This window comes from Camellia sinensis, chromosome 13, assembly GCF_055761805.1.
Source record: "Camellia sinensis isolate YWXY chromosome 13, ASM5576180v1, whole genome shotgun sequence".
Classification (NCBI taxonomy): domain Eukaryota; kingdom Viridiplantae; phylum Streptophyta; class Magnoliopsida; order Ericales; family Theaceae; genus Camellia; species Camellia sinensis.
The window spans coordinates 52,716,670-52,788,758 of record NC_138973.1 but is presented as its reverse complement, the minus strand read 5'-3'; the positions used below and the strand labels follow the sequence as shown (position 1 = coordinate 52,788,758).

Sequence of the window (72,089 nt, the reverse complement as noted above, 5' to 3'; positions counted from 1 at the left end):
GCGATTCGTGTACCTTGGGGACATGGGGATTGGTGGACGTGTATTGGGCTTCAATATGGAAGAACAAGAAAATAATTGCGATGAACAATAGTAAATGATTCATGGATAGGTGAACACACCTATTGTCATCCATGATCTTGGAAATCTTGATTGTGTGTAATACTGTCAATGAGATGAAGTTCTTGTTGAAGGTCTTCCTATGGATGGCAGGTTTTTATATCTCTGAAGACGCTAGTAATGCATGTCTGATTTCCTTGTTTCTTCTTTAGATGTCTTTTCCTAATAATTAATTGGCAAAGTCATATTCAAGTGTTTTGGTAAAAAAAAACTGCTTGAAAGATGGATCCAAATTGGCAAGTCCTGTGAGAAAGCAAATTTTGTTTGGTACTCTTACGACAGAGTCCAGTTCAAAAGTTGTATTGGAGTTGGACTTGAGCATTCTACATACGTCAACAAGGTTTGCAAGACTAAACAATGTTGAGTACAAGTCTCGGAAACATTAGAGTAAAAGCCTTTTTATGCAACAAAGGACACATTGGGAACTGGAAAAAGAAGCATGCTCGAGTGGGCTCAAAGCGCGCTAGAGCAGGGCTACTCCAAAATGTTTCATTTTGTTCGCGTTCAAGTGAGATGGTTTGGGCTCGAGCAGGAGACACCGATTTTGTGATATATAAGTTGGTTTATTGATTGTAAACACCTCAAATTGGTCTCTAAGACCTCCAAAGGCTCTCGCACTATAAATATAAGTTGTATATCTCATATTAGTTCGTTGTTGAAATACAAAGTAAGTTTTGGTGAGAGATTAAGTGATAACCCATGGTAGCTCTGAGTATTCGTTCTTTATTATAGTGAAAATTATTGCTTGTGTTGTGGGATTGCCCATGGACGTAAGCTTACTCTGAACCACGTAAATCTTGGTATCTTGTTTGATTTTCTCTCTATTCTCTATATCGAATTGCGATTATTCTAGTCGATCAAAAAAAGATTTGTGATTATTCTAGTTCTTGTTGTCAATATTCATTACCATTATCAACCTTAGTGTGGTTAAATTTTCTAGAGACTCTCCACACAACACCATGTTGCTACAGACAAATAAATTATAGAAAAAAGTCACAAAATAGATATGCGGGTGTGGGGCCCACACCTACCTTTATATATGTTCTGTGACTTTCTGTGTCGCAACATGTTCTCATTCCTAATTGGCAAGGTTTTGGCGTTGAAGGCCATGTTGCATTTCATATTGATATTTTACCATTGTTTCTTGAAACTCTGTTCTTGAGATTCATGGCCTTTCTATATGTTTGCAAATTGTATTTTACAGTTTTATAGGTCTAATTGACATACCCATTTGAATGTCTTGTTTAGAGGATGATTATTATTTGAATCTCTTTGCATGTCTTAATTAGAAACACTAATAATAATATAAACCCAACAACAATGACAACGACAACAACAATAATAATAATAATGAAAAATGGGTAGGTTGGAAAACAACTAAAGCTATGTCTCCATGTCCAAATGGACACCTCAGGCTGTCTATGTCTCAAATATTTAAGCTATAACATGGAAAAGGCCATAACAGAGCAAGTTGAAAAACAACTAGAGCTATCTCCCAGGAAACATTTTTCCAAACCCATCAAGCAGGAAGGAAATAGATTCCGGTAACTAATTGTTAATTCAAGTCCAAACAAACTGCGCTAATTTTATAATCATAGTATATTTTTGTGTTTATTTTGATGCAAATGTAATTTACCAAATAAAAAAGTAAATTTTAGGTGTGAAGTGAAATATTTTCCAAAGCTAGCTAGCTAGCTATAACATATGACCAATTTTGACTACCATTTCATATTCTTTCAAACACTAAACCAATCACAAACATCAAATTAAGGACCTAGGAGAAATATAACGGTAATAAAAAATAAAATAAAATAAAAACATTCCAGCAAGCTCAGGAATCAAGATTTGCAAATTCTCAAAAAAGGGGCTAATTGAGATACCCTCACAATCTTGGCAAAAAACCCATATCAACAATGCACATGGATTATGTTTATCAAGAGCATTTAGATACTACCACAGAACAGGACAGAGATTGCACAATTTTGGAACAATACAGCCCACATAAAAGAAATAACAAAAAATAAAAGAAAGAAAGAAATATCATACATGGGATAACCACTTTTACTTTTCCTTTGATCAAAGATTGAAGATCAGGTGGCAATATTTGACAAATATTGATGCTTGTGAATCATCAAAACAAAGTGCAGCTGCTAAGGTTGATTGGGCATTAATGATATGAAAGTAGCATGAAAACCATATGGCACCCTCTGTGGCAGTGCTATTTTGGCAACTGACTCACTTCCAAAATTCTTCACAGCAACTATCTAAACACCTACAAAATGGAAGAATTTAACACAATTTCCCGTGTTTATCATAACAAGAGAACAAGTATAGTTCTCAGAACCTATTTTTTGAAAAACACTAAAAACTAGTCAGTGATAATGTAAGAGGAGCTAATTTGAGCCCACTAAATTATTTAGGCCCAATAGTCGAAGGTTGGTGGGCCCGAATTTATCGCAAGTCCAAGATTGGTGGGCCTGAATTTTATCACTATCAAACGGGCTGAATCGCTCTAAGCCTCGAAAGGATTCGGATCCACGAACTTAGAGACTTACTCGGGCTCAGACTCAAAAGGGTTCGGATCCATGAACCTAGAGATCCGAAGCACTTGGCTTCGAACGGATTCAGATGCAATCTAGAAGCCGCTCCATTAATGAGTCCCAGAACACTTGCGGACTCGGAGCTTTTCGGGATCTACGTACCAGAACCATGGGTGTAATGGAGTCCGAACAAAGGACCCGATCCCAAGGACGGTGAGTGGAGATAAATTCACTCTTCGGTTAAACTAGCCTATACCCGGGTCGAGGTGATACGATCTAGGGGGTCCCTGAGACTCACCAATATTTGCGGCAGGGCATTCTCTTGAACTACCCCTGACCCTTCTACGGCAAGACGTCCTCTGGGACTACCCCTGACCCTTTGGGATTGTCACGACCCAAACCCGCCCCTATGGGTTTAGCATCGTAACCGGCCAGTAATCATTGAATTACCAAAGGCCTCTAAACTGATTAACAAAATTAAGGAGCTAGCGGAAGCAAATACACAAATATGATTTTCCAATGAGCTGTGCTGACTAATTAAAACTCAATAGTCATTCATACATTATACCCACACACATAATAGCGTCTTAAGTACAGCCAACAAAAACAAACAACTCTCATATACAGAAGCAACAAAACTTAAAACACGTGACACTTCAGAAACCTCCACGTGAGGCACAATGGTTGGCTGACAACAGAACGCAGATCCAGACAAAAGCCTTCAGGCTCAATCTCCAGAATGCTCACCTATACATATATATACACACAGTGAGTTAAAGCCCAGTGAATAACATCAATGTAAAGAGGTCAGTGAACGAAATCCGAACATGTCATAAGCGTAAAACAGATCATAGCATTATCATTCTCGTATCGGAACACAATAATGGTACATGCTATAGAACACATCACATATCGTCTTCCGACTAGAGTAATAGGTTCCGGACACCGATTAAACACATATCACCACAATGAAGTGGCTAACGAGATCTCGTAATCACATATATGTCGTGGACCCGCATTAACATGCCGTCCCCCATGACTTGGGACTATCTATGGATGCCATAATAAATTTCAAACATAGGACATTCGTTTACGTACATGATCATTTCAAAAATCATAACTCATCATATCTCGTTTGGAACATAATTCATATTAACATATCTTTACAAAAATGTTACTCACAGTGGTTCCCGTAAACGGCCAATCAATCCTCGAGGCTTGACCTACAACCACAAGGTACATAATGCAAACATATCGTATCATTACACATTCACATGGCCAATACAGCTTAGCTTTCTCATTACATAGGTTTCTTGCTTAACACATTGTTCCAAACACACTTTTGTAATCTCTTAACTTAGTACATTCTTTTCTTAGTGTGTTTCTATTCCAAAACCTCATCACTATAGCTTAATTAAGGCTTAGGAATGCCTAAGATGCAATGAGGATGCCAAAACATGAATGGAAACACTTGGTAAATTTTCTGAAAATAAGGTCCCCGCTCGAGCGTAGCTTTTCTCACTCGAGCAAACATGCAAACATGAGAGGGGTCGCCCGAGCGAGACTTCCTTCGCTCGAGCTGTCTGCAAACTTGGAGAAAATACTGGTTGGTCTCAATATACGCTTGAGCTACAACCTCCACGCTCAAGCGGATCAATAATATGCAAAGGGTTCGCTCAAGCGTCCAAGTGGTCGCTCGAGCAGGCTGTAATAGCCTGCAAAACTACTGGATGAACAAAATGTCTGCTCGAGCGGCAAATCCCCCGCTCGAGCGACCTTCAAAAATTCTGGGTTTCCAAAATAGGGCTTTGAGTTTCCAAATGCAAATTCAATGGCAAATTTGTGGATGGCTTGTTCAAAACACTTGGAAAACTTTTCTAAATCACAAATATATGATCATTTACAAAGCCTTAGCTCAAAACTCATGGATTTAGCTAAATTGAGTTCAAAACTCCCATGCATGTATGTTTCAAAAACTCTTTCCCTCAAAGTCCATATTCATAGAAAAATTGAGCTTCTAGACTTCCACATATATACAAAACTCTTTCTCAAAACATGATTTAAAAGGCATTAAGTGATGATTCAGACATGCATGAGCCAATTATTTATAATTTCTAAATGAATGATCAAAATTAAACTTGATATGGCAAAACCCAACATGCATGAAAACTTCTTTACAAAACTCATCAAACATGGAATTTGCTTTCAAAGCTTGATCTAGTATGCATGCATGTTAATTTCATGGTCTCAACTCAACATGATAACAAGGCTTATATTCAAAATGATGATGTAACACTCTTACTTCCATGCATGTAAGAATTATGAGCCAATTCTTCATTTTCTTGATAAACTCATTAGAAATATATGCAAATGATGATAACAACTCCATGAATGCATATTTATGACACAAATTCTTCATGAATTATGGATTAGATGCTCACCAAAAGCCTTCAATTACACAAGATCCTTGCCAAACTGAGCTACTCTAGCAAAATCCTCAACTTCTACTTTGAATCTACACTTTCTCTCTCTAAAATGGAGTCTCATTCTCACTCTAGAATAAATTCTCTGATTTTCCCACTTGAATCAAGTTTGTTGCGCGCAAATGAGCTTATAAGGAAACTTATATACTTGTGATGTATTAATACATTAATTAGGGCATTTGGTCCATCCAAACATAACTTAATTAATCGATCTGAATCAATTTTTAATAAAATTTGCCAAATGATTCTAAAAATTCCAAATAACATATTAATGTAACTAATTCCGATTTTCGGATGCCGATAAGGCTTCAATTTTCATATTAAAGCAAAATCCTAGAAAGATATTTCCACAAGTAACAGATGAAAAGCCAAAGATCATGCAAAATACATACTAAACACATAATTTACTTTACCCACTTAATTAACATCCTTAATTATGGATTAGTAGCTAATTACAGATCGGGATTGTTATAGGGATGATTGGGGATCATTGGTTATGTGTGGCTAAGAAAAAGGGTTCGCCGAGAGGTTGATCTCCTCTTCAAGGGTTTTCCTCATCCTCAGAGAAGTCACCTCCTCGGACAAAGTAGTTAGAGAGAATATTCCCCATGTGCCTTGCACATGGGCTCCATCCTACATCATGAGGTGCCTATAAATAGCACCCACCCATAGCTTTACAAGGGATGGATTTTGGAGAGAAAACTCTTGGCAAAGAACTAATTTCCCTTCTCCATTATCAGCCTTGAGAGTGAAAAATGGAGATCCATAGGAGAGCCTTGCCATTATTCTCTCTAACTATTTTGCCTTCTTCTTCACTCAATCTCTTATCTCTGTCATCTCTTTGCTTTTGTGTTCCTAGTTGAGACTATTGAAGAATCTAAGCCTCTCATCATCTTCTAGAGAATTCGAATTTTTCTTCAAGGATCTTCGAAGATCTTCGAATTTTCCAACGACGTTCTTGAACCCTCTCATACATTTGGCGACTTCACTAGGGAGACGAATTGGTTAATGGTCTCAACGAGATCTAGAACCCACACAACTCCGGCAAAAATGGCAGATAATGAGACTCATCAACAAAGCTCTTTCAATGGTGGTGATAAAAGGACTCAAGTTCAAGACTCACCTCTCATCCTTGAAGCCATTCAAGGACTCCAACACACTCAACAAGAGATTCTCACCAACCTTCAAAATCTCACCCACACCATGTTGGTGATAGGTTCGCATTTCGCACCACCAGCAACAAATGGAGGTCAAGTTGGCGCCGGCAAGTATCAACAACTTCATGGTGATGTTGGGAATGGTTAAAATCATCAAGACCCACCCCAAATTCTCCTTGAAGTTACTCAAAATGGTGTGCAAAATCAAGTGCTAGGAGGAACAAGTCATGGCCAACTTGCGGCCCATAGAGCGCAAAATCACACACCTAGAGGATTGAGCCATGGTCCAGCGGAGTTTCCGGCGCAATGATTGGTGTTCCAGCGGCTGTGGAAGTTCAAGGAAGGCCTACAAAAATTTCTCTACAAAATGGTGCTCCATCCATGCCTAATTTTGTTCCACCGATTGTAAATTCTACTCATGTACCGAATGGGTCTCCTTTGGCTCCGACGCCAAGTTTGCAAGTGCAACCCAGTATAGCCGTGGCATGCAATGAATTTTGTGGGACCCAATGCAATGCCCTATCACCAAATGGCATGTCCATAGGTGTCGATGGCCAATATCGTCATGTGTCTTCACTGATGATGAATTCTCAACACCCGAATGGCCAAGTCGCTCCACGTTCAGTCTTCGGGTCTACAAGCCAAGTTTTGGGAATACCACCATCAAGTTTTCACCCTTGCAGATGTGCATGCCATGTTCGATCTCGAATGGGGCAAGAGGACTTTACTCTCTTTGCCCAATCCGGATGTCAAGCCACCATACCCTGTCAAGATGTTGAGTTATCCATACCCGGAGAGGTACACGGTGTCGAAGTTCATCAAATTCAATGGCAAGCAAGGAAATGCTCGAGAACATGTTGTTTGGTTCATCGAGATTTTGGGGATTCATAGTTCAAATCATGTCCTCTGACTGAGAGAATTCTCCAAGTCCCTCACCGACCGAGCATATAGTTAGTACGTTAACTTGGCCCCAAACCCTGTTCCAAGTTGGGAGGAGATGGTCAACAAATTCCACGCCAAACTCTTTCAAGTGGCCGAGAAAGTGACCACACTTACCCTGTGTAAGGAAAAATAGCAAAAGGGTGAAGACATTCTCAAATATGCGAAGAGGTTCCAAGACAAGCCGTGGACTGTCATGAGACTGTGGAGGAAAGCTACTTGGTCCAAATCTGTGTTGAAGTGGCATTGAACAGGTACAAGATACTTCTTATTAATATTTGGGTCAATTCCTCTCGAGCCGACGTAAAACAACAATGTTCAAATATAATTTCGGCATCAATTGTTTATTTCTTTATTCATCCCCTTGGGCAAACAAATTCATCCCCTCGGACATCAAATTCAAAGGTTATAATATGCAAACAACATTCAACATCAGAGGAAGATTTCAAGATAGAAGGAAATCCAAAGAAGGTACGAGCCGACCGAAGTTCAAGTGTTACCATTGTGACCAAGAAGGTCACATAAAGAAATGTTGCTATGCCTTGAAAGGAGAACAAAAACAAGGCAATAGACAGCCAAAGACTGAAGATGGGAACACTGCAGTTACTGTGATGGCCGGGTTCCTTTCCTTTCTCTTTCTTTCTTTCTTCGCTTCATTCTTCATTTGCCTTCGTTGGATTTGAAATGACTGGGATGGTTCCCTAGATTGGAATTCTAGTGTTTTTCTGTTCGGTGTTGAATTTCGCTTGTTCCGGAGGATGGATGGGTGAGTCTGGAGTGCCAAGAGCGAAGCAGAATTTTTGGGTGGCTGGGCTTGGGCCGCATGTGTAGGGCCCTAGGCCGCACGTGTGGGGCTGGGCCGCTCGAGCGGTAAGCTAGGCCGCTCGAGCGGTGGAGGCTTAGACCCAGAAATTTTGATTCTGCCTAGAGTGCACGAGCAAAGAAAATGGGCCGCACGAGCGGTCAAGGTGGGGCGCTTGAGCGATGGGGCGCTTGAGCAGTGAAGAAGGCCGCACGAGCGGCCAACTGGGCAGTCCGTGCCCTGTTTTCTTATAACGTTTTGGTCCGAATATATATCACCTCCAACTCATTTTTCTCACATTCTAAACCTAATTTCTCTCTTCCTTCTCTCTAGAAAACACCTCAATCACCCAAACTCTTTGATTTTTGTGATTCTTGGAGCACAATCATCAACATTTTTCCCTCTAATCTTGAAGATCCAAGGCTAGGGCTTCACTTGGTGGGTAGAAATCAAAGCTCTCTCATCTATCTAAGCTAGGGTTTCTCTTCTCCATCTTCTCAAAGGCTTTGAGGTAGGGATTTCTTGAGTTATATATATAGTTTTGCTATTTGGGTGTTGATTTAAATTGTTCTTGAAGTTTTGTGCTAAATTTTAGATTTTGGTTCAAAAATGTTGAGAGTCTTGAATATGGGTTTGAAATCTCTATCTTTTTATTACTTCTTGGGGGTTTCCCTCTATTGAACTAATGATGAATGATTATGATGGAGTTTCTCTTAGAAAATGATAAAATTTTACTTTCAATGGAAACCCTAGAAATTTGGGGCTTTTTGAAAAATAATGAAGAGGCCTTGAAATTATCTATTTTCTTGTATCAATAGGAAGTATGAGAGTTGATCTCACCAAATGTCTAACAAAATAGCAACTTCATCATGTATATATGTGTTGGAGACTAAGTCCTCTTTTAAAAATCCATCGATAATTGTATACTTGTGTAAAGTGGTAGATGGCAATTTGTTGAGTGTCATAAGTGATGTGAAAATGCTTAATCGTAGTGTAATGGAAAAATGAAATGAATGATGGCATGTTAGCCATATTGAAAGTTTGGTCATGATGAATTAATGTTGAGGAATTGTTGTGGTGTGTCGAAGACACATGGCTATTGTGTGAAATGAGAAATGGTAATTATGCGTTGGAGACGTATGGGTATCTTGTGAAAGAACATGGTAAGGAGGAAATGAAAATGTGATGTTGAATATTGTTGTAGACATGTTTTTGAATATAAAAGAATGCTATGAGTTAGTAGTTGTTGCATCATATTCTCAATTGTTTTAATGTCATTGTTGCATATCATGACATAAGTTGGAAAAGCATTCATTTTGAGAAAGATCATTATAATGAGAACTAATGGAAATGTGTATGGGGTAAATACGTTGGTAAGTCCGGATAGGGGGTGTAGATGAATTTGATAAGTTGGCCTGAGTGTCCAGGGTGAAAGAGCCTTCCGGTTACACTACGCTCGTAGAGTCTATTTGCAGAAACCAGCCTAGGGATTACCAGTGTCGTATTTACCACCCCTGTTGATTTAAATATTGGAAGTTTGAAAGTGATGAGATTACAAAATATTATTGAGAATATGTTGATTTTGAAATAGTGCATTGAAATAAAATTCTCTTTCGTCATTGGCACTTGCATGGCATTGCATATGCATTTCTTTTTAACGTTGATGGAATTGGCATAACTGTATATACTTTGTGAGAAATCTCTACTGGGCTTTATGCTCACCCCTATGGGAATTGGTGCAGGTAAAGATGTGGCGACCCCGCCAAGCTATGAACGTGGAGATGTTTTGAAGAAGAGTAGTTTAACTCTTATTTTGTTGTGATATCTTTGTAAGCCAAGGGCTAATGTGTTTGGATCCGTGAGACCATTATGTGTAACCGAGCTATTGCCTTCGAACTTGTAAGCCCTTGAGGGCCTTATTTGTTGTGATTTAATGATTTCTTTTACATGCTATAGGTTCATGTACTAGTTTTATAAATAAATGTATAATGGCATGTGAGAATACTTTGGTAAACATTTGGAACGACGTAAATGATTTTGGTTAATATCTCATTTTGAAAGTGGGTTGACGTAATAGTTATGTGGGATTATTTTCGGGACGTGACAGTTACTGTCTCAGAGGATATTGCATTATTCTCTATTGAAGAAGAAGAATGCCTCCATATGCCAGACAATGACACCGAGTGGGTGGTAGATACAGCAACTTCCTAACACGCCACACCCTGAAAGGAATTCTTCAGTACGTACCAAGCTGGAGATTTTGGTACAGTGAAGATGGGCAACTCCAGTTTTTCAAAGATTGTGGGAATTGGTGATGTTTGCATCCAAACCAAAGTTGAGTGCACGATGGTGTTGAAAGATGTCAGGCATGTTCCCGATTTACGCCTGAATCTTATCTCAGTGATAGCCTTAGATCGACAAGGCTATGAGAACTACTTCGGCAAAGGCATGTGGAAGTTGAAAAAAGGATCTCTGGTGGTAGCTAGAGGACAAGCAAGTGGCACATTGTGTAAGACTCGTGTGGAGGTGCATTCAGATAGCCTCAACGCAACAGAAGATAAGGCATCACCAAATTTGTGGCACAAAAGGCTGGGTCACATGAGTGAGAAAGGGTTACAAATTTTGGTAAAGAAGTCACTTATTCCCTTTGCCAAAGATGTGAAATTGAACCCTTGTGACAACTGCTTGTTTGGGAAACAACATAGAGTCGCTTTCCACTCATCATCCAGAAGATAATCAGAGTTGTTGAGCAGAGTATACTCTGATGTATGCGGTCCCATAGAAGTGGAATCTTTGGGTGGCAGAAAATACTTCCTGACGTTTATTGATGACGCATCACGGAAGGTATGGGTTTATGTCCTAAGAACCAAAGCTGAGGTGTTCCAGCATTTCAAACATTTCATGCTATGGTGGAAAGGGAGACCGAAAAGAAGCTGAAGTGTCTCCGAATAGACAATGGAGGCAAGTACACGTCAAAGGAGTTTGAAGCCTACAGTGCTACTCGCGGCATTCGACATGAGAAGACTGTTCTTGGAACCCCACAACACATTGGTGTAGCTGAAAGAATTAACCGGACCATTGTGGAGAAGGTTAGATGTATGCCCAAAATGGCAAAGCTGCTAAAGCCATTTTGGGGAGAAGCTGTTCGTGTTGCTTGCTACTTGATCAACAGATCGCCATCAGTTCCACTGAATTTTGAAATTCCAGAGAAAGTATGGTCTGGAAGGGAAATTTCTTACTCTCACTTGAGAGTGTTTGGGTGCAAAGCATTTGCACATGTATCCAAGGAGCACAGACAGAAGCTGGATGAAAAAACTACTCAATGCATCTTTATTGGCTATGGAGATGAAGAATTTGGATATAGATTATGGGATCCGAAAAACAAAAAGGTCATTCGAAGCCGAAATGTGGTATTTCAAGAAGGCCAGACCTTAGAAGACTTTGGGCAACTAGCCAAACCCAAAGTTAATGATGTTTTAGAAATTGCTCCCAATCCTGCACCATCACAGCATGCCACTCATGAAGAAGAGCTACCGCAGCATGCAGCCAATGATGTAGAGTTGCAAGATGGATTGCCAAAAAAAGAAGATCCAGAAGAAAAGGGTGTTGAGCAGGGGGAGCCACATCTCCCTCCCCCAGAGACTGTTGGTTCACAGTTGCGAAGATCAACAAGAGAGTCTAAGCCGCCGTCAAAATACCCTGCTTCTGATTATATTTTGCTTATTGATGAGGGGGAGCCAGAAAGTTTTCAAGAAGCTCAGAATCATAAGGAAAAGAGTAGCTGGCATCAAGCTATGCAAAAAGAGATGCAGTCTTTGCAGAAGAATCAGACTTATGATTTGGTAAAACTTCCCCAGGATCAAAAACCATTGCAGAACAAATGGGTGTTCAAGTTGAAGAAAGATAACAGCGGAAAGCTAGTCAAGTATAAGGCTCGATTGGTTGTCAAAGGTTTTGGGCAGAAGAAGGGTATTAATTTTGATAAAAATCTTCTCGCTAGTTGTGAAAATGACATCCATTCGAGTAGTTTTGGGACTAGTGGCCTGTTTGAATTTGGAACTTGAACAGATAGATGTGAAGACGACATTTCTCCATGGTGATCTAAAGGAAGAAATTTACATGGAGCAGCCAGAAGGTTTTGAAGTAAAAGGGAAAGAAAACTTAGTCTACAGATTGAAGAAGAGTCTTTACGACCTCAAACAAGCGCCTAGACAGTGATACGAGAAGTTTGACTCATTCATGGGTCATGAGTACAAGAGAACTACTGGAGACCAGTGTGTCTATGTCAGAAAATTTCCCGATGGAAACTTCATCATACTCCTGCTCTATGTTGATGACATGCTGATTGTTTGATAGGATGCCACAGTAATCAGATCACTGAAGAAGGAGTTATCACAATCCTTTGACATGAGGACCTAGGCCCTGCACAGTAAATGTTGGGAATGCAAATTGTGCGTGTCAGGAAAGCCAAGAAAATATGGCTATCACAAGAGAAGTACGTTGAACGGGTGATTACGAAGTTCAACATGAAAGATTCCAAGCTATTCAATACTCCGCTAGCTAATCATTTCAAGTTGAGCAAAAGTTCTTGTCCTTTCTCTACTAAAGAAAGAGAAGAGATGGAGGCTATTCCCTACTCATCCGCTGTATGGAGTTTGATGTATGCAATGGTGTCTACCCGACCAAATATTGCTCATGCTGTTAAAGTAGTAAGCAGATTCCTTTCCAATCCAGGAAAAGAGAATTGTGAAGCAGTCAAGTGGATTCTGAGGTACCTCAAGGGTACGGCAAAATTGTGTTTGTGCTTTAGAGATGCTAAACCAGTCTTGAAAGGCTATACGGATTCCGATATGGCAGGAGATCTTGATGGTAGAAAATCTACATTAGGATTTCTATTCACTTTCGCAAGGGGAGCTGTGTCTTGGCAGTCCAAGTTGCAGAAGTGTGTTGCTTTACCCACAACCTAGGCAGAATATATTGCCGCAGTGGAAGTTGAGAAAGAGATGTTGTGGTGTAGCGGTTTCCCCAAGAGTTAGGATTAATACAAGAAAAGTTCACGGTACATTATGATAGCCAAAGTGCCATCAACCTGAGCAAGAATTCGATGTACCATTCTCGCACAAAGCATATTGATATTCGGTATCATTGGATACGCGAAGTGATGAAAAAGCAGTTATTGGAACTGATCAAGATCCATACAGATAAGAATCCAGTTGACATACTTACAAAGATGGTCTCGAGAAACAAACTCGAAATCTGTAGAGACATTGCCGGGATGGACTTCAAATGAGAAGTCAGTTCTCCATATGGGCGTGGATTGGGAGAATTGTTAGTGTCCAGCCCATCCACCTTGGAGACAAATGGAGAACCCATTGCCCATTCCATTACCTAAATGGAGAACCCACTTGGAGAGATGTGGGGGTGGTAAGTGGGAGTGGCAACCGCCCCATTACCAATGGTTTGATTCACTCCCTCCTCTTTCTCAATTGTGTATAAATTGAGGTGAGGAGGAGGGGTTGGAAACACAACAGATTGCAGTGTGTGTAATTTGAGAGAAGATTGTGAGAAGCAACAAGTGAGAGTACTATAGTAAGAGAGTGAGGTGTGAGTGTGTAAACTCCCTCCGGGAAATTCGATAGTGGATAGCTCTCCGTTGACGTAGGCAATTGCCGAACCATGTAAATATTCTTGTGTTATTGTGTGTGATTGATTTTTGGTGTCTCACAGTTCCAACAGTTTTTTGGTCGTTAAATTGCCATAAATTGGAAACAACGTAAATTAACCTGAAGTAAACATTTGTTGCTTGTGAATTTCTCTATACATTGAAGTGAAATACAAAAAATTGAACTATTGCCACTAGAAAATCTGAACTCCTTTACATGATTTCTTTGACACTCAACAAGAAAAACAACCCACATCTTCCCAAATCAATATACACATATTTGCAAGATTAACACCGCTATCAATATATATATATATATGGGTTGCATGAATCTTTCATATCTTGTTAATGTGACGAGGGTATCGACATGAAAGCTCCATGAAAATCATAAGGCACTCTGCTCGGTAGTGTAATTTTGGCTACCGGCTGACTACAAAACTTCTTCGCATCAATTATATAGACCTGTAATAGAGGAAATACTAAATCTTCAAACATCAATGTATGACATTAGAGTTCCCAATTAGACTATAGTTAATGTTGTACTAACAATTACTTACGAATGATGTATCAGTATATTCATTGTGAACAAAAGTGATGATCCAACCATTGTCTTCTCTGCCTCCTTCATGTTTAGGGACAAATGCAGCCCCGGAACAAAAAGTGTTTTCCTCAAACTTATGATACTCCACCTTTATAAACTCTTCATGTCACTCTGTCTGGTTCACAAAATCAAAGTTGTCGAAAATCAGATTCATAAGCATCAATAATAGAATCAAAAGATCGAAAAAAAAAAGATACAAGGACATGAAGAAGGCAGTTACCAAAGAAAACCCGGGTTCTGATTCTTCAAGATATAGCTTAGCTAGTCCCCCAAATTTAGCCATGCCTAAATTAAAAATTGATACACAACTATATAGTTAGCCATTGAAGTCATAAAGATAATTTTCTCTGATTCTTTCACAAAAATTTACCTGAAGTAAAGCTTGCAGTGGAATCGACAACTTGGGTATATCCATATTTGTGTTTTAAACCTGTGAAATTTTCATTTATTATAGAAAAATCCATGGAGGACTGGGTTCTAGTGAGATTCATTCCCTTAACCTCTCTGGTTTTCATGTTCAGTCTCCATTCATAACAATGTGAAAAAAGTAATGAATCTTGTGTTGAACTATCATTATTTTCTTCAGCTGAATTTAAAGGTTTAAATCCCCTAGAGAACCACTCGAATTTGTTCAAGCCTAGATCAGGCCCTGGAATAATTGACCCGCGAGCTCTACATGCCCAGAGCACAACCTCATCGACATCCTCAAAACAGTTGATAATGTGAAATACGATACTTGGTTCCACTTGCATTGCCATAACAAAGCATGACACCAATTCTTGCATATCCTTCCTTTTCATATTTTATTAATCTGAATAACGACATTCCAGATCATGGTTAGAGAACAATTTCGACTTTAAGTACTTTAAATTTTGTTAGAAATGCATCTTAATAACAAATACTCACGGGCCTCCACTGATTAGTTGGTTTAACAAATCCATGATCACATTGTACCTGCACAACAAAAAAATGATAGAATTTATTAGTTGTTTGGAGACCAAGAAAAAGAAAATATGTATTAGATCAGTAATTTACCTCTGTGTAATGCCCAAATCATGCCTATATAGGTGAAATGTAAATAAAATATACATATATTTTGCTAAATTTCATACACATTTTCCCTTTCTCTTTCCAAATTCTTCCATAAATCCATAACTAAGAGAAAGTAAACAATCTCCAAATATATATAGAGCATGTTTGTTTTGAAGGATAGCACCATGGGATTGAACTATTAGTCCGGATGGACTAATAGTCCGTTGTTTGGTATGAATTTTTTGGTCCGGACTAATAATCCCCCCTGTAGCGATCCCGATTTTGACCTGGTTAACTTCGGGGGTCGAGCTGCCTGGTCAGCTCGCCGAAAGCAAAAATGCAAAATGCATTCAAAATTGCTTACAAGAAAGTGTATTTCACGCTTGAGTGACCTTGTTATATCAGTCCGTAAATTAGAGTTTCAGATCGCTTTTTGCAGCCCTGTCTCTCTCTAAAACTCTTCAAATTTCCAAGTCTAGAGCTTCTCTCTCTAGAAGTCATCTCCTCTCTTTGATTTCTTCAAATCCATTGGGATTTAGGCCTAAGTTCTTCACCAAAGTTGGTTATCACCTTGAGGGCTTCATTGTGTGCGGTGAAGATCGAGTGTCGACACCGTAGATTTTGGGGTTTCATCTCAGATTCTTTTCAAAACTTGAGGTAGGGATTTTCTACACTCTAATATGGTTTTTAGCTTAGTTATTTGCTCTTGTGTATAGATGATGAGATTTGGTTGTGGTTTGGACAAATCTAGGATTTTGGTGTAAAATGAAAAGAGGGGTTTTGATGATTATGAGGTAAACGAGTATGAGGCTTGAATATAAGATCATATTGTGCTAAAATAGTTAATTTTGGTGTTTGGGTTGATATTTGGTGAAAGGGGGATTCTGTCCTAATTTTGATTAAATTATTATTTTGCATAAATAATTGGGATTAACACTGAAAACGTGAAATTGGAAGGTTGTGATTATAAATGGTGATATTAGATATGTATTATCTCACCTATGGAAGTTTTGAATAAACTATTTATTTTGATATTGAACATCTCTTTAGAAATAATTGCAATAGGCTATCGGTGGAGGATAACTATGATTGTTGTAGAAATTACATGAAGATTAGGCGATTTAATGCTAATCCATTGTTGGTGTCATTGAATATGACCATGTTATACATACATTGTATATGTATGTTTATTGGGAGGAGAAAGGGGATGTACTCCATATGTGATTATGTTTATAAATACATTGCATATGTATATTTGTTTGGGAGGAGAAAGGGGATGGACTCCATTTAAAGCAAATTGGCCGGAGTGTCCTGGGTGAAAGACCCGAAATTTTATATATAAATGGGTGACGATTCCTTCGGACAAAATATCTGTAAAATGGTAGGTTTGAAGTGTTTATGTGAGTTTTGCATAATTGGAAAATCATTGAGTTGTAGTCTCATTTTGATTGTTGAAAGATAACGAATTTAACTCATGAATTGAGTAGCATATATGACCTGGAAATGAAATAAAAGGAAAATGGAATAAGGTTGGTCTTAGTGGCATATAGATATGCAGGTCTTGTGGATGTTTCAGGATCGGTATTGTTTATGTACGTGATATTTCTACCTTTACTAAACCTCGTAAATTGTGTTACATTATTTCTACTGGACTGTTGGCTTACCCTATATGGGAATACCATTTTCAAATACAGGTGAGATGCTTCCTCCAAGGCAATAGCGTGGATGGAGTTTTGAGAAGCAAGAGCTTCTTAATTATGCCTTATGTGTGTATGTTTGTTATTTGTAAAGCCATGGGCTTAAGATGTAATGAGCGAGACTCAATTTGTATAACCAAGTAATGACTTGAAAACATGTAAGCCTACTTGACATTTAACTGGTTGTTAAACAGTGAACTCTGATATATGAAAGTATGTTGTTTCTCATATTTATTCCGCATATGAGTTATCTTTATTGTATTATTTTGGGGGCGTGACACTCCTGGACTATTAGTCCCATATTTGTGGGACTATGTTATCCCATAGGGAGGGGTGGGATAGAAACCATTGGATAACTCATCTCATGGGATTAGCTACTAAAATTACATTTTTGGCCTCTGGCATTTAATTATGTACTATATTTAGTAAAATTCAATTAAATTTAAATGTTTCAATTTAAAAATAAAATAATTTTATTTAATTTTTATTTTTGTTTTATTTATTTAATTTTTTAAAATAATTTTTTATAGATATTTTATTGATGTTTTATTTTAAAATTTTGTTTATATTTTATTTAATTTCATTATTTAAATTTTAATAGATGTTTTATTTTATTTCATTATTTAATTATTATTATTATTTAAAATAAATTTATTTAAATTTTTAATTAAAAAAATAACGTATATTTTTATTGATATTTAATTTATTTAATTGTGCAAAAAATAAAATAAAATAAATTTTTATTTAATCTAGCTAAAAATAATTAAAATATTAAAGTTATGTTTAATATTTCTATTACTTAGTAAATAATTGAAAAGGATAAAATAGTCATTTGAGCATTTATCCTTCTCCATAATATCCCAAATAAACATTGGATAACTAAAAATAATCCAATCCAGACATCTAATCCTATGACTAAACAAACATACGATATAAATCCAGTCCAATCAAATAGTCCGGGAACAATGTATCCTAAGACTAATAATCCGATGGATTACAATCCCCACTTATCCAGTCCGTCCAAACAAACGCACCCATATAGTATTTTTTAAAATTATATTTCATGTGTTAGTATTGTATTAATTTAATAAACTTCATTATTTGTATATATTACCATTGCAGTGATGATAATAAAATGATAAATAAAATAAAATATAAAATTGTGATAGTCATAATATTATTATTAGGAGAAAGATTTTTACGACTATCATTCAATAGGTATTGATAAAAGCTCAAATAATGCAAAATATATACATATATATATATATATACATATATATATAATTTTAATAATTTTTTCTTACAATTATAGATATAAATATATATATATATATATATACTTCTTGACTGATAATAATAAGATGCTGTGATTGTTAAATATTTAAATAAAATAAAATAAAGTGACCCCCTCTCATCAAAGTAGGATATGAAGAGAACAAGATGTACTATGCAGCAAAAACAAATAAATAAATAAATTAATTAATTAATAATAATAATAATAATAATAATAATAATAATAATAATAATAATAATAATAATAATAATAATTAGTGTGTTTGGTTTTAGTTTTCTAAATTTAATTTTTTGAAAACTAATTTTTTTGTTTTTCGTGTTGTTTTTGTTTTTAGTAAATATTTTTAAAATTTTAAGCATTTTTTTTACTTTTTTAAATGTTCCTTATTTAGATGTATCTAAAAAGTAAAATATTTTTTAAAAAATATTTCAAAAAATTAATAAATATACAAAAATATGAATAATATACTGAATTTTCGTATTTTTGGTATTTAGTGAATTTTTTAAAAAAAATTCATGAAAATTATATTTTTTAAGTGTATTTATGTTAGGTGTGCCTAAAAATTAAAAAAATTGCTTAAAATATTTTAAAAAAATTTTAAAAAAAAAACACAAAAAACAAGTAAAATGTTTTAAAAAATTTAAACCAAGCAAAGTGAATAATCCACACTCTCATTAAAGCAGGATATGAGGAAGGCAAAATGTACTATATAAGAGTATCAGCATCAGAGGTGCTACAACGATTTTGACACTATCGTAGAGAGCCAAACTGTAAATATGTTGATGCATCAGAGTCACTACAGGCTTCATTCATTTTGACAAAGTTGCAGTTCCTTCTCTGATGAAGCGAGGAACTGTTCACAAGGTAATCAATTTTTTATTATATTTTCTTTCCCGTGCTTCTTTCTCCTACCAACAAGAACACTATCTCTCATACCACTATTACTGTCAACACCTACCAGAGCCATCACACAAATTTCATTCTCACCATCTTAGAAGTTCATCAAGTTGTCTCTCTCTCTCTGAACTGGAGCAAAGTTGGGGTCATCCCCCAGGATGTCCCCCGGATGTCCCATGAGAAGAAGAAAAATGCTGAAATTTTTTTTAACCGGTCGACCGCTCGGTCGTCCGCTCGGTTGTCCGGCCGGTCGACCACCCTGGCTCCTGTGTTGCTGCTGTTCTGTTGTTGCTTTGGCGCTATCTTGGGTCTTATTTTATACATGTTTTAATATATTTAAATTGAAAAAGATAAAAAGAATAAAAATTAATATTTTTATGAAATAGAATTTTAAAATAGAGAGTTTGATGGAGTGTGTATATAAAAAAGAGGCTAGCTAAAATAAAAAAGTGGATTTTATGTTATAATTTGACTCAAAATTTACTGAGGCTGATGCAGATGCTCTAATAACGGGTATAGAGCTAGGAAGGGACCAGGAGGGGCATGCCCCTCTCAATTTTAAGAAATTATATTTTAGTTAAGGTTTTGAAAACGTTTTGCATTTTTCTTTCTAAAATTATATCTATGTTCTAAAATTTTCCTTTCTTTTCCAACAAACTCAACTAACTATTAATTAGTGATTGAATCTCTTAATGTATATATGATATATATTCTTACATATATTAGGTATTGATTTCCTAGATATATTAGGTGTTGCCATAATTAGGTCTCTTATAAGATATTCTTTCTCACAGTTAGATTTCTAATTAGATTTCTAATAAGATACTCTTTCTCAAACTATATATACAGGTTTTCTATTACATTCAATACAATACATATTATTTTCTCTCTCTCTACTATTCTAGCATGGTATCAGAGCTATAGGTTAAGCTCTTGGTGTTCTTCGCCTTACCGGTGGGCAACAGTGTCTCACCTTGGCCACCCGTCGGACCTCAACCCATTCCACTATTATATTTTCCTTTCAGTATCGCTTCGTGATGATTTCTTCCTCTACCCACTAATTTATTCATATCCCAACTATCTCTATCATTTTTTTTCCCCTCACAATCCACTTTTTTTTTCTTTTTTTTTTTGTGTGTGTGTTTCTGCTCCAGTTTGTCTTTCCCTCTGTTTCAACCTCCAATAGGTTTCTATCTTCAAACCTATTTGAGTTTGGGGATATTATACATATATCATGGTGAGCACGGATATACACCATGCGAACCACGCAAGCCGCCCCCTTTGGTGCACCACCCAAGCCGCCTTCTCTGACGCATGATCCAAGCTGTCCTCTTTGAGGCACAACCCAAGCCGCCCCATTTGGCGCACAATCCAAGCCACTCTCTGGCGCACTCAGTTATCTGTTGCTATCATAAGTTATGTATGTGTCACACTTGCTGGTTCAACATTCAGTTCTTTACATCGGTCCGACATAACCCCTTTAAACTGTCTCGACATTCATTCTGGTTAGCCAATCTCTACAACGGTCTAGCATGACTCCGTAAACTGTCCCGACATTGATTCCGGTTAGCTCCTACATAGTCTGAAATGTCCACAAACTGTCTCCCGGCATTAGCTCCGGCCTCTGATTTTGGCATTAGTTCCAGTCAATTTCTATATCGGTCCGGCATGACCTTAAACTGTCCTGACATTAGTTTCAGCTAGTTCCTACATTAGTCTGACACGACCATAAACGATCTCCCAACATTAGTTCCGGCCTTTGATCTATTCAAGCGCCCTTGCGCTCCCGTTTGGATTTGGCAATCCATTTGCCTTTTATTTTATTTAGTTTTATTTCGTGTTTTAGTTTCTCTCTTCAAACTCAATATGTTTATTCTCATTGAGTTTGAGGGGGGATGTTAATGTATATATAGTATATATTTCTACATCTATTAGGTATTGATTTCCTAAATATATTAGGTGTTGCCATAGTTAGGTCTCTTATAGGATACTCTTTCTCATAGTTAGATTTCTAGTAGGATATTCTTTCTCAGCCTATACAATCCTTCTATTACATTCAATACAATTCATTTAATGCAATACATATTATTTTCTCTCTTTCTACTATTCTAAGAGAATCCTTGTTTAATTCACAATTAAATCTAAGAAAACTATCAAGATAATTTTTTTATTGTAGTGATATGTATGATATTGGAGTAGTTCTGAAATAATGATAATTGTTTTATTTTACTTTGTTTTTCAAATCGACCTCACCTAATAATTTGTCTTAGTATTTGTCCTTCAACTAAAATCTTGACTTTGCCACTACACAGCAGACTCTTTTCCATAAGTGTAATTTAACCCTCTGTGTTAAATAAAGTCTTTTATCTAATGCCATTGGTGGAGTTTGTTGCAGGCTGCTTTGGGTTTCTAAACATCAGTATCTAAATTAGCCATATCGATTGTTCATTTTACTCACCAAATTTCCTATTTACCTTCTTTGTCTTTTATTTATTGTTGATGTTTCATTCTTTGGTTTTTTTTCAGTGCATTCTTGCTGTCATGCATACTGTCGCATTGTTAACATAGTCCTTTTGAACTAATCCTTGTCCCCATCAATGAGTTCTCTCACATAAACTTCAAACAGTTGATGACAACTTAGAGAATTACTCTATATTAGATATTAAGGACACTCAAATATGCTAATATTCCAACTCAATTAGGACGATGCATAATCCAATTCTGAACAGATTTCTTGATAAATTTTCTTGACAAGTGGTTTTATCGCGACGGGAATATGATCATATTGACAATTTGAAATTATTTACCATTTCTTATGTAAACACCCTTAGGAAAATCATGTGGAATTCAATGGCGGTAACATGAACTGCTTCTCCTATCTCTTCAACTGGAGCAAAGTTACTCTGCTAAATTAATGTATATAAATTAACATATAAACCAATAAAGATTCCCAAAATAAATGTGTAAAATAAAATTATTTCTGTAGGTACCTGAGATGGGAGTGTTGGGAAAAACTACTCACATTACATAATTTCACATTGCATATCGCAAAATTATGGGATGAACAAAACAAACCTTCAATCCCAGGTAAAATAACATGCTGAACAAAATACAGATAAAATATAAAATGGTTAAACGAAGCAAACCGAAGCCTGTGTGATACCACAGTCTCCTTAAAATAGATTCGCCGCCTCACCGTTGGGTGCTAGAGATACGCCAGCGTCTACTTCCCAGGATACGACGGTTTTTACCAACTACAACAGAAGCACTTTCTGATTAGCTTAGCGAACGGACAACGACAGCACTCTCTCTCAAGAAGAAAATTATAGGAAAAGTAGACTGATAGTGTATGGATGTCAAGGAAAAATTCTATATATTTTTTCAAGGAATAGGGCCTCCTTTTATACATCATGGGAGAGAGGGAAGGAGCCTCTAGCCATCAATGCTGGCAACTAATGCTAGAAAAACTGCCCAATCAATTTTGTAAAACTAATGAGCCTTAAATGTGTGAGTTATATACACATTTATGAGGCAATTTCTTATTCAATCATTTTTCTCCAACAATCCCCCACATGAATAAAAATTGACCGAATACAGCAAACGCTCAACGTTTATCAACAAAGACTTGGAAAGAGAGAGAACACATAGACTAACCCTGCATCAGAAAAGGTAGTTGTTGGCCTTGAACCTTTCGTAGTGGAAGCCTATCGGATTTACTGGCTGACTAGTGAACGTGATGTCTTGAACTGTTATGCCGTTTATGTAAACCGAGACAATAGACCTCACACAGGAGTTAGTCCAACCATTGTTCTTGTTCTCACTGGTGTGTCCGGTATGGCCCTGGAACACTAGCCTGGTTCTGTGAGTGTTTTTAAAGAATTCGGCCTTGGCAATTCTTAAAGAAGCGACCCCACTTCGCACTCACATAGGTGACCTAGATACGGTATTTCATTATACCACATCACTAAGGTCATTAAAAGCATTAGCTTAACCTTCCACCCCCACAGGGCATCACTGTATAAAGGAATGGGCAAGAGGATTTACCTCTTCAGTGACTCACCCGTTACACGAAGTTAGGTTGTCCCTTTGAACCTAGATCTTGGGATCTCCAGTCAACTAGGTTGGGTTTTCCGTTCCGGTAACCTTTACTAAAGGCCTTAACCCCATTCCTCTTGACGACTTTTCTACTAACTCTCGAGTTAATTCTTTGGTTAGCGGATCCGCAATGTTGTCCTTAGACTTGACATAGTCTAGAGAGACAACTCCATTTGAGAGTAGTTGTCGTATGGAATTATGTCTACGACGGATATGTCTAGACTTTCCATTATACATATTACTCTGTGCCCGACCAATCACTGATTGGCTATTGCAATGAATACTGATAACTGGCACAGGTTTCGGCCAACGTGGAATATCCTCAACAAACTGGCGAAGCCATTCAACTTCTTCAGTTTCTTTATCTAAAGCAATAAACTCAGATTCCATCGTTGATCTCGAGATACACGTTTACTTGGCAGATTTCCAAGACACGGCTACCCCTCCGAGGGTAAACACATAACCACTGGTGGATTTGGAATCTTTTATATCATATATCCAATTTGCGTCACTATACCCTTCTAGTACCGTTGGGTATCTGGTATAATGCAGCCTATAATCCAGGGTGTAACGGATATACCCTAACACCTGCATAATGCCCTTCCAATGAGTAGCATTAGGATTACTCGTGTATCTACTCAGCCTACTAACAGCGTAGGCGATATCCGGCCTTGTACAACTCATCAGATACATCAAACTCCCAATGACCCGAGAATATTCTAGTTGAGAGACACTCTCACCATTATTCTTGGTCAAATATAGACTTAAGTCTACTGGTGTCCTAAACATACTTGTATCTGACTTTCCAAATTTCTCAAGTATCTTATTAACATAATGAGCTTGAGAAAGTACAATACCACCAGATATTCTGGTGATCTTAACACCCAGAATGACATCTGCAAGGCCCATATCCTTCATGTCAAACTTAGAGTTTAACAATCTTTTGGTAGCTTTAATCATTTCATCATTGCTACCAACAATGAGTATGTCATCAACGTATAGACACAAAATGACATAACCTTTGTCAGTGTCTTTAACATATACGCACTTATCACACTTATTGATTCGAAATCCATTTGACAACATAGCATTATCAAACTTCTCATGCCATTGTTTGGGAGCTTGCTTCAAACCATACAATGACTTGACAAACTTACAGACTTTCTTACTTTTTCCTGGAGCTGAAAACCCCTCGGGTTGCTCCATGTAGATTTCTTCATCTAAATCTCCATTTAAGAAAGCTGTCTTTACATCCATCTGATGTATTTCTAAACCACGCAAAGCTGCTATTGCAATCACCATGCTAATGGATGTAATCCTTGTCACAGGTGAATACGTATCAAAGTAATCCAGGCCTTCTCGCTGTCTGTATCCTTTGATAACTAGCCGAGCTTTATATTTGCCAATTGACCCATCCGCTTTCATCTTTCTTCGAAAGATCCACTTACTCCCCAAGGTCTTACTGCCTGGGGATAGATCAACCAACTCCCAAGTATGGTTCTATAAGATGGAGTCAATCTCACTCTTAATTGCTTCTTTTCATAAATGACTTTCAGGTGAAGTCACAGCTTCATGGAACGTTCGAGATTCTCCCTCTAACATATAAGTCAAGAAGTTTGGACCAAAAGACTTTGTGGTTCTAGCCTTTTTACTCCTTCTTGGCTCATCTACTTCATCAGCTTGATCATCTACTTGATCAGTTCTTTGATCAGCTGTTTGATCATCCATGTGATCGTCTATGTGATCGTCTTCGTGATCATCTATTTCTTTCATGGAACTCGGAACCCTGTCTTGGGGACGACATGGAAATACATCTTCAAAGAAAGATGCACTTCTAGATTCCATGATAGTATTCTTGTGTATATCTGAAATATCAGACTTGTGCACAAGAAATCTATATGCACTACTATTTTGTGCATAACCAATGAAAATACAGTCCACGGTTTTCGGACCTATCCTAACCCGCTTGGGTGTAGGTACCACCACTTTTGCAAGACACCCTCACATTCATAAGTATTTATATGAAGGCTTGTGACCTTTCCACAACTCATATTGAGTCTTGTCCACTTTCTTCCGTGGTATTCTATTAAGAATATAATTCGCAGAGAGAATTGTTTTCCCCCCATAAGTTTTGTGGCAACCCAAAACTTATCAACATTGCATTCATCATCTCTTTCAGCGTCCTGTTCTTCCGCTCAGCAACACCATTTGGCTGAGGCGAATAAGGCGCTGTGGTTTGGTGAATAATCCCAAATTGAGCACAAGTCTCGGCAAACGAGGATTCATACTCACCACCACGATCACTTCTCAATGCCTTGATTTTCCGGCTTAATTGATTCTCAACTTCATTCTTATAAAGAATAAATTTATCAATAGCCTCGTCTTTGCTTTTAAGCAAATACACATAACAGTATTTAGTGCAATCATCAACAAAAGTGATGAAGTACTTGTTGCCACCACGTGATTGTACAACTTTCAAGTCACACACGTCACTATGCACTAAACCCAAAGGTTGGGTACTTCTTTCAATAGAATGAAAAGAAGACCTTGTCAATTTTGTTTCTACACAAGTTTCACACTTGTGTTGTGGATTAATCTTGAAAGATGGTATGTGATCTAACTTGATTAATCTACGTAAAGAGTCAAAATTTACATGACCCAATCTACCATGCCATAAATTAGGGGACTCAAGCATATAAGCAGAAGAAGAAGCTTTCTCATTAATCTTAGGGATAAGTGTCATTGCATTCAATTTAAACATACCACCTGACATATATCCTTTCCCCACATAGACCCCGCCCTTGGTCAACACGACCTTGTCTGATTCAAACACCATGCAGAAGCCATGCTTGCTTAGGAGAGACCCCGAGACAAGGTTCTTACGAATGTCCGGCACAAAAAGGACATCGTTCAAAGTCAGTTCTTTTTCTGAAGTCATCTTCAGGATCACCTTGCCTTTACCTTCAACAGCTGAGGTTGCAGAGTTTCCCATAAACAACTTCTCCCCGTTTGAAACCGGTTCGAAAGTTGTGAACATTCTCTTCTCTGCACAAATATGGCGAGTGGCCCCAGTGTCCACCCACCACTCCCTCGGGTTTGACCCCACCATGTTCACTTCTGACACAACGGCTAACAGATGCATGTCTTCCACATCGTGTGACAATTCCTCCATTTCAGCCATATGTGCCCGGTTTTTGTGTTGGGGAGGGTTTTTCCTGTAGGGCTTCTTCTTCAGACAATCAACTGCCCGATGCCTGTCACTTCCACAGTTGAAGCATTTGCCATCGAACCTAAAAATAGGCTCCTTTGGCTTGTAGGCTGGCCTTTTGGAGATTCCTCCTCTAGCCCCCAACTTTGAGCTTTTGCCTGTCGGTGGTTTTTTTTCTCGCCCCCGAGGACTCGCCATGCTTAACCATGTTGGCTTTGACAGTGGAGGTACTCCCTCCTTTCTTCCTGTTGTCCTCTTCAATCCGGAGCCTGACAACGAGCTCTTCAACTGTCATCCCCTTTCGTTTGTGCTTCAAGTAGTTCTTGAAGTCTTTCCAGCCGTTAGGCAGCTTCTCAATCAAAGCAGCTGCCTGGAATGACTCACTTAGGACCATCCCTTCTGCATGTATCTCGTGCAGAATCACTTGGAACTCTTGGACTTGACTCAAGACAGTTTTAGAGTCCACCATCCTGAAGTCCAGGAACCGGCCGACGATAAATTTCTTTACCCCAGCATCCTCGATCTTGTACTTTTTGTCCAAGGCATCCCACAACTCCTTAGCCGATTTCTTGGCATAGAACACGTTAAAAAGGGGATCCGCCAAGCCGTTCAGAATCTAATTCCGGCATAAGAAGTCTGCTTGTTTCTAAGCGTCTAGAGCCATGAGCTTTTGTTTATCTTGCTCATTCTCCTCTACGGCTGGTACATCTTCACTCAGAAACCTCGCAAGGCTTAGAGTAATAAAACAGCATCTTTTGCTGTCATCTCTTGAAATTCACTCCCGTGAACTTCTCCGAGCGCTCGTGATGATTGAGTGGTCCTCCCGGAACAGCCGGAGTAACAACAGGAGGATTGACCACAGAGGTCATAGCAGGGGTTGGCAAGCCAGTCGCCCCGGGGTTCGGATCCCCACCAACATTAGCAGTAGCAGTAGCAGCATCAGAGACAGTTGCCATTTTTGAAAAATTACAGCCGAATTTTCACTATTCTGTATTTCCAAAAATCAAACTTAACACTAAAAAATCCTACAATTGGAAATTTAATTCAAAACTAGTCTCACCACGCAACCTAGAATCGAACATGGTCAGGAAAGTTTCTAGGAAGACTGGAGGGGTCACACTGGTCCCACTTAAAACACAATTAACCTTAGACAAAACTTTCAAGAGTATGTTGACTCCTAGTCCATGGGAAACAACTTTAAGAATTAAATTTTCCAAGGGATGAACTAGGTTAAACACACCAAGTTCCAAACTGTACAAGCAATTACAACAAAATTGCTACAATAATTACAAGCAAATAAAACGTGCTTTACATATTGGTGAATAACCACAAATGAACACTCAAGCAAACAATTGCTTCAAATATTTAGTCCAAATTAATCTTTTTTCCCATTTCCATAGGTATTCCTGCAATAAAGAGTTAGCAGCAAAATATAACAAAACCTCCCTCAACTTTTCTTTACTTTTTGGCAAAGTAGTGATTGAAGGGGAGGGTACTAGCAAACAAACTAATAAATAACTGTAAGTAAAGATTAAAACCAACCCTTAAGTTACACATCTAGAATTTAAACTTTAAAAAATTGTAAAAAAAATTAATTACATAATAAACATGTAATTAACTATATAAGTTACAGACCTAAATTAAATATAATTAAACCATATTTTAAATTGGTAAAGGTTACATATGAACTTATGGTACACTAAACATGTAATTAATTGAGGCAAGTTACAAACATTTTATAACTCCTAAATACTTAAATCACATTACTAGGCAAGAATTGCAAATGACATGATTAACATGCAAATAATTCTAAAGAAATTAACATAAATTTAAATATAGGCAAGTTATAAACTTTACAACTCCACACCTAAATTAAAGATTAATAGGTACACGTTACATGAAAAATTTACTACCTAATAGACATGCTAGAAATGTAAATTATACTAAAAATTAAACCTGTAATTTATATTGTAAACTAAAAGCATGTGAACTAGAAGCATGTAAATCTAGAAATACAAGGCATGAACCGGTACACCATAAATTAATAAATTAATTAGAAAATACAGTGAATTAACGTTACACCAGTGGAACTCTTCTTTCCTATTGATAACAGTGGCCTATTCCATGCCATGGGAAGACCAAACAGTAGCATACACAAAATGGCAAAATCAAAAGCTTAACCCTGTGTATATGCATCTAATAAACCAATTAACTCGCTAGTACTACCAGTGGCTAATTACATGCAAAATTATTACACACACCTATGAATCTATTAATCTAATTCTATGATAAGCGTCAAATCTATTTTAAGCTTGTTGAGAAAAACTACTCATATTACATAATTTCACATTGCATATCGCAAAATTATGAGATGAACAAAACAAACCTTCAATCCCAGGTAAAATAACATGCTGAATAAAATACAGATAAAATATAAAATGGTTAAAGGAAGCAAACCGAAGCCTGTGTGATACCACAGTCTCCTTAAAATAGATTCGCCGTCTCACCGTTGGGTGCTGGAGGTACGCCAGCGTCTACTTCCCAGGATACGACGGTTTTTACCAGCTACAACAGAAGCACCTTCTGATTAGCTTAGCGAACGAACAACGACAACACTCTCTCTCAAGAAAAAAATTATAGGAGAAGTAGACTGACAGTGTATGGATGTCAAGGAAAAATTCTATATATCTTTTCAAGGAATAGGGCCTCCTTTTATACACCATGGGAGAGAGGGGAGGAGCCTCTAGCCATCAAGGCTGGCAACGAATGCTAGCAAAACTGCCCAATCAATTTTGTAAAATTGATGAGCCTTAAATGTGTGAGTTATATACACATTTATGAGGCAATTTCTTATTCAACCATTTTTCTCCAACAGGGAGCAATGGCTGATCGTTGAATTCGAACACCAAATCAACAAAGGCATCAATTAATCTGACAGAAGTGTTCTTGGCATTGTCAGCAATGTCGATTTTCGTGGGAAATTCAGGAAAATCTCTGAAGAATGGCTGCAAATAAAGAAAACAGACTAGATAAGTAATGTTGAAAGTAATTTGTAGAAATTGCTTTTGTTTTGCATAGTTAAGTTTGGATTCAGACCCATCACAGATCGTTAGAGAGAGAGAGAGAGAGAGAGAGATGAGTATACCTTGAAAGAAAAGGGGAATGAAATGTTGAAGTGATCAAATCTGTGTGAGACGGAAGGCTTTCGCACACAACAGTTCACTCGGAATGCATAACTAGAAATGGCCATCTCTCTCTCTCTCTCTCTCTCTCCCTCGTAATATTAGAAATTTGTAACTGTTATAAACTGTACAGCTATGTGTTACACCACAGTGGTGTGTGTAAATTAAATGTATAAATTAAATAAATAACAAAATAAAATAATTCAAAATATAACTATATAAATTAAATGTCGAATTAAACGCTTATAGAAATTAAAATCGAGACTTGTGTTGGACACAATCTCTTTAAAGTAGATTTCGCCCTCGCTCCGGGCTTCGAGATTTATCGACGTCTACTTCTCAGGATGTAACGACTAACACTTGAATTTGTAGCACTACACAATCAAGTCTGGTGAACCAAATTATGTTGTAACTCTTCCTCTTTCTTTTTCTAAAAATAAATGCAGAACCAGATGCAGGAGCGTAGGGATGAATAGAAGAAGAGAGACTAAAATCTGATGGAAAAATCTAATGTCAAGAATTGCTGGAATGCAAGCTTTATATAGAAGGAATGGTGGCTTTTCCGAACAGATGCCAACAGATAGGAACTTGTTCGGACAGATTCAAAACCTGTTTGGACATATTTGAATTCAGTTTGAATTTCAACAGGTAGAAAAGCTGTTCGGGTGAAGGGCTCTGTTTGGGTGAAAAAAAACTAGACAGATTAATTTAAATTTTGAAAATGAAATTCAAAATTATATAAATAAAATATAAATATTTTTGGCTCAAAAAAATAAGTATTTGGTTGGATAACACCACCCAAGCCCAAGGCCTGACGGGGTGCGTGTGGTTTTTGTTTTGAGTCCAATGGGTCTAACCCACTTTACCCGTAACTTCATTCTTCCACAAATTTGGATACCTTTTAGGGCCCATCCCAAGTATCCCAAGCTAAGGTATATAAACCTATTCAAAACCTTAAGCATTTCTAATGTGGGACAAACACATTTTACAAATGTGTAAGAAACCCACCTAAAGTCATTTTCACGAATCCGAAAATGCGCGTTGAATTCTCATTCATCTGGAAATGGTTTTGAGCAACCAAATATACGGTTTTATTCACTACGTGACATTAAACATGAACACAATAAAAATCATTAAAAATCATGCTTGAATCCCACCTTAATTAATGCTCAAAATTAACAAACAAAAAAAAATTCAAAACCATTTTCCAACACTATGAACACAAAGCCAGAGTCCTGTAAAAGTGGCGTACAGATAAGCAATGGTGCCAAGACTAAGCATTTAAGTGGAAGCAGTAACGAAGAGTTGTGGAAGAGCATCATCATTTTGTACATAAAAAAAATTTGCATAAATTTGACTAGTAAACAAAACAAGTGATGATAGTCAGAGCTACCTTGGCTGTATCGGGGCCAAATGAATAGATTGGGCAATATGGGATATTCCGAATGCAATGAATTTCATTGACCTACATTATTATTATTATTATTATTTGGTAATACCAGCCTACATTTATCATGTGTTGGTTGGTGTGTTAGATGAGATCTTATCTTATCAACGGCAGAATCAAAACTCCCCGATTAGGGTGCCATGAGGATGGAATGGAACCAAAAAAAAAAAAATTTGTCGGATAAATGGTGAGTCTGTTTGGGTTTTAATAAATTAAATAATTTTTGAAAACAATATATTTTTATTTATTTTGGATGTTTACTCAAATTTTTTATCAAATTTAAATAAAAATTTAATCTGATATGATATGCTCTAATCATTTCATCAAATCCGGCCAATCATCTCGCCAGTTGTACAAACTTATGTAAATTTTCATCAAATCATTCTCAATCCGATCGTCCACTCGATCATCTGGCTGGTCACCTGTGAGATATAGTAGTTGTTTGGAATGTGTTATATAAGTGTACTTTTTGACTTTTTAGTTAAAAAAGTAGAGAAAAAAAAATATGTATGTTTGGGATAACTTTTTAACTTTTTACGAAAAGATGTCTAATAAAATATTGTAGTAAAATCAAAATGGCAATTTTATCCTTTTGACTTTTTGGGTAGTTGAATTCAAAAGGTAAAATAATAATGTTACCTTAGTGGCTTCCCCCACAAGCTACCTTTGAATAGTATAAACGTTTTAGCTTTTTAGTAACTTTTTGACTTTTTGACTTTTTAATTTATCCCAAACAAGGCCTTATTGAAGAGTTAAATGCTCCCTTGATTTGATAAACAAAGTATAACTCCTTTCATTTGATATCAATTTGGTGAAGCGATTGAAACACTATTTTCACCAATTTTTTTATTAAATTTAAATTTGATGAAAGATACGAATCTAGATTGGAGATGGTCTCAGTTATGATAATTTGTAATTTTGATATTATTTTGAGGAGCCGTTATACCTATTCCACTTTACTTCAAATACACTTCATTCTTTGTTTTTATTATACATTGTTACTATTCTCACTCTACTTTACTCTAAATACACTCCCTTCTATGTATAATAAGGACAAAGCAGGGCCAGCCCTGAGATTTAGGGGGCCTAAGGCGAATTTTGAAAATAAAGGCCCCTCTTACATTGGAAAAAAAAAATTATGGATAAAACGATAAGTTACAACTTTCTTATTTGTTTGTAACCACAAAAAAATTTACTTGCACATATAATCATTAAAATTATAAACAAAACAATTTAATGAAACAAAATTAGGGTAAAAAAATTAAGAAAAAATTAATCAATTAAAACTAATAAAGACCTAGGTAAAAAAATTAGGACAAAATTATTTATTCCACTAAAATCTAATAGATAAAGAAGGTAAAAAAAAAAATTAAGCCCATATATTGTATGAATTGCTCTTCTTGGGCCCAAACATTTTTTTTTTTAATATATTAACATTTTACTAAATTTGAGGGCCAAAATTTTGGAGTCTAAGGCACAGGCCTTACTGGCCTTAGGCCAGGGCCGGCCCTAGGACAAAGAAGGGAGTGTATTTGGAGTAAAGTGAAGTGTGAATAGCGGCTCCCTTATTTTGTTTTCGATCATAACTAAGAAGATTTTAATAAGAAATAACCATTGACTTTTTTGGTTATAATTAAAATAACAATCACAATATATCATAATTAAGTTATAACTAACTTTACAATGAGTTATGACCAAAACCATAATAAGTCATAACCAAATGTCACTTGTGTTATAACCAAATATTCGTTTACTCTTAATTAAATAACAACCACAATAAGTCATATTTAAATTAAGACTAATAATATCACAATGAGTCATAACTAAAAATTACAAAAAGTTGTAAGTGGACATATGATGCACCCCTTTTCAAAGTGTTTATTATAGAAATTCCTAATTTTTTATTTATGTTTATAAAATTTAAAAAATTGTCAACAAAAACTCATTAAGTGTCTATTTCATTTCCAAAATAATAAATTGTTTTCAAAATTTAATAATTTTTTGTAACAAAAAATTTATTTAAACTTGTTTTGAATACAAATTTGCACTTTTTTAAGGGAAGTCCCACAACATGTTGTACAGTTTTAAGTAAAACTCAACTCCAAAAATTAGTTATTAAAGTGAGAGTACCCTCACATGTATATATTTCACATACTTTAGTACGTAGAAAATGTTAAATTTTATTTCACATTGTCCATCACCACCACTACATTTGGCCTTCCTCCACCTCCAGCTGCCACCAACTAGTTCTTTGGACCACTATCACTGGACACCTTTGGTCACCATCTCCAACTGGGAGCCATCTCAAGCAACCGCTAACTGCATATGGTCACTTGAAAATACCTTTCACTATCACCTTCAGTCGGCAACTATTAAATTCTAGTAATTCCTTTTTCAATTATTTTTCAAAACAAGTTTTAACATACATACATATCAATCGTGTTTTATTTATTTATTTTTTATTTCTTTTATCAAGAAATAATAATAATAATAATAATAATAATAATAATAATAATAATAATAATAATAAACTGTAAATATTATCAAACAAGAGTAATTTTAGCAATTAATGAAAAACCGATGAGCAACTGACCAACATGAAGCAATCTTGAAGAACAGCTTAGACAAACATTAGAGAGATCATCGATGAACACAAAGCACAAGCATATTTTCTTTTCCTCGTCTGGAAGCTGAGAATTGTCCATGGTACCTTATCTTATGGTCAAATGACAAACAAATGACCACTTTGAGGAGCTTCAATAACATTACAAACTCACACATAAAATGAAAAGAAATAAAATTAGCAACAAAGGTGACCTAATGATACTGAAAAATCTAGAAATTCCTTAGATGTTGATTTGTGATTATGTATCAATTTTAAGCAGTATATAACAATCTCAATCAAACAATCAAGACAAATCGACACAACGATTTTAACGTGGAAAAATCACAATTGGAGCACCTCTAACTGTGATAAAAAAACCACGGGCAACAGCCACAAAACAATCCGCTAAGAAGATATAAAGGAATTACACAGGTATACTCTCAATTACCTAGCGAATTCACACCCGAATTAAACCAACCCCTATGTGCCTCTTCCAGCCCCGTCTTCACCTCGAAATTGTCTTGACGATAAGCCACTCCAGAATCCACCAAAGCTTCAGGCTCAAATTCTTCAGAATCCACCGAAAAACAACTCTCTCTTTTGTATAGAATGAACAAATAAACCTTTGATGTATTCTTCTTAACCCATGAGTTGAATACTCAATTAAACATCAAAGAAAACTAGCAAACTATCTTTAGATATAAACCTTAATATCCAAAAAGAAGATCTGGAGAAGTAATCCTAAAATCTGACAGAAACACGTACTTATAGAAATCGGAATCGCGATGCTCGCTCGAGCGAAAACTCTCTCGCTCGAGCGAGGAACCAAAAACGCGTGTTTTCCATAAGTTGCTTCCCTCGAGCCAAACAACCTGCGCTCAAGCATAAAATCATCTCTTTCAGGTTTTTATACGGACGCAGTCTTTGCTCAAGCTCGATCCCCGTCATAATCAGCGAAGTGGCAATCTTGAAAGTATTAACATCACAAACTTCTCTGCAAGGCATAATTCGGGTTGGATTCGCATCTAAACACTCATAGCCTCACTGAAATAAAAAATGCAAAAATAAGTACAACTGAAAGGAGTTTTGTCAAACGGGATTGCCAAGAATAAAAACCTAACAATCTCCCCCTTTGGCAATGTCGTGACAAAACACACCTAACAAATAAAATCCTAATCACCCCAACCCATTACAGCCAACAAATACAAACTTCACACAAGCTTCTTTCTCAAGGTTAAGATCTGCAAAACAACTATTAGTGCCACAATCTCCAAAACAACTATTAGTGCCATAAGAGTATATGAAAAAACAATAAACATATGACAAGATTATCTTGAAGCATGAGATAGAAAACATGAATCGATGCGACTTGATTTTCTTGAAGCATGAGATGGAAAACATGAATAAATGCGACTTGGAGATTTTAAGAACATGTAGCGTGAATAGATGAAAACTAAGACACATGCACCCGACACATGCATGAATACATGAAATCCTAAGACACATGCACCTGACAACATTACTCCTCCTTTTTGTCACGAATTGACAAAGGAAGCTCAATCAACTAAAGCAAGATCAGAAACCACACAAGCAATGATAAGATTATGTAAATATCAGGAGCATGCAAGAAGGAAATAATAAAGAAGTAGTGCATAGCATCATGCAAACCAACTAAAGCCAATCTCCCTTTCACTCAAAGCAACCACAAACACTATACAGAAAACAATGAACAAGAAGAAACCAACAAAAATAATATGGTGGAGCAAGCAACAAATCTCAGATTTGTACCTTAGAACACACAAGATTATCCAAGAAGCATAATTGCTTGAAAGCACAATGTGCACAGCCTCTAGAATATTCCTCATAAAAGAAAGTGATGCATTATGTGAAAAGCATAGATCCCATGATAAAAGTGTGTGTATGACTCTTGGAGTTCGACAAACACTAGATTCAAATCCTAGTAGTGATATGAAAGCTGGACCTCCGACAAGAGAATCTAAGCATAAGTAAGGAAAGTTAAACCACTAGGAATCAAGGGGCATTTGGTGAGTAAAAGCGGAGGCTCCCCCTCAATCAATGAATCCTTTATTTTTTTTCTTTTTTTTTTCACATCTTTTTCTTTTTTTTCTTTTGCACATTTTTTTTTTTTTTGTTTCTTTCTTTTGCACATTTTTTTCTTTCTTTTGCACACTCATTGGCGGCTGATACACTCAAGAGTATGGAAACCGAACTAGAGAAGCATGGATATAATAAGGATGGCCTGGTTGGTGACTCTGAAGTAGCATTTTCTTCATGGCTGGACTACAAAGAATAGAGGGGAAAGCTGTGGAGATACAAAAAGATGGAAGGTGGTTTAAGAGACTCAACATCACCCATGATATGCTAGTATAGGTCAATTCCTCTAGAAAAGCAAAAAATACAATGCCAGAAGTCCATAGAAAAAAATGATCACTAAGGCAGAAGACTCCAAAATTTGCTAATCCAAGAGTGTGTACAGAATGAGACATACTAATCAAAAAACACACACTCCAAAATGAGTGATGACCACAGAAAGCACACACATATTAACATGTAATAGATATTTTTATCAATTCCAATATGCACCAAGGACCACTCAAAAATTTCAAGCTTGCAAAACTATACTAAGAAAAAAAATTTGGATTTTTTTTTTTTCTAAACAAAGTAATACAGAAAACAAACAGACACCCATTAAATGACCCAAAAAAAACACACAGAAACCTAAAAACTAAAATGAATAAACAAATTAGCACAAGTCAAGTTTTCTTACCCAAACCGCTTTAGTATGAACAAAGTTGTAAAAATTGCAGTTCTTGGGTGGTGTCTTGACGTTGTGGTTCCTTTTCCTTGCAATGGGAACCCGTCTTGACTTGGTTTCCAACTTCCTATTTTTAGGTCTAGGCAAATACACTCTCCCATGCAACTTATAACAATAAGGGCGAATATGACCATGCATACCACAATGATGACAAATAAAAACAGGGTGTACAGGGTGTACCTTCTTGTCTTTTACCTTACGAACTCTAGGAAGTTTGAGAAGTCCATCCTTATGTTGAATTTTTTGTTCTCCATTTCCTTGAGTTCTTGTATCATGAGATATAGATGCACTCTGTTTTTGCTCTTTGTTATCACCAAAGCCAATGCCACTCTTGTCACAACACATTTGTTGAGACCCAATGATATCCTCCAAAGTCTTCGATCCTTTGTTCCAAAGACCAATGGTAGCCATAGCACACTTGAGCTCTTCCTCTTTCTTGATCATTAGTTCTTCCAAGGCAACTTGAGACGTCTCGAGAGATTCAATTTTTTCTTCATACGTTGCATAGATTTACTGTAGCTCATTCCTCTTTGTCTCACAAGTCAAGAGTTTTGCACAAAGAGCTTATCGATCATTAGCTATCTTGACGGCATCAATCCTAGCCTTGGAAATCTCCTCTTTTAGTTTGACATTCTCACTTTCACATGCTTTGAGTTTCATAGTGAGTTTGTCATTCAATTTGGATAAGTTAAGAGATTCCTTATACAACTTTTCATAAGCTTGCTCAAGCTCTTCATCATCACTTCCCGAGGATTCATCATCAGCAGCATTCTCAACCGGTCTCTTCGGATACTCCGTTCGTCCTACAATTTCAGAAGTCGCCATGAAAGCAAGGAATTGTTTATGTCCCTCTTCACCTTGATCTTCATTGTCACTTTCATCTTTATTAGATTCTGATTCATCATCCCAAGTGATAGCGAGGGCTTTCTTCTTCCTCAAACGAGTGGGGCATTCTGAAGCAAAGTGGCCAAATCCTTGGCATTCATAGCATTGGACTCTTTCAGAGTTCCCTTGTATCTTTTCTTTCTCCTTCTTGGCTATAGAATTAATTTTGAGTTTATCTTTGCCTTTAGATTTATGAGTATGAGTAGATTCCAAAAGATTAAGATTCTTTTTCAAAAAAGATTTTTTAAATTGTTTAACAAAAGCAGCCGTAATCTTGGAATCTATTTCACAATCCTCATCAGAATCCTCTCCAACTCTATGAGCACTACTAAAAGCAATAGTCTCTTTTTGTTTCTTTTTGAAATTCTTATGTGTCTCAGAAGTTTGGAGATTTCCAACCAGATGATCCAGCTTGAGGTTGTCAACATCTTGAGCCTCCTCAATAGCCGTAACTTTTGGTTGGAACCGATCAGGCAAGGACCTCAAAATTTTTCCGACAATCTTGGATTCCGGTATTTTTTCACCTAAATTGAAGCTGGAATTGTAATGACCCCAAAATACGTAGAGGAAGTAGGGGTTAATGTGTTTTAATTCAACTATATCTATTAGAATTGAAGAACTATCTGTTGAGTTATGACTTTAAAACTGGAATTGACAACCTTTACTGTAACGATCTGAAATTTTTCCCTCCGCTCGAGCGGACTTTTAGGGTTTCCAGTAATTTTGCAGGCGGGTTGAAATTCTGGGAGTGGTGATTTTCCGCTCGAGCGTAGAAATGGTCGCTCGAGCGGACGACTTTGTTGGTCTCCACGCTCGAGTGCAAGATTGGGCGCTCGAGCGCGCCGCCTGGTTAAGTTTGAACTTCTGAGGCATGTGGGCTCATTTTTGACATTCTTATTAGTGTATTTGGAATGTTTTTATCTTATTTTGGGGTATTGATTGAGGTGGTGGTATGATGGTAAGGTAAGATTGGACCAAAGAATATAATCCGGATAGTTATTCTACGATCAGCTGTCACTCATTTGCCCTTTTATTTTTCCACACTTTGAATTTGAATGTGAGGTTAGAACCATAGGAAAGCTTATTTCCGGGGCTTCAATTTGGACACAAAAACGACCTAAAACGGAGTCCGGATGGAAGAGTTATACCTGTTTGAAGTTTTGGGAATCTGTGTTGGGAGCAGGTATGCTCGAGCGTGAAGAGGGACGCTCGAGCGGGTTTCGCGAGCACAGTAGCGTAAAGACGGGATTTTTGGATCATTTCTTATATTTTCTTCTTCCCTCTTCCTTCCTCTCTTCCTAGGTCCGAAAACCTAACCCTCAAACCTTTGATTTCATCAATTCTCACCAACAATCCACCATGGATCGTGCATCAAGGATGAAGAAGTGAAGATCAACTTTTCCAACCGATTAGATTTTGAGATTTTCGAGGGGACGCTTTCGATCTAGCTTCTTTGCTTCCAATCTTGAGGTAGGGGGTTCTCTTAGCCTTGAATGTTTATGATTCAAAGTGATTTTGTTGCCACTTTGGGATCTTGTTGACATTTTGGAATTTTGAGTTAATTATGGGTTAGAAACATTAATGGCTTGTTGTTTACTTACAAATGGGGTTTCCACTCCAATTTTCAAAGGATGTTGAATGTTTTTAGCATATTGATAAATAGTAATTGTTGATTTAAAGATTTAACTAAGAAAAGAGGAAAACCCCCAATTTTCTTTAAAACCCTAGGTTGATTAATGATGATAACCAATGATTTGGCCCAAATTGAAAGTAGAATAATGAAATTGAGCTATTGAATTATATGTGTTCAAGTTTAATTGGAATTTAGAAATGTTTGAAAATTATGTTTAAAAATTTGCGAATGAACTACGTTATGAACATTGTAATTCATGCTATAATGCGAAGGGAAAATTGGGAAAATAATCTATGACTGACGTGGATGATATGAACTCGGTTTTGGAATGTTGAAATGAGATTCAAGGGTTTATTTTGAATTATGTTGAATTGCAAATGGTGTTAATGAACTAAGTGGTGTTGACATTGTTGGATTATACTGTGTTGACTAATATTGAATTGAATAGTGTTGTACTATGATGAATTATGTTTGAATTACGTGAATTGTGTAGGATTAGCTACAGGGGCGGACCAAGCACCTGCACACTGTGAGTAATAGCATTGTAATCGCGCATTTGATTACTGTTAATAATTCTTTTTATTAACGCTTTGCGCTTCAGACGTAGTTATGTTAATATTATGTTGATTGGGAAACAGTGTGGACATTGAAAGATTTTTGTGAACATTAGTATGACTCTGAACCTACGCTATATTCTGGCTATGGCTAATGATTATCGTGAATGTACCATCCTATGAAATACTCATGATTCTGCATAAGAATTGCATACAAACTATTAACACTGTGCAGTTGGTTAATAGAAAGGAATTGAGTATCAATAACATTGTTACGTGATTCATGCTATGTTATGAACTGTTCTGACCTATTGATGTAATGGTACCTTTACCTTCAGACTATTGGTAATATTAATGTTCTGCTAATTACGAGACAAGTATGTCGACCTACAAAGAACCATGAGGAAATCTAAGTGCATCGTTGGATCATACATTTTGTTTACTATTGATAGTTAATGTTGACATTCCATTATCTGCAAGTTAGTGGTATTGGTTCATGACAAGAAAATGGGATGTATGTGCATTATGGAACTATGGTATCTACGTATCTCTGGAATGTGGTTACCTTTTGCTAACAATAATCAGCAACGTTCTGTTAACTTATATTACCGATGGTAATTCATGTGAATAATGGGAAGAATGTATGTACTTTCTGTATGATTATGAAGTTAATCTATTCTGATGATTTCTGGTATGGAACAAAGTGCTGTACGGAACTAAGTGCTACACTTTGGTGGGAGCCACCTCTAGAATCCGTACGAGCCACCTCTTGAGTCCATACATAGTTATTTTTGGGCCGCTAGGCCGTTCTGTTATTTCTGGGCCGTTAGGCCATTCTGTTATCTCTGGGCCGCTAGGCCGTTCTGTTATTTCTGGGCCACTAGGCCATTCTGTTATTTCTGGGCAGTTAGGCCGTTCTGTTATCTCTGGGCCGCTAGGCCGTTCTGTTATTTCTGGGCCGATAGGTCGTTCTGTTATTTCTGCGCCGATGGCCGTTCTGTGTATTACTGGGCTTAAAGCCACTCGGTTAAGGAAATTGGGCCCATGGCCATTCTAGAAATGACTACAGAATGTAATTAATCATATGCCTTCACAGTTATATGCTTTGTTATTTAAGTTAACCATTACATTATTTATGTGTTATTATTCACTAAGTTTTACTCACTCTCTATTTTGTCTGTTTCTGTAGGTAACCAACTGGAAAGCCAGTCCTAACCCTTGAGACTTGTCTATCTCTTGTCAACCTCAATGTGTCCAGGCACTTAAGATGGAACCCATGCATTTTGTAAAGCTTTAACTAGGTTTTCGGTTTATGCTTTGATTGTCTGCCTATGGTTGAATGTAAATAACCCCTTTCTTCTTTAGTACTTTTGTATAAATGTGAATGACTATAACTAAAGCTCGGGTGTATGTTTCCTGTGTATTATCTACCTAATGTAATGTTTGCGGTCCTGGCATAGTAGTGGTAGCTCAATGGATGATGTTTTATGTTATTTAATTTTATTAATGCTTCCGTCCAGGCCCCATATATTACGTATATTAGGTTAAGTGTCCGTTTCTGAATAAGTCATGCCCGAAACTTTTAGGGGCAAGTTTGGGGTGTGACAGGAATTTACAATGTCACTCAACTTCGCATAAAATTCATCAAAGGTCTCACTATCTTTCATTAAAAGATTTTCGAAAGTAGACGTGAGCCTTTGAAGTTTTGAGCGTTTAACCGAAGGAGTGCCCTCATGAATAGTTTGTAAAATATCCCAAGCCTCTTTTGCGACTTCACAATTGCAAATTCGACTAAACTCTTCAGTGTGATAGCGCAAAAGAGAGAATTGATAGCTTTACTATTCCAGCTACTATTTTGGTAATCAATTGTGTCCCACTTATCGACTAGTTTGGGGAAAGTTACTCCATCAATGGTAATCGTCGATTCAGTCCACCCATACATGACAGATTGCCAAACTTTTTCATCAATAGATTTTAAAAACGATCTCATCCGAGATTTCCAAAAAGAATAATTGGATCCGTCAAGTAGGGGTGGTCGAACCATAGAATTTCCCTCACGAATTGTATCCATTATCACAAATCAAACAAGATCTCGCTCTAATAAATTTGTAAAGAAAAAATAGAGCGACCCGCTTTGATACCAATTGAAAAATCTAGAAATCCCCTAGATGTTGATTTGTGATTATGTATCAATTTTAAGCAGTATATAACAATCCCAATCAAACAATCAAGACAAATCGACACAACGATTTTAATGTGGAAAAACCACAATTGGAGCACCTCCAACTGTGATAAAAAACCACGGGCAACAGCCACAAAATAATCCACTAAGAAGATATAAAGGAATTACACAGGTAGACTCTCAATTACCTAGCGAATCCACGCCCGAATTGAACCAACCCCTATGTGCCTCTTCCAGCCCCGTCTTCACCTCGAAATTGTCTTGACGATGAGCCACTCCAAAATCTACCAAAGCTTCAGGCTCAAATTCTTCAGAATCCACCGAAGAACAACTCTCTCTTTTGTATAGAATTAACAAATAAACCTTTGATGTATTCTTCTTAACCCATGAGTTGAATACTCAATTAAACATCAAAGAAAACTAGCAAACTATCCCCAGATATAAACCTTAATATCCAAAAAGAAGATCTGGAGAAGTAATCCTAAAATCTAACAGAAACATGTACTTATAGAAATCGGAATAGTGATGCTCGCTCGAGCGAAAACTCTCTTGCTTGAGCGAGGAACACCAAAAATGTGTGTTTTCCATAAGTGGCTTCGCTCGAGCCAAACAACCTGCGCTCAAGCGTAAAATCATCTCTTTCAGGTTTTTATACGGACGTAGTCTTCGCTCGAGCGAGAACTCCTTCGCTTGAGCGAGCAAGGGCGGACATGCAACTTCGAATGCAATTTTGCATTTTGCTTCGAGGGCGCTACCCCTCGACCCCGCCTGGGCGCTGCCCTAGACCTGCAAAAGGCGCTGCCCCCTGGACCCCCGCGAGCTGACCGGGCAGCTCGATCCCCGTCATAATCAGTGAAGTGGCAATCTTGAAAGTATTAACATCACAAACTTCTCTGCAAGGCATAATTCAAGTTGGATTCGCATCTAAACACTCATAGTCTCACTGAAATAAAAAATACGAAATAAGTACAGCTGAAAGGAGTTTTGTCAAACGGGATTGCCAAGAATAAAAACCTAACAGATACGATACAAACAGCACAGGCCAAATGTCATCCCCATAATTTCCATAATTTTTTATAGTCAATATTTTAAACTTAATTGTCATTTTCGAGTCTGCTAACCACTCTTATCATTTTCTAATTAGTTCTTGTTGGCATTTTTGGCTTTCAAAGGTTAATAGTGTAAATTTAAGCGTGCCAGCAAGGATGAATCAGTCCTTACAAAATTTTAATTGTCAACCAATAATCAGACAATTGTGTTGAAATTCTTTCAGCCTCAATAAAGAGGACTTTTACTGGTGGCTTGTTTTGGGAGAAATTTATAAGAAATAACAAGTACAAAACAATTTAGAAACTGAATTTCATTAAGTAAATAGGAACTTACAGTGAAATGATCCGATCTTGAAAAGATTTACAGCAACGACTACTTGAAACTACCTCTAGGAAACGAAGTGCAGTACAGGAATTGAAATGTTGAAATACTGAAATATAAAGAACTGGAAATGTAGAACTGGAAAGAACTATGAAGTAAATAAACTGGTTTCTAGATCTGAGTCTGGGTCCTTCAATTCAAGGCCTTCCCTGCTATTTATACTTTCCAAGGGTAACCGTCGAAGTGGGCTTCCAACCATCGAAATATTCTCCCATGATTGCTGATCATGCACTCTCACAGTCAATCCCACTACGCCATTCTTACAATTAGGCTTCCCTCTTAGATTTTGAATCTGAATTCGTGAGTAACCGTTGGGCCACGTCATATTGCGCCTTCTAGCTTTCCCAGTGCTGCGCAGATCCATTATAACCAATATGACCTGCCACGTGTCTGTCTTTGATTGGAGACTTATATTAACTTCCTAAATTGTCCCTCATGTACCACGTGTCAAGCTGCGATTAGCTTTTACAAAATATGTAGCCAACATTATCCCTCGCACTAATATACCCAATACTTAGTGATATTAGTGGACTCAATGCACTTTGTCCATGTCCTAGGACGTGCATAGACTTTGCATCTACTTAGAAATGCAACCGTCTTCTATAAATGAAGCACTTAATCTGCATTAAATTCTTTCTTGTGCTTACACATTTTCCACTACCAGAGTATTTGAAAGGGTTGATACAGCTCCCATGGCCAAAGAAACCTTTATTTTCATCGATCATACATACGAAGAGGTATTAGATAATGATGTTCGTCCTGATTTAATTAGAAGTCAGTGAAGACTCTGATCAAACAATGGCACACAGCAGATTGGTGCTCAATGTGTAACGCCCTCAAAAAAAACCCATAATATCATACATTCAAAGTACAGAAAAGAGATATTATATTACAATCATCTGAGCATTCTTACAAAATGTATTACACGTTAACAATAAAAGTAAATACCGTATGGGCTTACAACTTTCCAAGTCAACACTTAGGTTACAAAAGAAGAGTACTGACTCAGACTACAAATTAAGCCCTTGGCTTGATATACATGTAATACAACAAAATTAACAAACAAGAATCTTCAACTCTCTCAACCTTCCAAGCTAAGGTCTCGGAGACAACATAACACCTGAACCTGAAAATGATGTCCCATATAGGGTGAGCCAATGCCCAGTAGAGATATGCTAAACATAGTATGAACGATAATTAAAATGTCAGCAATTGATAAATGTTTAACTCGTACACAACAACTTATAACACTATTCAATCCCATGACTAATATCTCCATGTTCCATTTCAGTTTCCATTTCCTATCAGATTCTCGATTTATAATTATGATTCAGAACTAGGCCAATCATTTTAAATGAGATCACATCTCATGGCTACGGTATTCCTATTTCAGGTGAGATAATAACTCATTTTAACATTTCATACTTCATAATAGATACACATTTTGGTGTTGTATCACAATCAGACAAGATATTCCCATGCTTCTCAAATGATATTCACTTTAGTGTTATATCAAATCAAACAAAGCACTTCCATACTTTCTAAATGATATACATTTTAGTGCTATATCAAATAAACATAGAAACACTTCTATACTTCACACCTGATACACATTGTAGTGATGTATCAATGTCAAACAATTTCCGGTTTAGAGGTCCATCCCCCATCTTCTAATAAACCGTGGAGTACATCCCCCATCTCCTCCCACACAAAGCAATGTATATAAGCAGTTATCATATACAAGTTCAATCAATCAATACAAATGATACACATTTTAGTGTTGTATCAATGTCAAGCAAAACACTTCTAGACTTCACAAATGATACACATTGTAGTGCTGTATCAATGTCAAACAACTTCCGATTTAGAGGTCCATCCCCCATCTTCCAATAAACCGTGGAGTACATCTGCCATCTCCTCCCACACAAAGCAATGTATATAAACAGTTATCATATACAATTTCAATCAATACATAAAATTAATGTATTCTTTCAATCATCATATTCGATGACACATCCAATCGATTAGTTTTAGTTTGTCTAATCATCATGCATTGTCTACAACAATCAAAACTACTCTCCACCGGTAGCCCAAGGCAATTATTTCTAAACAGATAATAAAAGCACCAACAGATAAATTATCCGCATTTTCAAAAGTAAACAATTTATTAATCCGACTCCACTATTCCATGTCATAATGAACCACTATCATTATATTCAACTCAATTTCACAAATCCACAACTTTTTCAAATTAATTATACCAATTAATTTATACACAATTTAGGGCTTTCTCCCCCTTGTCTCAATCCTGACCCCCAAGGGTCCAAATATTACCAAAAACATCAACATACTCATTTTGACACCCAAATACACAGTTATGGTTCAAAAGAAACAAAACCCCTTTTTTACAAAATCACACATTTGAAACCCTAACTTCCAAAATCCAAAACCATTTATACAACAGCTCGCAATCTAGGTCAAAGCACATAAAGATGAGTACGAATCCCTACCTCGAAGTTAGAACTCAAATGGAGAAGAAGACCAAAACCAAAGTGCTCTAAACTCCAAACCTTTTGGATCGAAACGAAGCCCTCGACGATCAACACACTTTTTACAAAGGCCGAAGGGTAAGGGAACGCTCTAACTAGATCAAACCCTAGAGAGAAAGGAGATTCTAGAGAGAGGAGCTCTCAAAATCGATTTTTGGAAAGAGAGAGAGAGGAAGTGTTAAAAGTGATTCAAAAATGACCAGCTGCCCTCTAATATACGACAGGTCCGCTCGAGCGGGGAAAAGAGCGCTCGAGCGTCAAAAACAAAAAACTGGATCAGCTCGCGCACGAGAAAGCCCGCTCGAGCTCCAAGACACAAAGAATAAAGTACATCCGCTCAAGCGCGAAAATCATTCCGCTCGAGCGTAGATTTTCCCCTCCCAGAACTTACACCAAAAATGTACTACCCGTTCGAGCGCAAACAAGCCCGCTCGAGCGCGACCCGCTCGAGCGCGACCCGCTCGAGCGCAAAGAAGTTCGCTCGAGCGTGAATAATGCACCTACAGAAGTTTTACAGAGCACAAAATGCTGGACGCATGAAATCTCCGCTCGAGCGCCCAAGGGCCCGCTCAAGCAGACCACTCAAAAACTAGGCAACAACAACAACAAAAAAAAGAAACCAAAGCTCTACCAACCTGTAACAACCAAGCCCAACGCATCCTAAAACTCAAACAAATGGAATTAAAGGACGACAACAAGATAGATACAACTACCAGCTCCACGGAACCGAGTCCGGAATACAACTGAACAGTAAAGGGACAACCGGGATCGTTATACAATGACACACAACAACAGCAAAGACTCCGATTAAACAGCAAACAGCAGCAACGGCACATATTAGCACCAGCACCCTGGTTATCAGTGGCACCCAGATTAGTGCTTAGCAGCGGCACATAGGTCGGCTCTGTTTTGCTAGGTTACCCAGTCGGTGCTCCTCTCTGTTCTTTTCTCTTTGTTCTTTGAAATGAAATGTGTGGGTTCAATTGAGCAAAAATGTTGAAAACTGATTTCAGGCCATTCGAGCCTCAAAATTTCGAGCTGTCTAGTGTGGTTGTAAAAAAACTAAAAAGCCAATAACATATGCCAAAAAGTTAAAGATTCTCTTTTTTTTTTTAACTTTTTGCGCTTCTTTTCATAAAAAATCAAAAAGTCATTCCAATCATACTAATTTTTTTACCTCATATTTTAACCAAAAAAATTAAAAAGTTACTAAAATAGTCTTTTCCCAAACGAGGCCTAATCTGGGGCTAAAAAGCCTCGTTTGAGATAGATTTTTTGGATTTTTTGACTTTTTGAGAGAAAAAATGAAATTATTATAGTTTATATGTGACATTTTGTCTTATTAGCTTTTTAACTTATTTTATCTTTTTGTAACTATTTTAACCCCGTAACCACTTCCCAAACGAGTGCCATATCAAACTAGTCATTAGCCCACTTATAACTAGGAAACCAACAAATATTAAGCCCAACAAGTACCACAAGTCCAAACTTAGAGAACAAATAAATAAACAAAGGATAATACATTTTTTACTTTTATATTTTAACTCAAATGTCACTTTGATTTATATAGTTTTAATTTGAATAATTTAGTTTTTACATTTTAAGTCTAGCTTTAATTTGGTAATTTGTACAAATTTTCATTAATCTTTCCTATGTGTACACCTTAAAAGATTGACAAATGTCTTAAAACTGTTAATTTTAACATCAAACATAAATGAAATGATGAAATTAAAACTAAATTTAAAGTATATGAATCAAATTGTACAAATTAAAACAATCAGTAACAAAATGAAGCTTGGATTAAACTACTGGGATTAAAAGTGTAATTAACCCAATAAACAACTACTACATACAACTCTCATGATGGGAGATAAATAAACATCACAAATATTAAACCTCTCTTTATAGGAATTAAAATATGCAATCTCACACTAAAAGTGGTGTTACATAACTATTAGGCTAAAGTCTAGTTTGGTGTGTTGTTTAAGATTAATTACAGTAAGAGCCCCTTAACTATTAATGAATATCGTTTTACCTTCTTTATCTATGAATGCACACAAATTCACCCCTATCAACCATAAAAATTGTACAAATACACCTCTTTTTGAAGGAGTTTAAAAATAATGACACATTTTTATAATTAAGAGAGTCAAAATATATAAATTTATAAATAAATACGATAAAATGATATTTAACGATTTAGAAAGTCTTAGAAGGTGTTTGGCAAGAAATTTTTTAACTAAAATAATTTTAAAAAAATCAAAATATTCAATTACAACTTCTTCTTTTTTTATTTTTTCATACATCTTTTTATTAAAATTTAAAAAATAATTAAAATAATCAATTCTCCAACAAACTCTTGCAATATGATGTATTGAAGAAAGAATAAATATTGAGAGCTTTAGAAAAGGAGTTCTAGAGAGAACTCTAATGGTGGGTCTTACTATGTGATGTAATGTTTTAATCTTTTTTTATATTTTATTTTATTTTATTTTTTTGCTTTGCCACATCAGTAGAATTCTGATTAGAACTCTACCATTAGACCTCTAAATCACTGCTGTTGAAGAAAATTTCAATCCCAATGAGAACGTGGCGTTAGAGTTTGTTTCAATTTCTCCAATGACAAGGACCCGTTGCAAGTGGTCTCAAGTCAAGTCAACTTGAGATGTAAGTTCCTTGATTTTTATTTTTTTTATTTTTATTTTTTTTGTGTGTGTACATTGTCCTGTCATTGATAGAAATTTTATAAGAAAAAATTAACAAATAATAATTTTCCTCACTAAATTATGATCAAGTCTTATCAACTCCCGTGTTTAATGATTTTTTTTTTTATGTTTTTAGAGAGAAGTTATTGATTGGTTTTGAACTATCGCTACATAATATTTTAATAGTATTGTAATTGGTAGGGAGAGTAAAATTTTTAAATTTGTATTGAAAAATATGAGAGGATATGATGAATTATAATTGGTGAGGGACATAGTCACATAATGCCCCTAAATCAACCAATAATTTTTCGTTTTTAGAACAAATTAAGATAGTGTCTTAATTTAATTTTTATTAATAAAAATAGCAAGAATTACTATTTTTTTTTTGTTTGTTTCTTTTGTAAAAAAGAACTAAACAAATGCCAACCGAATAACTTTGTAACGCCGCCCCCACCACGCGCGCATCAAAAAAAAAAAAAAGACATTCAGCCCCATTATAATATTGCTAAACATGCGGAGCACATCAACAATCTAGTTACACAACATTGTTTCCAATACATACCTCAATATATTCTTTTAGTTCTACAACATGAATCCTATCTATAATGAATAAAACTAAAGTATTACAAGTTAATGCCTTAAACGCTACAAATTTTCAAGGTGTTGGCTGGTTACAGCATAATTCAATACAAAGAAGCCCATGGCCTAAATTACAACAAATAACCAAAGAAAACAACAAATATGAGCCTCAAGCCCCAATATCCTCCTAGGTCATCACCTTGGTGGAGGCACACCAGTTCACCTGAAAGCGGTTTCCCTCGTAGGGTGAGTATAAAACCCAGTAGAAATAAACTTAATAACATGCATGAAGCTTAACAATGTCATAAGATGAATGCACGTGAAATGTCATGGTAAAATATGCATTTTTCTTTCTTTGAAACAATGAAATGTGAGATTTCCAAGACATTTTTCCAAAACAACAATATTCTTTCAAAACAATTAAGTAGTAAATTAATGAATAAATCTCTAGGGCAAGTGTTCATAATAGTAACTATACAAGTCACTATGCCATTTTTACCCGTACTCACCGGAAGACTCGGCACCTACCGCGCGGGTTTTAGGTCTCACACCATAGACACACAGGCCAACTTGTGGCACATGGTATAGATTTAGAGCTAGGACTTATGAATGTATAACTGCATGTGTCACCTTTTGTACAATGGGATCTTATTTATGGAAGGATACTATATTCAGAATTGTAGTTATTTAATAGTTGTCATGAGTTGAATTATGGTTGTTATTTCGGGCATTACAGTTTTCCCCCTAGCCTGCTGCCTTCCGTTGCCAAGTCCGCAACCGCTATTACCTGGAAGTTATGGGTTTGTGGGTTTTGAGTTTTGTTTTTCTGTTTTTTAGCGTGTTCGTAACTTACCCACACAGATGGATGTAATTTTTATATTTATCTTAGATTTATTCTAGTATCTAACTCTTATCATCGATTTTTTGTTTCGTAGTATGAATGTTATGTGTAGATCTATACATCACTTCTCCTTGGTGCTTCATTTGGGGATTTTCCTTTGTTTTGAATAAGGTTTTTCCTTAGTTTGGTGTAAGCTTGTTGTTGATTTCTTTGTAAGCGTCGTTTAGCAATTTTGACTTTCATGAAAAAGTATACAAAGGTCACAGTAATTTTTTTAATAAAAATTATTACACAAGTTAATAATTTTTATTTTTTTCTTAACTCATTTAAAATGTAATAAAAAAAATTTCAAAATTTAAAATAAGACTCAATTTTATAATATAATAAATGTCAAATCAGTGAATAAACAATTTTGTAACCATTTATTAATTTGAATAATATTACTTTTAGGCCTCGTTTGGCAACTCACTGTTTTAGTCTAAAAATCAAAAAGTCACTAAAAAAATTAAAAAGTCAACAATCTATACCAAAAAGTCAAACATTATCTTTTCTCTCTACTTTTTACATATCTTTTCATAAAAATAAAAAAGTCATTCCAAACATACTAAATTTCTTTTACCTCATATTTTAACCAAAAAATTAAAAAGTTACTAAAATAGCATATTCTCAAACGAGACCTTAATTAGATAAGAGCCATTATGTGGGTACCTTTTAACTTGAATTTCACTTCACCGTGAATATTCTCATTAGAGTTTGTGAAAAATTATTTGGTGGTTTTAAAATAAATTTATTTGATATCTTAACTTTATATTAGTTGGTGGCACAAGCAATGTGTGCGCAATTCAAACAAGTAAAAATTAAAATAAATAATGAAAAATTTAATATCATAATATGTATGTTGTTTAAGTAGTAAGACTGTTCTTAATGAAACTCAAGGTCTTGGATTCAAATCTTACTCACGCTTTTAAATAATAATTTTTTTATTTTAAGTTAGATAAAAATGTCCTGTGGCATGATGTGATGGCTTAAACCTCAAGTCCAACCTTCACTTAATGATAGTACTAACTGGTGGCACATGTGATGCGTGTCCAATTCAAGTAGGAATAAAAACAAATAATAAAAAAAATAATATTATAATAAATATGTTGCCTAAGTGGCAAGAGTGTTCTTCATGAAATCCGAGATCTTGGGTTCAAACCTTCTCCGTCCTCTATCAATAAATTTTTATTTTAGACTATAAAAAATGTCATGTGGCATGTGTAAACACCCCATTTTGACTGCCCCCAAGACTTTGGCGCTTCTTTCCGAACGCCTGATAATGAAAGTTACACTGTGCAATCTTTTGAACTCTCAGCGAAGGAATCCAGGTTCAAGCTCTAAATCCTAACCTTATGCCTTATTTTTACCAAAATGTTTTAGACCTTAAAACCCTATTTTCCAAGCATTTCTCCAACCTGCACTGACAATGCAGCAGCAAGCTAGGATGATGCTTTTAGACCCAACCGTAGGTCATTTGACCCGGTTGTGGGTTGTGTGACCTGGCTGGGTCTCATTGGCGATAGGCAGTATCTCTAGCGGGAATATGCCAACTGGCTTTTTTTGAAGATATTTTTGACCAAAACACCTCAAATTCTATAAATAGACCCTCTCTCTTCAGAATTTAGTGTTAGAAAAATTTTCCAAAGGCTTTGAATGATATTGAGAGCTAAAAACACCCCATTTCCTTACAAAAGCTTCCTTGACTTCCATATCACCTTCACCTATAGATATACAATACATACACCATTAGAGCTTGTTCTTGAACTTTTTTACTAAAGTTTCAATCTGTATTTCAGATACTTGAGGGTGTTGGGATTGAAGTTTGGTAACTATAGAAGTTACCTTTGTTCTCAAGAGGTATAACTTTGCATCTGTTTCTTTACTTCTCTTTTACTCTCTCCCACTCTTTTTCTTGTTTTACATATTGTTTTTGAGTTGTTTCGTGGGGCTGAAATATGTGATTAAAATTACAAAAAGTTGACGGATTAGCCACCCTTCCTTAGGCTTTGTTACTAATTATTAACTGTAGCTTCTCTATACTTTTTCTTCTTGTTTTCTCATAGTTTTAGCACTGTTTTCTTTGTGTTTATAGGTTGTTTAGTGTTTTAATTAATTCTGCTTTGAATACTATAGTTTCATTGTTGTAATAACATAATAGTCCTCACGGATTTGGTGTGTTTTGGATATAGCCAACAATCCGCTTGAGTTGATCGCTTTATTTATGATTTGAATACTATAGTTTCGTTGTTGTAATAGCATATAGTCCTCACAGATTTGGGGTGTTTAGGACGCAGCTGCCAATATGTTTGAGTTGATAGCTTTTCTTTTACCTTCTTATAGCTTTTCTTAAGTATATTGGAACCTTGTGGTCATGAGAGGTTTAAAGTTTAACCACCCCGCCACAAGTTTGATTAACTAGTTATAAATCTTTCGCTTTCATGTTATTGTCGTTCACCTCGAAGCTAGGTGATAGCTTCTGTAATGACCCAATTTTTTTTTTAAAATAGCCAATGCATAATTTAATTGAGCAAATTTTCAAATTTGATTGCTATGTAAATTTTATGCGAAAACAATTCGGTTTTGTATTTTTTAAAAATAGTTCTTGATCTCAAAAAATTATGAAATTTTTATATGTTGTTCCCATATGAGTCTAGCACGTTGGGTAAATCTTTCAGAATTTATTGATGAGTATTTATTTTATGAAAATTCACAGACTGATCGGTATTCGGTCTAGTATACAACAGAATTTGATATTAAGTTTTGGGTGTTTAGGCCATGACTTGAGATATGTTTAACTGTTTGGCCCTTTTTAATTATGTGATTGGTAGTAACCACCTTGGGAGTTGTTATCATTTATTATATAGGGGTTATAATAAATATTTGATAGTTAATTTTATGGTGCGTACCACATGGTGAAAAATTATATATTTTATAAAGAATGAAAATGTGTATATTTCTTAGTGAGCAAAATATTATATTTTGTGGTGTACAAAAATGTTATATTTTGTGATAAGAAAAATTATATCATTTTATAATTTATATTATAAAATTTTGATGTATTATTACCAAAAAATATATATTTTGGGGAAACTAATTTTTTTTCTTTTGGAAAGCCAAACCCACATGGGGTTGTCCCTCCATGTCTCTCTCATTTTCCCCTCCTTTTTGCTTTGCTCTTCTTTTGATTAACAGAGAGCTTGGCTCTCTCTCTCTCCTTTTTTCTTTTCCCTCATTGTTGCTCAATCTTTGAGTTTCAAATGGGAGTCCTTAGAGTAAGATTTTGTAAAAGTGTTGTAAATGAAAGTCGGAGAGCTCATCATGATCTTCGCAATGGTAGTCTCAGATTCATGATCGAGCAAGATTTGCCTTCCAAATCTGCTCTTCTTCATTATTTGAGGTAGTGACTTTCTTCATATTCTTACATTAAAGCTATGTTTGGGTTATTTTGAGAAAATATGTCATTATAAGAGGTATTGCATATATATATTTTTTTCAGATTTTTGTTTGGTAATTTTTGGAAGAAAAATTAGGTTGAATTGTTAAGAATATTGTTATTTTGAAATTGATTTGAAAAAATCATCTTGTGTTGGAAATACTTGTTAAAAATCTTAAAATAAAATAAAATTAATAGTTGTGTGAGTTGTATCTACCTCATATCATGGTTAGATAATTTATTTTGAAAAAATAATGTTGAAATATTTATCTCATCTTTGAGTTTTGGAATTTATTTTTGAGAAGAAAAATAAATTTATGTTGATGAATATGGTGTAAATTGTGAAGTTGATATTATAGAGTTGTTTTGGGATTAAAAACTCTAAAAGTGTTATATTCATGAAATATGATTATGCTTGAAAGATGAGTTGGGTTAAGTTATGTTTGGTATTATTTCTTTTGGAAAAATGTGAATATAAGAAAATTATTAATTTAGTGGATTAAATTAGTTTGGCTAAAAGTTTATATCCTTTATGGTTAAAAGTGTGTTATTGAGATTATACCATAACTTTTAATATAGTAGGATGAAAATGTTAATATTTCATAAGTATGAGGTATTGGTGAAATTTATTTTGGTTATCTTGGTTAAAGTGGAACAAAATTTATTGAAAGTTTTGTGTGAGTCAAGACAATTGAGAAATGAATTTCTGATTTTAATAGTTGGAGTATGCTAATATGTTGCTTTTGAACATCAAATTTATATATGTGACATTTGAATTATAAATTAAGGGTTTGGTTAAATTGGGAGTTGATTATCTATAATCTTGCTATTTAATGTATTTTTTGTATATAAAATTACGTGTGGATATTTGAAAGTGAGAGAGCTCCAATTTGTGAAAAATCCTAAATGTATGTTTTGGGAGTTGTTGGATTTTTGAGAAAAGATTTTGTTTGGTTTAAAAATTGAGGTTTTGATTCGGAAAACATTTATGAAACTTTTGGAATATCGAGTATTAGTTATTCCTTTGAAATGTTGAGTTTAGTGAAAAGTCATATAAGTCTTGAAAGTTTGTCTTTAAAATGTGGAATATGGATTCTTTCTAAATGTTGGGAATCATGGGAGATTCCAAGTTATGGTTATAGGTTGGATTGTATATCCATGTTATTATCTTTTAAATTAATACATTAGAGATAACTATTTTGACTGTCAGTGGAAATTTACCATATTTGCATTAATGAGGGATTTCTTAGAAGGATAAGAAATGTTGTGTACGGGGAGCAAATATTCCGGCAAGCCCGTACTCCTTTCTTCCAAGCTCCGTTTCTGTCCGATCGCCTGCGAGCAAATAACGGTGAGTTACCCGGCGGTGTGTGGCCGGAAAAACCCTCCGACGATCAAGTTAGGACACACCTTAGGATAGAGAGAGAGAGAGAAGGAGGAGTGTTTGAATGTAAGAATTTCCTTACCAAGTGTTCATCCTCCATATGGGGGGGGCGCAGACATGCTTATATACCCTCTGTGCCCTGTATCTACTCCCAGTCATCTCCTGACACGTGGCTCCGCTATCCCATCTGTCAGCATAAACCTTGTTGAACATCACCTAATCTCAACTGCCTGACTTCACAGCTGGAGCTCGGCAGCCGAGCTGCTCTACCTCGGCCATGCTATGCTTCATACCCAAGCACCTAACTGGATAAATACGTGGAGGACCGCGCTAGGCGGCATCTCGGCAGAGCCTAGTCCGGGCACCTCCTTTGGCCGGCCTTCCTGCCGGTCAAACAGTCTCCTCGGTTGACCACGCCTTTCCGGGCGCCGGTCACTCAGCTTGTCTGGCTTCAGCCATCCCCTGATCAGTCAGCTCGGTCCAACCAAATGCTATCCAGCCGAGCTCCTTTTCGGTCCAGGACGGCTCACATTTGGCCCAAGTTCTGCCCGGCCCAAGTTCTGGCAGCCCACTTCTTGGCGGATGGTCAATCATCTCGGCCCCATGTACCGTTGGGCTCTCAATCTGCTCAGCCGTTACCTCGGCCCAACGCCTGCTCATAAATCACCCTCTCAATTGCCCCTTAATTCTGTCCGTGAAAGCGTGACTGGGATTATTTACTTCGACCGAGATAACGTTTCTTCGGTCTCCAAGAGGCCAGAGGGCAACCGGGCTGGTTAACGACTGTCTGCAAACTTGACCGGTTGTCCGCCACGGCTGACGTCCTCTTCTTCAGAAGTAGCTCGGTTGGCTCTTCGACTCTTTAACCCGTCGCTTCAATACTGACGTTGCCATAAATAGGGACACGTGGCGGGCTGCCATTGGTCATCGAGCAGCCAACCGTCGTCTGTGCCAGAATTTGAATTTGGGCGGTCTCGTGCTTACATATTCATGACCCCCATCATACCATTTCCTCCTACTGCTGCTTTTCTACCTGACGATTCAGAGGCTCAAGCCATTTCCTCAGACTCGACTGCCATTCCTCATTCTTGGAAGAACAGCTCCAATCCTTCACAGGTAAGATTTTCGATCCCTCGAGTTGCTATTTTCTTTCATATTACACACATTAGGGCACAAAAACGTAGCTCTTAGGGCATAGGCCTTAGAATCCGTCCCAAACCTCCCACTGTTCTTGGTGTTCTTCATATTCGTGAAGAACACTGAAGAACTGGGGTGAACCGTGCTCCTGGTCCTCTTTTGATCCAAAAAACCAGCCTAACCGAGCAAATAACAAGTTCGTCAAAACCCCAGCAAAAACCGAGATAACAAAAGGACTTGGTCGCTCAATCGGGCTAACATCTGGTCTGCTTGGGCGACCGGGCTCCTTAGATAGAATAGACAACCGAGGTGGTTTGGCACTCTGAATGACCGAGCTAAAATCCAGCTCCTTTTGCGCAACCACGCTCACACTTAACACTTGCCATCCTTTTCCTGCAGAGTCCAAGGGGACCACTGTCATTCCTGAGGCTCTCAGGACCGAACAGCATCCAATAACCAGTGCCAAACCCCTCAGCCGGGGTCCACTAAGCCTGCCACAAATGGGGAAATTCCGCTTCCTAGTGGATACTCCGACCGCGCTAGCTGCTTTCAGAGAAGATTACGGCATCCCGGCCGATGTTCATCTCGAACTGGCAGAAGAGGAGACCACACCCTGGGGCAGACTTGACCAATGCCCCTTCACCGTGCTCTCAATTGTCGAAGGGGGCCTCCGTTTCCCACTCAACCCTCTTATAACCGAGTTCCTTCGTCGCACCGAGCAGGCTCCCACACAAGTGTCCACCAACACCTATAGGATTATCAACGGTGTTCACGAGTTGAACAATCGGTTAGGCACCAACTTAGGTCTAGCCGAGATATTAAGGCAATACACAATGGGCCACACCGGCGACGGCCTTGCATATTACTTGAAGATAGGACCGGGCAAGGAAAAAATTGTAACCGGCACCCCGGATAAAGATCTGCACGACGACGATTTTTTCTGGGTGTCGGGCAATTACGAAACGGCCGAGGTGCCGGGCTGGTTTATAAACAAGGGCTTCGGTTCTTCATGTAAGCTACTCAATTGTGCTTGGTTAGCTTAACTCTTTATCTTGTAACTAACCGGTTTTCCTGTTTCTTTTGCAGCAATCCAAGCCTTGCAAGCCAACTACCAATTTCCCAACATCGAAGCAATTCGGACCGTGCTTCGGTACCCTCACCGAGATTGCAACGATCTACTCGGCTACACACCGACCTACAGGTATTCTACCCCGCGCCGGAGTAGAGTAACTGACTTCCTTCGCGCTCCTTCGCCGCCTCTAGATCCGTCCCTTCCAGACGTTCCCCTCATCCGCCTGACCGAGGAACAAGAAATGGCAAAGCGCAGCAGAATCAAGAACCTGCTCACCGCCACATCCGCCGAGATGCCGAGCGTCACAACTCGCTCGCCAGCCGCCGGTCAATCCAGTGGCGCTGTGGTCGCCCTTGCCTCTCAATCCGTCGGGCAATCCAGCCGAGAACCCTCCGCAAGACGTGCCGGTAAAAGAGCTCGGGCAGACCCGTCCGCCGAGCTAGTCGCCGAGCTTACCACCGAGCATCCAACTGACGCCCCCGCCCCAGTGCCGGCCTGGCGTCTACATTTGAAGCACCGGGGTCAAGACATCCCGGCAACGGCTTCGATCAAGGCTGACAAAGAGCATCTGCTCGCCTTCGATCTGTCCAAGGCCCTGCTACTACCGAGCGACATGGTCGGCAGCGACCACGTCCCCGACACCCGGTTGGTCAAATCGTCGGTGAAGTCTATGGCCAGGGTAAGTCTATGTTCCTTTGAAAATTTCACAAGTGTTTGCTCGGTTCACTCTCTGCTCGGTCCCCTTTCTAATGAACTTTGTTGTTTTGCAGGCCATTCAAAAACAGCATCTCGTCTTGGAGCGCATCCACAGGCTTCGGCAAAAGGCCAACGACACAGCCAGCCAGGTCGAGAGCCTTCAAGCCGAGCTCGGCCGGGCTTAGGCTTCCCTCGAGATGGCCAATGCTGATAATAACAGACTGCTCGGTCAGCTGAATGCGGCCGAGAAAAAACAAAATGAGCTGCAGACCGAGGTGGACACTCTGAAGAAGTCGGAGAAGAAAGCTTGCCGGGCTGCCAACAACGCCGGTTTTAACGAGGCCAAGCAGAGCTACAAAAAGCAAGTCTTTGCAACACAAGACATCTACTTCAAGGCCGGCTGGCAGTCCGCCTGCGAACACCTCGGTCAGGGATCTGACACTGACGTATTTGCCAGCCCCCCTCCAGCTTCGCTACCGGTCTACCTCGTGCCTTATGCAAACGACGTCTTCAGCACTTTGCAAGCTGAGGCCGAGGAAGGACTTGAAGATGGAGATGGTGAGACAGATTCCGAGGCAGAGGAGGCCGAGGAGCAAGAGCAGCCCGGCAATGCTGAGCCCGGTGCCCAAGACGCAAGTCCAACCATCAACCTCGATGCTGGCGAGGACGAGTTCACCAATCTCTCCCCCCTAGTTTAGTTTTCTCTTTTCTTTTTTTGTATTTTTGCTTTCAACACTTTTGATGTAACCGGGCTCTGTCCCCACCTTTTGTAATGATTTTCTTTTCAATGAGAAACTCAAATTTTGCTAAGTGTTTGCACGGTAGTAATCAATTCCATCTTCAGCAAAATATCTCGGTATAACTCATTGTTTGAACAAAACACTTTGTCGACCGGAATGCATAACACGGTCGAAGTACTTCAGCAGAACAAAACAACAAATTTATAAACCGAAATAACCATCCTGGTTAGTAATAACAAAGTTGGACAAAACACCAACACTTCCAACCGGATTAGATCATCTCGGTTGGGTATCCGAGGTTGGACAAAACACCAACTCTTCCAACCGGAGTACGTCATCTCGGTTGGGAATTCGAAGTTGGACAAAACACCAACTCTTCCTACCGGAGCACGTCATCTCGGTTGGGAATGCGAAGTTGGACAAGACACCAACTCTTCCAACCGGAGTACGTCATCTCGGTTGGGAATTCGAAGTTGGACAACACCAACTCTTCCTACCAGAGCACGTCATCTCGGTTGGGAATTTGAAGTTGGACAAAACACCAACTCTTCCAACCAGAGTACGCCATCTCGGTTGGGAATTCGAAGTTGGACAAAACACCAACTCTTCCTACCGGAGCACATCATCTCGGGGGTAGTCATCCCGGTCATTCCGACGTCCTCTACCCCGGTTTTTACGGTTAGTGCCACGGTCCGATTCCTCTGCTCGGTCACTTGAGTGGCTAGACTCTTGCCTAACTGCGTGCACTTTGCCTGCTGTCTTCTTGTCTGTTACTACCGGAGTGGCCTTCACGGTAGAAGCTGACGCGTCATCCTCTACTCGGATGTGTTCATTGATGCGCTGCATGAGTTGACCCATGGAGGTCGGCTGGTGCATGGTAAGCGAGTCCCGCAGTCTATGTCCGACCGGGAGACCACGCTTGTATTGCGTGATTGCAAGGTTGACCGGGCAGTCCAATATCTCGTTGAAGGTTTCCCAGTACCTTGAGTTGTATACCTTCAGTGTGTCGCTCGGTTCCATCTTGACACTTAGCAGATGATCAACTTCCTTTGGCGTCTTTGTGTTGGTTTTGAAGCGTGTAACAAATGCCTCGGCCAGCTGGTGCCACCTTTGTATGCTCCCTTCCGGCAACCTCTCGAACCATTTCAAGCCCAGCTCGCCCAAACTTGACGGGAAGATTAAGCACATAAGTCCGTCATTGCGCATATGTCCGACCATAACCTGTCGGAAGTGGCTCACATGCATATATGGATCGGTTTTTCCGTCGTAAAGTGTGAACTTAGGCTGGTGGAAGCCTGCTGGAAGCGGTGCTGTTTCTATATCCAGGGAAAAAGGGGTGGCCCTCAGCCTGGCCAAGTCCGTATCCTCAAAGAGCAGCACCGCTTGGCGGGGTGGAGGCATTCTGACCTCCTCACTGGCGTGAACCCCATAGGATAACCGCTGGAGCGCCGGTATTCTCTGTGCTTCGCGCCCGCGGGCCCGCTCCTTTAAAACTGCCCGCAAATCCTCTGACTGAGCAGAGTAAGAATACCTCGACGTCGTCTCCGGACGTGAGGGTTTGTAGGTGCTGTCTTGCGCGCTAGACTTCTCTGCACCCACGTCGGAATCACCAACCTGGTAACTTCTGGTAATGGATATGGACTGAGTACATCGCTGACTCTGACCGCCTGAACGGCGGGATGGGGTGCGCTCACTGTGGTCTCCCACTCCAACTACACCCTTCCCTTTGACATGCCGCTTGAGATCCTCCATCTCCGCCGCCATTCGCCGGATGACAGCATCTTGATCTCTCAACTTACTTTCCAGTCGCCTGGCGTGTGAGTCTCTTCTCCGACGGTGACCATCTGGACTCCGTGAATGTCCATGACTTCTTCCGCGCTTATCCCGCGTGTCTCCTGACTGTCCTCCGATGGGCATCCCCAAGTCCGTCATTGGATGAATGGCGGGAGGACCTTCTCTCCTTCGGGTGAACTCCGGGGTAGCTCCGTCTATGGAAGACAACGGAAACTCGTCATTGTTCGCCATGGACGGCGATCAGATGAACCTGGAAGACAAGGTTTTGTCTGTCAAACTTCCCACAGACGGCGCCAATTGTACGGGGAGCAAATATTCCGGCAAGCCCGTACTCCTTTCTTCCGAGCTCCGTTTCTGTCCGATCGCCTGCGAGAAAATAACGGTGAGTTACCCGGCGGTGTGTGGCCGGAAAAACCCTCCGACGATCAAGTTAGCACACACCTTAGGATAGAGAGAGAGAGAGGGAGGAGTGTTTGAATGTAAGAATTTCCTTACCAAGTGTTCATCCTCCGTATAGGGGGGGCGCAGACATGCTTATATACCCTCTGTGCCCCGTATCTACTCCCAATCGTCTCCTGACACGTGGCTCCGCTATCCCATCTGTCAGCATAAACCTTGTTGAACATCACCTAATCTCAACTGCCAGACTTCACAGCTGGAGCTCGGCAGCCGAGCTGCTCTACCTCGGCCATGCTATGCTTCATACCCAAGCACCTAACTGGATAAATACGTGGAGGACCGCGCTAGGCGGCATCTCGGTAGAGCGTAGTCTGGGCACCTCCTTTGGCCGGCCTTCCTGCCGGTCAAACAGTCTCCTCGGTTGACCACGCCTTTCCGGGCGCCGGTCACTCAGCTTGTCTGGCTTCAGCCATCCCCTGATCAGTCAGCTCGGTCCAACCAAACGCTATCCAGCCGAGCTCCTTTTCGGCCCGGGGCGGCTCACATTTGGCCCAAGTTCTGCCCGGCCCAAGTTCTGGAAGCCCACTTCTTGGCGGATGGTCAATCATCTCGGCCCCATGTACCGTTGGGCTCTCAATCTGCTCGGCCGTTACCTCGGCCCAACGCCTGCTCATAAATCACCCTCTCATGTTGGAACTTTGGAAGTATGAAATAAGTATGTTATAGATTTGTCTTGAAATGACTAATCTAATGCATGAATGTGGATATTGTTGGATTATTTCTTAGAATTGTATTATGATATTACATTGATAGAGATATGAAATTTGATCACAATGGAGCCTTGCGTGATGGAATTGAAATTGAAACTAATCTAATGCATTGTTACATATTGCATTGCCATCCCATTTCATTGTTATCATGGATTTTGAATTGCAATTGAAAACTATTGTTTTGAGAACGGAATTGTTTTTGGGAAACAAAATCATTTGGATTTGATTTGGGTAAATACATTGGTAAGTCCGGCTAAAGGGTGTAGTTTGATATTGGTTAAGTTGGCCTGAGTGTCCATGGTGAAAGACCAGAAACCCGCGCGGATAGGTGTCGAGCCTTCCAGTTAATACTAGTAAAAATGACAGATTACAAGTGTCGAGCCTTCCAGTTAATACTGGTAAAAATGACAATTTGGTAGTACTTGTATAGTCTACTTGCAGACACCAGCTTAGGGATTACCTGAGTCGTATTTACCATCTTAGAATTTTATTGAAATTGTTGGATTAATGTGTTTTCAAATTGGCATTGTGCGTAAAATTTTCAAAAGATGAGAAAAATATTTTGAGCATGACATGGCATATGCATTCATCTCATAAGATTGTATAAAATGGATTTGATGAATTGTTTAACTATTTGATTCAATTGATAATGAGATAATTGAATGAATTGAAAATGATGTCCTATTACTATTGAAACATGTTTATTTATTTAACTTGTTGTGGTTAATTAAATAAATTAGATTTAAAAGATTATGTAATAAAATCATATGGTTTTGGCATGATATGACTTCACGTATATGTATGAGTATTTTGGTACCCGCATACCTTCTAATGTTTTAATATGAGATTGTTTGGTGAGTTAGTGGTTGCTCACCCCCTGCCTGTACATGTGTACAGGGAATGCTTTTCGGATTTGAAGATCAAACAAATTGGCTTTACCATTTCATAAGTGTAATGTAGTGATGGATTGTACTACTTCATTTGTTGTTTGGATGAGTGCTGTTTTTTTTTTTATAAAGAGTAGTGTCCTCTCTTTTGTTGTAAGCCTCAGGGCATTTCTTTTACTTGCATGTAAATGTCATTGTTGTATAATGAGAGGGAATATGTATATTTAATTATTCATCATTTCACCCAAGGATGAAATGTTATTTGTAAATGGACTTAATTAATGAATATTGGTGATGTTATCAGAGTGATAAAATACGGGGTGTGACAGCTTCCATGTCAAAGTGTTGAAGAACTCTCTTTCCGATCATTTTCAAAACATGGAAATGAATATCTCATCCTTATTCCATGAACAAAATAGTTGTTGTCAACAACTTTGGCGAGTTGTGTGTTTAAGCTTTTGATAGTTAGCTTGATTTCGAGTTTCTTCCTTACTTTCCTTGTTGCTCATATAGAGCTCTTTACCAAAAGTGTTGAAACTCTCTTCTAGCTTCACTTTGAAGCATGGAAATTGATGTTTCATCCTTATTCCATGAGTAGGGAGACGAGTTTACAACAATTTTTGAGTTGTTATTATTTTTCATTTCAGTTGCTTCTATGATCATCGCATACTATCTTGTGATGTTTGATGATTTGTGAAGCATGTCTACCTCTTCCTTGAATAACCTCATAATAGGAAGGATGTAAGAAGAGTAGCCTCATTTTTATGTTTAGTAAAGTCTTTTCCTATTGCTTGTAAGATCATCATGCAATAACCTTGCGATGATTGATGATTTAAGAAGCAAGTCTATTTCTTCCTTAAGTATCTTCATGATAGGAAATGATAGAAGAGACAAACATCATTTGGAAATACTTTGTCTGCACTGTTTTTACCTCTGTGCCCAAACAAGTTTGTTTACTGAAAATGAAGCACAGATGTATTTTCTTAGACCTAGTCAGGCCTCATTGTGGACCGTTCGGGCCGCAAAGTGGACAAACAAAGCACAGTTGTTGGCAAAATAGAGCAGTGGCTAAGGGTAAAACAAAGCAGTTCTTCCGAAGGCAGATAGAGCAACTTCTGAGGGATGTTCTCATTGGTGCACATACAGTTCATGTCCATTTTTAATATTTACTGTTGTGATATTTGTTATAATATTTGTGAATGTAATAAATTAGATGATTATTTATTCGGTGATGTAATAGTTAGTTAATTAGGTCATTCGGACCCTCTTGTAAAAGGGCAAATTTGTAACATTTGTTGTATGTCTTCCAACTCCCATTTCTTTCTCCTTTTTATTTACATGCTTATCATCGTTATTTATAGCATTATGTTTTCATTTCTATCATTTCCATGCCTTGAATCCATTTTACCACGCATTAAAATTTGGCTCATCATGCATAATGCTCTTACTAATTCCTAAATGATTATATGCGCTACCTTATGCTTCACATGGCATGCTAGTGGCCGAATTTATTAGTTGCATTTTGTATGTGTTGCATTAGTCATGTACATTTTTAAGATCATGCATTTTTTTTAAAACTATCTTATTTTCTTTGGCTTGCCGCGGATGAGTACTAGGTGGGCATTTTTTTCTTTAGAATATCATATGTGTTTTTGTGTTACCATGTCAAGCGTACTACCATAAGGCTACTTGCTTACTTGTAATAATTCTATGAATGTCTGTGGATGGAGGCTATTTCGTTTAAAGTTGGAATGACTTTGATTGTTATATGTATGAGCTCATTTTTTTTTTAGAGTTACATATTCAAAACTCTTTGAAAATCGCATAAGATCAGAGCATTCCAAAGTAAGTGACGTGGTCTATACTTGTTTTCCTAACATAATAATGTTAGCATATTAATAATCGGAATATGAGCATATAATGCCTATAAAACTCACTTCATGACTTAGTAAAGGCCGATCTTTGATCGGGTGAGTGGGGTGGTTAATTCATGACCTTCCCCTCTCATATCTAAGATCCCGAACCGAGATAACTTTGGTTATGACGGACAAATGGCATTTTCCACGAGTCACAGGTTTCCTAATTCTCCAAAAAATATTAGGTGGCAACTCTAAAATTTGGCAATGTTTCCTAATTCATTGCATTGCATTTGCGTTTGGTGCTCATAAGTCACTGTGTTTTCCATCTGCTATTACTGGACAGCTTGCCAAAAGGCTGGCCGGTCGTGGGCTCTGCCATGTTGGGAACACAACCCTTGGATTTGGATTATCGCCGTACCGCTTGATCCTTCTTTCACTTCTCGGTGTTAGGTGTGAGAGGTATATTAGGTAAACTTGCTGGGGTACCCTTTTTGACCAATCGACTTAGTGCATATAGTGAGCTCTAGTGACCGTTCAAACTAGGACAAGATGCTCTCCCATTTTTCAGGATGTTGTGAGACTGCTTGTTTGAATAGTAAAGTTGTAGATCACTCAAAAGTTAGGATGTGGAAACCTTAACCTCTCATAGGGGTGTTTTGAATGCTTTTTGTGCAAAATATGAAATCTTTTGAAATGTGTGATACAATCCTTAAAAAGTCTTAATCTTGAGACGATTCCTTTCAAACTTGAGGGTCATATCAGAATCAGAATTTGGGTTGAAATCTAGGGGTTTGTGTTTGATATGGTAGGAAAAAAATCAGAATCTGGGGATTTTATCTGAGTGGGTGAATTTTTAGCAAGAGCATAACTAGGGCCAAAAATTGTATCTTGCTTTGTTTTAACCGGCATACTCGATACCCTGATCTGATGAGGTATTTGTTTTTAAATGCTAGGTTTGTCTAAGCCAAAAAAGTTTGATCCTACATATTTTTGTGGGTCACCAAGAAGAAGCAATACCCAATTCAGAGAAGGCCCAGCCCAATCCAACTTAGAAAAGCTTAACCCATCATAGTCTATCTAATCCCAGAAAAAACCCACTTAGTAACGGTCCAGTCCATCTGATCCCAAAAGGCCAACTTAGAAAGGTCCATCCAATCCCAAAAGATCCATTTTGAAAGGCCTAATTTAGTCAAATCTATCTAGACTAATCCAGTTAAGCATAATCGGTTCAAAATCCTTATTAGTCATCTCTCAGGTTACACCTATCCATTTCCCCAATTGCCAACTCAGCAGACCCGTGATGGCACAGAGTTCAGAATAAATTGTAACCATGATGACAACCTTTTAAAGGGCCATGGATATGCTAAACAATAGAATAACTGGCCAGGATGAGACCATTATTGGAATACGCCACCCATCTGGGGCATCTACTGTCCATCCAGTCTCAGGCGCCCTGCCGAACCTTGATCCACCTCCACCAGCTGAAGATTTGCAAGGTCCAAACCCTCAAGAATTGTTGGCTCAAGCTCAAGCTTTAAGGCCTATGGCATAGCCTAATGAGGGGTTTTTCCCCCTTAATATTAATGATTTCGACCCGGCCTTGTTAAAAATTGCTAAACATGAGAAGCAATTCAAAGGGTCACAAGGGATCAACTCCATCCCGTACATTGAGGATAGGTACATAGAGGCTGCCGTAAGGCTCCCAAACATATTCAAAATGCCAAAAATTGACCATTTCGACGAGTCTGGAGATCCTATGGTACATATCCATCTTTTCTCAGACATCTTGAAACCGATGGGTTTGACTAGGCCTTAGAATCTCTCTCTGTACGAAATAACCATGTTGAGTATAGTAGCCGCTTGGTACGCCAAGTTGGAGGATAAAATGAAGCAGAACTGGAAAGAATTGGCTAAAGCATTTGTTGCTCAGTATTCCTACAACACTTAAATCAAGATAACAACCTGTGAGCTTGAAGTAACTACCCCAAATCCTAAAGAACCATTTGTGGACTTTGTTGCGAGATGGAGGAAGAAGGTCGCACGAATGACCAACAGGCCTTTGGAGAAGGAGCAGGTTTGGATAGTTGTGCAGAATCTTGAGCCCGGTATGTTGCAGAAGATAATAGTTGCCCTACTATTCACCTTTAAAGACTTGCATGAATTGGGGGTTCAGATTGAGAGCACATTTAACAAAAGGATTATTCCTAGAACAAGCAAACAGATAAGGAGGATGTTTTCCAGGAGTACCAATGCTAGTAGTAGCACTATTCCTAAGCCCATTGAAATCAATGTCATCACTGCCACCACCAAATAACCAACCCCTTCGCCAATGCCAGCCCACAAACAGCTAGCTCGACCCGAGCTCAAGGCAGAACCTTCACCCCCCTCCATATGAACCAAACCCATGTATTGAAGGTCCTGATGAAGAGAGGATATCTTAAACTCCTTAATCCTCAACCTCTTCCTAACCTATTCCCTGCTAGACATAACCCCACCAAATATTGTGCATACCATCAGTAATGCGGTCGCGACACCGTTTACTGCTACCACCTTCGTCATGAGGTTCAGAATCTCATCGATAACTAGACGATATTTCTACCTCAAGAACCCAATGTTTTCATTAATCCACTTCCCATCCGTGACCGAGTACCTCCTCCTCACCTTAACCTCATCCATATGCTACCTCCTACCTTCGACCCTAGTATGTATATCATACTATTTGCCCAAGCCAGAGGTGTTCATTTTCGAAAACATCAATTTGTGCATGACGGATACACTGAATCTGGTTCGAATACACCAAGAGCGCCAAATGGCTGAACCTACTACTGCTGAGATGTTAAGAATGATTGAAGACCTTCAAGGAATGATGGTAGATTTAACCTTTGGGGTTTTAACCCCGTCATTTACCATACCTCATGATAGGGATTTTGTACCAAAGAATTCTCCAATCTTAGGATAAGCTAAAAGTGGAATAGGCCAACCCAAAATCAAAACTAAGATGAAGACTAATAGTAATAATAGAAGGGTAGCCCGATTAGATATAATGTTCAAAATATCTCGAGCCTAGGAGATACCATGTCAAAAGCAAACAGGCCTTGCTCAGATATAGCTGTCCGACTCTTTGACAGGGCTAAAGCAAGTAACAAGAATGAGTTTGGGGTAACTATTGACCCTTGTGCGCATCTCCGATGGGTTATCAAAGCTCTAAAGACCAAAGGCCTGAACAAATGGCAAGTCCTTGTAATTGTTGAAAAGGTTATGGTTAAAACTTTCGCCACTCAACACCCTAATGCTCAAGTGGGGGTTACTATGGATGAATTCAATGTGAAAAGCTAGGTTGCGGATACTTTGAATCATGGCTTGGCAAACAAGGGAAGGCCAAACAATGAGGAGAGATGGTTTACTAGAAACACCCATCCTAATTCCAGTCCCAAACCCATGAATACCCAACCAACACCCGCCAACCCATTTGCCAATGTTTCTAAAATTAGTGCTTCCTATATGAGCCCAACCATCGCCTTGAAGGTATTGATGGAGAAAGAGTATCTCAAACTCCCCAATCCTCGACCTCTCCCTAACCCTCTCCCACCTAGACATGACCCTACCCAATATTGCACATTCCATCAGCTGTACGGTTATCATACTGACCATTTCTTTCGCCTTCGCCATGAAATTCAATACTTGATTGATAATAAGGTCATCACCCCACTTGAAAATCCAAGAGTTGTTAATAACCCTCTCCCTAACTGTAATAGATTGCCACCCCATAACATAAATCCTATCCATGGCTTGCCAACAACCAACCTTGACCCTAACGAGCACATCATACCCACCAATGAGCCCAAACCCATTGTGTTCATTCCTGAATCTTTCAATCCCTACCTCCTTAAAAATTTTGAGAAATAAGAGAAAAAGGAACAAATTCTTTGGAGAGGTGGAAAGCTTACTCAATCTTTGTGAGGTCAAGCTTGATGATGTTTGAAATAAAGCAGTAGGCTCCCTTAATTGATGCCAACAATGATGGTTGGAATGATGAACCTCAGTCTCAACTAGGGGAATTGTCGAAAGCACTTGGAAAGGACCTTCCCAACCATGGGCAATGGTTAGGGGGCATTTGAAAAGGAGTTTCTAAACTAGAGGCAAAGTGTAAAAAAGAAGTTGTTTTGATCAAGGAGATGTGTGAGGACTACCAGGATAATTGTGAGGCACAATCTGTGAGACTCAATTTGAAAGTCTGAAATCAATCCTACTGGGTGTGGGTGTTAGTAATGCTGAATTGAAGGCAGATTTGGTCTCTTCCATGGGCTACTTGAAGTTTTTTTCATGAATTCTACCGATGGACTTAGAAAGTGAAAACCCTTTGTCTCAAGGATGCTGATTTTGTTTTGAGCTGTGTCCTGTAAATAGTTGAGTTGTATATCGAGTTTAGAGTTTTATTTTCTTTTTCTTTTCTTGCATTGTTGAGTCAGTTGAGTCTTTTCCTTTGAGTCGCTCTCGTGTACCCTTAGGTCTTCATTTTTTCAATAAGAAAGCGGAAGTCAAGTTTTTGATCATTTTATTGTGCCTACAATAATTCATGTGTGACCTTTTGAAAATATAAAAGCCTCAAATTTTTTTTTTTTTAATGAGATTCCATTAATAAGCTCGAGTGTTAAGAAGGATCCCCCAAATGGTTTAAGTGGATTCTAGATTATCGTCGCAAAGTTCTTTAGGATTTCAAAATTTTATGTTGTTTCCTTTGCAAACTTCCGAAGATAGATTCGGAATTGTGTGTGGTATTCTACACTATCCTGTGGATTCTCTTCACCTTTGGACGATCATTTTGGCAAGCACAAGACTACTTTTAGACCTCACAAATCATAGAATTCCTCCTCCTAGTGTTTTCATTACTTCGAAGAGAAAAGGATAAAAGAAACCAAAACGAAAGAGAAAAGACAAAAAAAGGAAAAGGAAAAAAAAAAGTCAACCATCAAGCCAGTGGTATCCATTGGAATGAAATCTAATCAACTATGAAGAAATGAACTTTTGTCTGAATTCGGGAAAGCCAATGCGAGGAGGCACCACATTGCGAGAAGAACTAACTTTGAAAATTGAGCAAAAGAAAGGAAGAAGACATGCATAAGAGAATGGAGAACCAAGCTCAAATCAGGCGAAACCAGTTTCAGTGTTAGAGCAAGGATGACTATTGATCAAATTCACCGCAAATGTTGTAACGCTATCCTTGAGAGGCTCATTAGGTCAAAAACTAGAATAGGCGACCTAGGCAAAAGTTAAAGCATGAAAAATGAGAAATCAAACAAATAAAGCTCACAAGGTTGAAAACCCGAAGGGGTGACTTTGGAAAAAGTTAGAACGCAAAAGGAGAATGCCAACACCTGAGTGAACCTCAGCCATAAACTACGTTAGCCTGATTCCCATTCTTGGGATACATAGGCAACTTCATTCTAAAGTCTGGTCTCAACCATATTCATCTCATCCATCTCGACCCAATAAGCTTGCCCAATTCACGTCATCAGCTTCACATCAATCCATGAGCTACACCGACTACTGTGCATATCATACTTGCGTTAGGTAAAGAATAACTAGTTTGAATCAACAAGTGGAGAAATTTTTAATACTTGAACTTATCAGTAGAATCTCTAACTTGAGCAAAAAAGGAATTGAAACTCTAGTTTTGCAAAATTGAGTTCTAAAGGGAGCATAAGTAATACTAGGGGCACTATGAACGATCAGTCACCTTGAGTCTTTTTCTTTGGCTTTTGGGTTAGTTGTGAGTTCTGTTGTATCATGCCTAGTGTTTGTCTTGGTCTGCGCTTTTCATTGAGTCACCTTAGCGTGTTTTTCGCTCAAAGTGCAACAGAGTGGCATGGTCAAAATTCCATACATGAATGTTCGCTCCAAACTCAATAAAAAGTCCATGTGTGGAATTCATAAACGAGCTAAGAGTGCCCATACAAAGGGCATCAAGTCCATGATCATTGCAATGTGTATGTGAGGAATCTATCATTACTTTGGAGGGAACTGGAGTAAGATCTTAACATAATGGACAGAAGAGAAGCATAAGTCTGATTGGTTGGCAATTGTTCTAGGATCTGATGATCCCCTTCACACGTGCTTGCATAATGTTAAAAAAAAGTGGCCAGTGACTAGACACTAGGGGCAATTTTAATAACATATGATCGGGCCATCAATTAAACAAGGGGCATGAACCCAACCTTTCTATTAGTCCGCTCAAGCCATTTGTCGGGCACTTTCTCTTGGGTTAGGGTAAGCGCACCCCCATAATGATTCTGATATGATTCAGCTTTTGAAAGTTGTCTTCAACCATTTCAAAACTCTCTTGGGGTTGCCCTCTTCCCTCTGATTAATACATATGCTTTGGATTATGCATGCATGCTCATACACTCTAGTTGATTTGAACTTCATGATTGGTTGCTCTTGCTCTTGACTTTGTTTTGTACTTGTAATAACAGAGTTTCATCGAGTTGCCTCCCTTGGTGTTTTTTAGCTACATTTCAATAAGTTATGGCAAGTTGCCCTGCACTCATTTCATAAGGTACATGACGCACTACTCTACGTACTACTCATTTCACTCTGCATACCATATATCTTTCACATGATGCACTGTCTTGTGCGCCCACATCGCACTATCTTATGCACCTACATCGCACTATCTTGTGCACTTGCATCACACTATCTTGTGCACCCTGTATCACACTATCTTGTACACCTACACAACATTGTCTTGGGCACCTATATCGCTCTATTTTGTGCATACACTTGTTTCGCACTATCTTGTGCACCCTACATCGCACTATCTTCTACACTTGCATCGCACTATCTTGTGCACCGTGTATCGCACTATCTTGTGCACCTATACAGCACTGCCTTGTGCACCTACATCGCACTATCACGTGCATTCATCTATATCGCACTATCTTGTGTACCCTGCATCGCACTATCTTGTGCACCATGTATCGTACTGTCTTATGCACCTCACCCGCACTATCTTGTGCACCTCCACCCACATATTGCCCCCTCTGTATCTCTAGCATCATCACATTGCATGATGCTACATATCATTATTTGCACAACCATTTTTCAAACTTTCCGGTAGCTTGGTATGCATAAGTCTAATTTCAAATCAATATCGAAGCCCGAAACAAGATGGCTCTAAACACCGAGTTCCAAAAACCCATTTGCCCCTTTAATGTTCAAAGAGCATTAATCCCCAGCGTGGGTCTAGAAGACCTTAAATCCTCTAAAGGTACAATTTCTTTGGTGTTTGTTGTGCCCGAACGACTTCAGGCGGTCCGGCATAACCACCTGACTGTGTTTGTAGTGAGTTCCTAGGAGACCAACCGAGATGGTGGAAACTAGAGTTCTAGTGGCCGAGGCCTAAAATGCAAAGGTTTAGAATTTCCGAGACTAAAGTCTAGTTTAAATTCCCAGAGGTATGGAGATTATTTCAAAACATCATCGGCTTGAAATCTATGTGAAAGCCCCATAGGTTGAGGTAGCTTGTATGCACCTCAGTTCTGGATACAGAACCAACATAGTCTGTCACTCTGTTAGAGAATAGGGACAATTGCAAACATAGTCAGGGAAAAAAGTAGTACCCGTTGTTTTCGCTTGAAGATTATACCTTTATTGAGCATTTGGGGTCCTTGAGATTGTTTTCTCTATTTGGAAGTGCAAGATAAAGGAAGAAGTCTTAAAATGAAGAAAAAGAGGAAGATCTCCAGCAAAATAAGGTGAGTCATCACCAATTGCCCCTATAAGGTGCTTTTTAAGGCGCCATTTCCCGGCTGCTACAACACATCTATTATCTAGAACCTCTATTGCATTGCATATAGCATCTATCGCTTGCATCCACTACATTATCCATTACATCCATTACATCATAACATCTTATCACCTGCATCC

General features: G+C 38.0%; 2 pseudogenes; both read right to left on the bottom strand.

Moving 5' to 3' along the window:
* The window catches only part of LOC114311033 (E3 ubiquitin-protein ligase ATL42 pseudogene), a 1,394-nt pseudogene extending 1,174 nt beyond the window's left edge, over positions 1–220 (bottom strand).
* Positions 221–14,045: 13,825 nt separating this feature from the next.
* On the bottom strand, positions 14,046–43,643 carry LOC114311045 (carotenoid 9,10(9',10')-cleavage dioxygenase 1-like; annotated as a pseudogene).
* Between the last annotated feature and the right edge of the window lie 28,446 nt (positions 43,644–72,089).